Source organism: Ruditapes philippinarum, unplaced genomic scaffold, assembly GCF_026571515.1.
Source record: "Ruditapes philippinarum isolate M1 unplaced genomic scaffold, ASM2657151v2 ctg26_1_1_1_1, whole genome shotgun sequence".
NCBI classification, from domain to species: domain Eukaryota; kingdom Metazoa; phylum Mollusca; class Bivalvia; order Venerida; family Veneridae; genus Ruditapes; species Ruditapes philippinarum.
In genome coordinates this window covers 290,316-347,550 of record NW_026865626.1, presented here as the reverse complement: position 1 = coordinate 347,550, position 57,235 = coordinate 290,316, and the positions used below count along the sequence as shown (strand labels likewise).

Below are 57,235 nucleotides of genomic sequence, written 5' to 3'. Positions count from 1 at the left end.
TTTTATTTTGGATAGACAAGTCGAAGCAAAAGAAAACTCGCCACGGGGTCTTTCTTTTCACATACACAGGTCTGGAACTGTGAGACGGACCTGCAGGGGTCAGTATCTCGAGGCTATCGTTAGCATAACGACTGTCGTAAGCCTGTCGTTAAGGTTTTCATCGGTATCTCGAAACTCTCGTAATTAACGAATAATCGTTAAAATGTCCAATTATTAACGGGTGCGTAGAAGGTGTCGTATAGCTCTCGTTACTATCACTTTGGCACAAAAGGAAGAATAATTCGAATTTAAAATACACAAAAAATGAGAATTATATCAACGTATTGATTAAAATGATGAATCTACATAAATATGATACTTTATTTCTTTTTCTCACATATCAAACGTATGTAAGAGCTCTTTAAGTTTACACAAAGATGTATATTTAAATGCAAATGAAAAAAATCATATCATTACTAAAGCATCGAAAGGAATAAACTCTAATGTGTAATTTTGCACAAGACAATATAAACAAGAAAAGCATTGGTGCAAAGCATCAAAGGCGACGCAAAAAAAAATTGGTCAAGTTTTGCACCTAAATACTTTACAAAAGATGTGTACTTTATAGCAGTACCATAACATGAGATGATGTGACCTGGAGGCTAGGCCCAGTTTAAGTTGAAACTTAAACCAAAAAGAATAGACTCTGTCTTGCCATGATGCAAAGACAATTTATAGTCAATTAACCAATCTTATAAGACTCATGCCATAAGAGAGAATTTCTTCAGATTTATTTTACCACATACAAGGATACCTGAGTCATCAGCATATAATAAAAGCTTATTGCTTAGGGTTGCAGACATGTTATTGACACAATTAGACATAAAAGAGGACCTCAAATGAACCTCAGGGGGACACCATAGGTACTCGGAGCAGTAGTAGAAGGAGTACCAGCCACATTCACCAGCTACTGTCTATCAGAGATAATACATGAACCATGTAAGAATGTCATTACTTATGGCAGATGCTTGAAGTTTCAGAAGAAGAAGAATAACTTCTTCATGTGCAGTATAGTGTGATCAACTGTATCAAATGCCTTTTGTAGATGCAATACTGCGTTTGTCCATCTAAAATTTAATACAATCTTTAAATGAATCAAACATGTGTCAGTTGAAAAACCACTTCTAAACCCTGACTGAAACTGCCTGACCATGACTCGAACCCATGACTGTCAAAGACCAACTGAGTGATCCGGCCGGCTACACATTTTCTCTAAAATTAATAATGAAACAGTTCTAAACCACAACATATTTCCCCACTATATTAATTTGTGTCCTTGAATTTCTGATGTTTACAGAGCATAGTGAATTAAACTCGGGGTTATATGCAGTCACAGGATGAGAAAACCTTTCAGCTTGACCAGAACTCGAACCTGCAACCCACAGAATAATGCCCCCTCGGCTGTAGCGATTGAGCTACCTGGCCGCTTACACATTTTCTTCCCTAAATAGTGAACAGTTCTAAACCGTGACAGATACTTTAAGATTTTTTTAATTAACAAGTAGATTAATTCTTATTTAAACAAATAAGAAAAAAAAAACATTACATACTCATAGTCTTAATCAAAATAACAATTTATATATTGTATAATTATTTTTACTAATCAAAGGGCTGCAAGCTCTGCGGTATTTTCTGATCTTTGCAATCTAAATCGTACTGTATATCTGTATGTATTTTCCTGTAAAAGTTATTGTTATATACTATAATTCATCTTACAGGGCACCGAGATGCAGCGACTGCGTTTAGATTTTTTACTATAACAGTTTCAGTTTGATACATACGGAATTTTGCATGATTAGAATTGCATCAAAAAATCATTTAATATGTTCATTTTTTATGACAGCCACACTTTATTCTTGCATATCGTGGCTACTTCCTTAGAAAAGACACTTAAAAAATAGGTGCCTCGAAAGGGATTTGAACCCCAGACCTCTCACACCCTAAAAGAGCGCATTACCCCTGCACCACGATGTAATTTCGATGTATTTTGTTCACGATAAACCTGTTGTTTAACACTGATGTAAGTAGTTTACCGAAAATCTTCTCGCCAAAACAGTCCGCAATGTATATATTCCACTACTCACAGTCAGATTTATTTGTGTACTGCGCTCTGCAGTATTCGGTCATCGACATCGCTAAAAATAACATTCATTGATTAAAATGATATTCATCCGCGTAATTTGTGATTCTGCATTTATTGATATTTCTATAAGCCAACGCTATTTTTAAACTTTGAATGCGTTGTAATTTGTTGGATACTTGTAACAAAATAAAAATATTTCTTTCTTTTACACCGCTATTTTTAAGCTGTTTTGACAACTACTTGTTTTTAGGTTTGTCGTGAAAATTATGTGTCAGAGATTGAATGATAGCATTGAATTTCCTGACCTGCGATCAGAAAATACAAAAAGGGCTTAGACAGTAATTGGTTGTGCCATTATTTATAACAGGTCAATTTGAAAGTGAACATAACTGTACTAATACATGTACAATATCTAATTTTTTGTACAGATAAAAAATAACCTTTTTTCTATGATAAGAAATTTTATGAAGGCTGATTTGTATTTTGCATCAGGGGCACCGGGCGAAAACATGAAAATACAACAAACGAACCACCTTGTGGTAGATTGTATTTTCATTTTTTCATCTGGCACCTGGTTACTTTTTGTACTTTGTTGGTTTTCATGTGGCACAAATCACCCACTATAAAATTTAGTGCACTTTATTCAAGGGCAAGTAACAATCTACCCTATGAAAAGTCTGTTGTCGGGTTGACTCTGGAGACCTGGAGGTTGAGACCGGTGTCCCTCCATTACAAATAGATAAGACAGAAGCTGTCCTTTGCAAACTTATGCACATGTTAGAAAAAAATTAGAATTACTATTCAAAATATGATTTTTTGAGACTTTATTAATTATATTGCTTGATCCAAGTTTAAGGACATTTTCAATCAATACATGTATTATCATTTATAAATTTAAATGCAAGTCTCATCCATCATAACTGTATAAGTCTTTAAATACAGTAATATTGTAAGTCACATTATATCTATATACTAAGATACACATGTATGCACATTACATTAATAATTCCCAGTTTCCATTAAAATAAATATAACATCCTTATAACATTGGTACTTGGATGGAATTCATAATCTTGTAGAAAGAAAACTATAATGTATAGTATAAAAGTAAAAAAAAATCTCAAATACATGTAGTCGATATCATATAATAACGATTGAGTTGTGTCAGTGTCTAAACATTAAATGCATATCTCTTACAGTAACAAATAATGTCCATTTTTTAACCTTCCATTAGACTTTACTATATAACTAACTGCATATATAGCAAGTGTTTAAAATTGATAACATCATGATGTTATCCTTTCTCTGTTTTAATATATGGACATGAGCACGTATATGCATAGCTTTAATTTTCTACTTTTCATTTTTACCAAAGGTTATTTTATTTACAATTTATATACAAACACATAGAAAATAATAATTAGTTTCACATAGTGATTAGAAGATTCCTGTAGCAATGTACTAACTGAACAAACTATAGAATAATCCAGTCTAAGGTATATAAAGCCAGTAAAAAAATATATCAGTACTCAGTCCTCAGGGCCTCTATGCTTTTGATTACCTTACAACTGGTAAATTTTATACAACAAAAATAGTTAGTAATACCTAAGTTAGACAGAAAAGAACAAATGATTTAGTAAACATCAGTTGCTTCCCCTTAAAATATAGAAAACCTGAAACCCAAAAGAACACCCTAAACAGCAAAATTATGAAATATTGCAGGCTCAGTTTTATTTAGCAATGCAAAGTTATGGTAAAGTATTCATAAAAAGTTAGATGGCCATGTGACAGCAGTAATTGCAGAAAATCGGATAGCTTCCAGCATCCGGATACTGGTTCACTTTGTAAAAACAATCATTCTGTGCAATAGATAAACGTAATATGGATAAAATCAATAGGATAATCGTTAACAACAGTTCCATTACAGTATGTACCTATCCTAATACTCATTTGTAGGTGCACGTTCTTCTTGTGGGAAAATGTTGAAAATATATAAATGAATGAAAATAAAGTTTCCTTTTAAAAGGAAAGGCTTGCACAGTTGTGCCTTCATCCCAACCCTTTAAAATTTTTTTTTTTTTTTTTTTTTTTGGGGGGGGGGGGGTCAATTTATTATCACATTTTTTTTTTAATTACGGTATTTGTATATCATAAAGGGTTTATTTAGTTGTTTTTTTGTTTTTTTTTGAAAACCGAATATTTTTTGTCAAAACGATTTAGATCTATTCTCTTTTGTATAAAACTAATAAAGAAAATGATCAATCGTAAAAATATTAACGTGATACTGAAGGAAACGTACAAGTGTGCACATCTCACTTCCCCTTTTTCGCAGCGAAATCATTCCTTTGCTTTATAGACAAGTAAATGCACTAAAATACTTCGTTACGTGGTACCAATTAATAAGCATGTATCAAATATGATACATAGATCAGCACATGGCAAGGTTAATGATATGCATGGGCTATTTTTAGATTACCTCACCAAGAAGTTGAATTGCGTTCAGTAGATCTAAATATAACTCGATCATGCGTGATTTGGTAAGCAGGACCACCCTTTGAAGACGGAATAATACTATACAGTCACCATTCTCTATTGTATAAAACTAATACAGACAAAAAAACAATTATAAAAGAAACTAACTTTTGCGTCTTGAAAAACAAATGAAACGGAACAATTTCGTTTATAATTTATTACGGTTTAAACCGATAAATCAAGTAAAAATAGAAATCCTATTTATATACACAAACTGGGATTACCGAAGTAACTAAAATAGCTTAGATTTCCGTAATATTACTCCGCAGTATGACGGAATCGCCCGAATTGTCACGATTGCAATAGGAACTACATCGGCTATTATCATTAATCCGAAGACTGACGGAAAAGGCCGAAAAGTTGCGATTGGCACGATTGCAGCTGGTTTCCCGTTCAATCATGCACCAACAGATGTAAGCAGGAAACCACCTAACCGGAACAAGTTTTCCAGATGAAATGGCTTGCAGCCGTGGCTGCAAGCCAAAAATACGGCATCAAAGTAGACCACAACGATATTCGAAATCCGGTTTTAGTATTGCCAGTAAAGCTTAGGGACAAGCTGTTAAACTGCATGAGTCTGCAATTTTGTGAAAATAATATCACAATGCATATACTTTTTACATACATTTATTAAATACAAATATAACAACATATTTGTTTACTTGATTTTTACGAATCAAAATAAAACTAATTAACACAACATGACATTAACTGTTAATAATAACAGCTCCTTCCATAGGCCAAAATAAAAAGCATTCCATAAGAGACGACGCCGCTCACCGGCGTCGCCAATAAATATTTGCATGTACATAACGTTAAAAATGTAACAAAATTCAGTACTTTTTACAAAATTATATTTCGAAAAGTCATCTGTGATGTAATGACATGAAGAAAAATGCATTACGTTACGCTGCAAAAATCAGTTCAATAGATAAGCATGAAATAAATGGAAATTTTGTTTGTTTAACATAACAGATTGAAATATTTTGCTCTTGCCAACACCAGCTGTTATATTTTCACTTGCTATGTTTTAATTTGTAATACATAATCCTTTCTTAATCCTTTGTTAAAGACAAAACGAAAATGTATTCATTAATTAACAGAAGGTTATATAAACTTAGTGATTATTCAATGAAAATGATATATTTTAAATTAAGACAGGTTGTATTGCCCTATATTAACGGTTGTTTGTAAATATAACCCGAGCCGTCAGGCGAGGTTTATATTGCAAACAACATTTACATACGGCCAGATAACCTGTCAGGAATATTGATAACTAATTTATAAAGCTTCGAACTTCCTTTTTAAAGAGTAAAAGTATGATTTCAAGCTCGCGAAAATATATGGAAATTTATCATGTTTCTTGAAAATATTCTATATTTCACTCAAACGAAAAACATCTTAATATTTCTTTAAAACTAAACCCATCGTCGCTGTCGTCGTTGTATCATCATCATTACTATCATAGTAATAATCATTGTCACTGGTATATCACGATCGTTTTAGAAAAAAAGAAATTTTAGATTATTTATGGTGATACCATTTGCATATACGAGTACATAATCCATTTATTAAGCGTTTACATTGTATACTAAGCAAAATTATGGACTTGAATCTTAATTTATTGTCCTTATATGTGTTTAAATAAACAGACTACTATTATTCAAAATAGATATAATGACGACTGAATGTTCGCTAGTTACATTCATTTAGATATTTGCAATTTCAATATTTCATCCGTGAAAGAAACATTTTCAAGTTTGAATCTTGAGAGCTAACTTACACCCTGAAACAACACGTTGCTGTAGCCTGAAACAATTAAGGGAGGGTATTGAGAAGAAGCTCGGCCAGAATATTTGCTTTGACTTAGTAAAGTGTTTAAAATATCTGATTTCCACTTGCAACCTTTGCTGCACAATCGTCAGTCTCTGCTGTTCTATATACAGTCGTTATCCTAGTCTTGCAGTTCCTATTTTAAGTTTTTACCTTTCAATAGTTAACACGTCAGTTTCATCGGAACTTTCAGCATTTGCAATTCTTCTTTGTTTACGTTTTGTTACGACCATTTCTTCCTGCTTTAACACACTGTTCGCGGTATTCAAATGATTACATAACTCAATCGTTAATAACTAACGAGTAAGAAACGAACGATTGCTTAAATATCGCTTTCAAGATACCCGCTCACCAACCTTTCGTCAATCGTCAGCACGTTCGTAAACGCAAATATAACTATAGCTTCGAGATACTAATCCCAGGTCTCTCGTTCACCAACCTTCCGCCAATCGTTAGCACGTTTGTAAACACAAATATAACGATAGCTTCGAGATACTAACCCCTGGTCATGTAAAACAAAGATAGACCTGCCTACTTGCAGACTCATGAAAACTTCTAAAAGTAATCAGATATTAAAAATTAAGAAAAATATTTCTGTCATAAAACATCTGGATAATTTTTTTTAAAAGATCGTGTAAATTAAATGTACTTAGGAACTTTTCCAACGTGCCTATATTAAATTATGGCCAGCCTATCAAAGTGAAGACTTATTCTAGATTTATTTAATTGCGTCATTTTTCAAAGCAAAAATCTAAGCGGTTCTTCCGGCATTAATTAAGTGACAAAAGAGGACTCTTGAATGTACTTCATAACATACTTATAATACTTAAAGTCACTTAATCCACGTCGTTAAACACTCTTGAAAATTACATAAAAAGTACATACAAATGTGCAAAAAGAATCATATCGAAAAAAATATACAACAAAAACATTGTTGAAAATGCATTTGTGATTAATATGATGTTCTTCCGTTATAGCGAAGACATCAGGAAATCTATATAGTCCGCGATATCAATAAAATTGTTAAATCTCCGTTTAACGCCCCACTCCTTGTATCATGCTCTATTTGTCTTTCTAAACACAAACAAAAGTCAGCCCGCGAAAAATCAAAGTTGATTTCTCCGAATTTGCGCGTACGGTTGCGGAGACGATTTTAAGCTTCGGTATAAATACTTCCATGAAAGCGTTCATTTTTCAGTGTCGTTCTTGAGAATGACGATCTGGCTAGCGACTTTTATGTTTTGTCGATATCTTTAAATACAATAAATATTGCATTATATTTTTTTTGTAATTCGGTGTTCGAGGCATTCGTATCCACTCGTGCCAAATCACACATACATTAGCAGATAATATGTGACTGAGACAATTTTTACGCGGTTATGCCGAGTTCGTGAACGATGTACCGAACCAACGCCGAAACATGCGCTTCATAAAAAGAAGCTGAATTCTATCTTATCTGCTCCCTTCTAGTATCATATGATACTAGTAGTTTGGTAAATGTCTACGGTATACGAAATATAAACTGCGTAATTGTACTTATTTATTTCGACAAAACACAAAACAGCTGTTGAAACTATAGTCTGGTCGTCATTCTCACGAGTTATCTAAAAAGTAAACATCTGAAATGATGGTCAAAGTAAATATCATAACAGTCGTATGCGCATATTCGATTTCAAATGCGGAGCACTCCTTTTACACGTAACAATAAAGCGGAAAATATCTTGAAACGCATTCTTCTCGTGAACCAATTACCACTAGACTCAATCATCTCTAACTTGCTCTTTAACATATTTTGACGGCCCTCTATCAAGTTTGCGCAGGCACCTTAATGTGAAAAAATAAAACACCTTTTAAATGGCTTTATTTACTTAAACTAATGCATGGATCCCCAATAAACTTAATATGTCAGTCCCTGTTTTTTTATAATTTGAAGTGCAGCATGGCCCACGCCTTTAGCACCAGCTAAATTCAACACTAACATGCTGTTGGTCCGTTATAGCTGTTATCTTATCTTAAGTTTACGTCTCATTAACCAATGGATGCTTCTTCTAACAAACGACAGCTTAGAACAAAAAGATTTTTGGCCAAACGTCTGTATACTTGTAACCGACCGGGGAACTGATTCATAATTGTGCCCCTTTATTTATTTTTTGACCGAAGTAGTTAGTATTTTCCCCATGTCCTAACCATTTTTAAGCCTTGAAAATGTGTATTCACAATCCATGCAACAATGTATATACTTTATATAATAAGTATTATTAAATCAATTAACCACAATACACATGTATCTAACACGCTTCAAGAAAGTTGTCAAAAAGATTTAGCGGTCATAACTGATCACATCGGCGACAATTACTACCACCACTTATTGAATGTCGGTACCACTTTGTTAGGAATGGGGAGTTAAGCAGAAAAAATTGAACATTATCATAATTTATCATATTTTATTAATGAAGGCAGCTGTGTCGCAAAAATGAAGCTTTGCTTTTATCTGCATTGACTGCATTTACTTAAATGTATATATGTATATGCATTCTTTCAACGAATTTATAATGAAATGTCAATATTATGTAATAAAATGCATGGTCATAAAACTAAAACAACAAGTACCCGATGAACACTTTAAATGACTGGTTTTCCTTCAAACGCATTTAAACCTAAGATTTGTTTTTGTGACTTCTAAAATGAAAACTGGTAAGTTTGACGAAACAGTGCAAAAATGTTTGGGTTTTTTTGTTATAGTTGTTTCTCAAATAGCGTATGTTTGCACTTTAAGATGACTTCTAAATCATTTTGACACGTCATCTATACTAATATATACCTTTGCTTAACGAATCAAGAATGCTTAACCCTTAGTTATCAACAATAGTTTCATATATAGTCCTTTTTTATGATTTCATATACATGTACTTGAAAGCTCCTGCTCACGTAAGATTGGTAATATTTCATTAATCTTGTTATGGTTTGTCCATGTTTTAAAATTATATATGCTCAGTACTACGACACAATACACGGTCGCGAAGTCTGAACAGTTGCTAACAGTTGATAGAAACGTTCTCGGATTTGCAATCATTCGGATAGTTCTCGCATAATGAATTAAATCCAGATTCCTTGAGAAGATCAATGTAGAATTTTCCAATGGAATTTTTGTCTTCCTGTTCAGTACAATTTGAAAATGTAAAGATGTTGTTGCTTTGAAACACTTCTAGAAAAGATAGAATTTGGTAAAATTAGATCATAAAAAACTAACCTATATTTCTTGCAGAAGACATACTGTCTGTTCGTATGCTTTCTTTCATTTATCTAATAGGCCTATAATGGAGAGAGATGGTTTTTTTTCACAATGAAAAATTATATGATATAATAATAGCATGAGAATAATTGGGTAGAATGTTACAGAATACTAACAGTTGGGTAGCAAACCACTTTACTGATTCCTTCTTTTAACTTTACGTTGCCCTTTCGTGTCAGAAACATTTCAGTACTAATAGAGAATTTTTAAAGAACAACCAATCGCACATTAATACATACATATCTTGCCTATCACTACAATCGTGACACGAGAAGAATATGAAACGACTTTCAAGGGCGAAATACTAAGAAGTAATTTAACAATAAAATATGTCTGAAATAATGACGCTATCATCATATATAATAGTTTATATCATTCAAGATATAAAAATGGAGATACTTATTTACTTTTCGAATAACATTTTCCGACAGGTGTTGAGGGGAACCAATTGCCCGTTGCACCGCAGATATAGAAATGGTCCGGTTTGGCTTCTCTTGGCAGAGTGTAGTCAGCTTTACAGGCGAAGATACATGCTTTCGTATAATCTGTTCTCCAGTTGTTACAGACAACAACCCCGTTAGCTGGAGGCTCCATATCCTTACATGGATGTGCTGGAGAAAAACAACAACAAAAACGATATACATGCATAAAAATAAACAGCTGTTACTGATGCAAATAACAAAAGTTTTGTACTATTTTTCGGCGACTTTCCCTCTTGGCGATCATATTCATGCCTTACCCTGCTGGAACCGAAAGTGATCAGTACAAAAATAAATAGGTTAAAGAGAGACTTAACAGTGAATAACACAAGCGTTCCAAGCTGGATAAAAGCGTATTGACAAGTAGACTGTGAAACATTTTTTACCTTATTTCAGTTTTGTACACATATTGTTTTATTATCAACTCGTCTGGTGACATCGGCCCAAACATATGACAACCTTCGGCGCTGGCCCTAAATTGTTAGCTTTTAATAAGAGTCCAAATGATATTTTTAAAGAAAGAGAAAATCTTGATTATACAGTCGCTTTTAAACATGTAGTTGTTATGTTCAGTAGGTTTTAAATATTAGGTTCAACACGTAAATTCAATTTAAAACATAATTGAGTTTTAAGTCGTAATAGGTTCTAATCTGAGAATTGGGTTGCTATGTATAAATCTAAGTTTAGCTTGTATTTTTGGGATTATAATCTGGGTTTAAAGTTATTATTTTGTCTTATAAGCAGTGAAGTTGAAGTGAAAAGATGTTCTTACTAAGTTGCTTCTTGCATTTCAAGCAGTAAATGAAAATCCTTACGTTTAACTGAAATTTTGAATTTACATTCAGTCCGATAACCATTTGACGGTTTCACTGCTACAAACTGTATGTAAAACTCTCCCCATGGAAACTCGTGGGAATTGGTTTGATAATTCTTCGTGACATGAACAGGTGTACCGTGAGGATCTTCAAACACGGGCTCGTCCCATGTCTGTAAAGTTTTCATGTTTTCTGTAATTATCATCCTGTCTTCAGGACATCCCATAACGACTGGGGGCTGAATATCTGTAGTGAATGAAATAAAGTATAGTCAATCAAAAAAAGTGAATATTTACCAATGGTAAGTTTTCAAATACACTAAAAAACAATGATGTCGAATTTACACTTTTGTTAGCATATAGGCTTTAAACAATAATTAAAAAAAATTTGTAACCCTCATTTTATCTGATATAAAAAACATATTAAATATACATGTATTGCAAAACATATACCATGCGCTAATATTATGTTGAATAGATGACGACACTTGCATGTTTTTTTTTCTCTCTCAAGTTTTATAATGTTGATGTATTTTTAAATTTATAAGGTATTACTAGTTCAAAGCGAAATTTTATAAACAAAAGGTTTAATTTTTCAATTTGACTCTTGGATCAATCCGTACCATAGCTGATAAGAACATTTGTTTTTCTGAAATATCTAGTTTAAGTCCGTCAAGCCTCGTCATTTTCAGTAAACAGTTTTTGGCTATAACGCGTTTTATTTTGCATAAATCAAAAGACATGTTAAACTGATCCTTCTTTTCCGGAGTTACACGGGCATATGATTTATTATATTCTTATTTTGATCAAAATATTATAAATTCTAACATTACCAACGTCACAATTATTTCCGGTCCACCCTTTTCTGCACGTGCATCTGTAGCCCCCTAAGAAATTGGTACATGTTGCCCCGTTCTTACAAGGGCTGCTGTTGCAAGAAACCGCATCTGAAACAAAAACATAATCACGCGTGTACATCTATGTTGTTCACAACAAGGACTACTACTATAAAAATGATTATAAGAAAGTTTCTTACCAGAAATTAATATTGTTTTAAGTTCTATAACTTTCGTAACTCTGAGTTTGACACGGTTATACCTTTTAAGGTACCTTGCAAAGTTAAAATTCCTGGATCCACCATCAGTTTCTGAATCAAGACGTCATTATCATGTTGCAAACTGACAATACCTGATGTAAGAACTAAGATGCTTTAAATTCATGGATTATGATATCGATTTTAGGCAACAATAATCATCGATGATGTTTGAAATTCTATCGATTATACAAATGTAACTTGAACCGAAATTTTCATGTATTTGTACTTTACAGTGATGGCCGTTAAAAACAGTATTTATACTGCGGAGTAGAAACTCTAAAGAAATTATAAATATAAAATAACTAACACTCTTCGAAAGCAAATCGTAGGCACATGTTTATGACAACGAACAAGTTAGTCGCGTTTAAATATCTTACACAGACAAGTTGGAGAAATTCCAGTCCAATATCCATTGGAAGCGCACATTCTTTGTTTATTTCCTTCCAAACCGTATTCCGGGGAACATTCGTATGTAACCCTTGCATTGTAAGTGTACCTGTTATTATCTGTTGTGAAATGGCCATTTGAAATGGAGCTAGGTTGTCCGCATGTTACAACTAAAAAATGAAAAATGAAACATACAAAGTTACAAAGCAATAAGAAAATATTTTGAAATCTAAGCCAGTCATAATAATTACCCAAATTGGACAGATGTTATGCGTAAAAAAACAGTGGTTTGTTGTTTTTTTTTTTTTAAATGTTTTTTTTTTTTTACTTTTCATTTGAAAATAACAATAAAATCCAAGTTAATTCTTAATATACTTCAGGAATCAAGAAGTGGACAAGCAAATTATGTATAGATTTATAGGCACTCCTATAATGATTTTGGACAAGTAAAGCTTTTTAACGCTTTAAACTCAATCGCACAACAAACTTAATTCAATTATGAGGTTATAATTTTATATCGTTTTCCTTTTTAAGTGTCCTAGCTGATCTACCTTTGAATTTCAAATTTTGTATACATAAGTCATTTTGGGCCTTCAATTAGCTCATTTAAAGCTGTAATGATGTGTAATAACTTGTTCCTAATTGAATTTGAAAAAAAGACAGGCCAACGAAAACCAGAATGATATCTTTTATTTTTACCATTGTTGAACGAATTGTTCTTGACACTTTTATATGAGTCCAAAATATTTTGTTTTTCACGAGAGACACCATTTTCTTTAAACTAAAAATGACATTATTGTCTGATTGTTACATCAGCCGCACCTCTATATTGTTTTTATACAATTGAATGCAATCTGTTTGAACACGTTTGATACCCAAGGCATTGTTTATTATATACCCAAAATTGACTCAATGTAAACATTTTAATTTCTAACATTCAGAATACAACCTGATAATAAGATGCGCAGACTGAGGATATAACCTTATTCCTAATTAAACATTATTACCCAATCACGATATTTAGAATTCGATAAAAGCAATTGTTCTTACTATCTCCACAACATGTTCCTTTGTATCCGATTCTGCATCGACAATATCCATATCTGTAAGTTCCACCGTTATAACAATAATTGTTACAACTTTCGCTAGCATAAATGGAGTTTATATAATGATCATAGCTTATACCGCAGTCAGCCAAGCATACTCTCAAGTGAGGAGCGAGTTCGGCTTTACAACAAGTATTCCGGTCTCGTTTACGAGTTCCACCTCCGCATGAACGGCTGCAATCTGACCAAGAGCTCCATGTAATCCATTCACATAAACCATTATTTCCCGGACAGTCTAATGATACAGATAAAAACAAGTTACATAATATTGTTAATGTTACAAAAGTTTTTAAACTAACTGATACCATTTTCCCGTCCTCTATAACTAAAAACCCGCTAGTCTATACAAAGCAGTTGCACATCTTGAACTATACTACAATGTGTCAGTCAAATTGTATGGTGTACCTGCAGTAACATTATTTAACTTCCTTGTGTAATTTGTGGGATGTTCAAGTGTGTCTGAATATTCGTATATCAATTATCCTATATCTATAGCACCAACGTCATTTATAAATATGGTACTATATTTACTTTTTTGTGATTCTTAGTAAATTAAGTTACAATATTAAATGGAATCAAATATTAAAACAAATAAAATCAAATACATAAAAACGTTTAAGTAAAAAACTCTCTCCTTATAATTGACTTAAATGTTTGAAGGCATTTATTATTGCTTACAGTTTATTTTTTGTAACTATTGATAATGTATATAATCCCCAGGAAATTCACATCCAAACCACATTGCACTTGACTATTTTATACTTATATAGTTGTACAGCACATTATTTGAAACCACACTGTAAAGGATTTCTATGATAAAGTGAATTTTCAGAATTAAGATGATGGGTATTTTCAACATGGACTTCTAATATGATCACTTGCAACTTCTAAAACACGACCTGAAATCAATTCCTCTGTATAAAACAACACTTTGGCAAGACTATGAATCTGCCGATAGTTTCATATATAAACGTATGTTGCTTTGACTTTGACTATTGGCATTTGAAACTATAAACTAGACTTTTGAATTTTATACCTTTAAATATGTATATACAATTTGAAAGTTTTAAGTGAAATGCCTTTGTTCAACATTAGAATTCGGTGATTGTCATATTACCAATATCAAAGTGATTATGGTAGTATAAGCTGAAAATAGAAATATCTTTAAACGAGTGCATCTCGTGAACCAAAGGCTGAATTGGCACCAGACAAGGTCATCCCTAATTTGCTCTATAAGATATATTGACGATCCTTTACCAAGTTTGCGAAGGCTCTTTAATATGAAAAAATAAAATACCTTTAATGTCATTATTTACTGAAACCAGTACATGAAACTCTTACTTAATGTGACAACTCCTTTCAAATTTAATCTGTTTAAGGTATAATGTGAAGTTCCGCACCTCTCCGACTTTAACACCAGCTAAAGCGGCATTCATTCTTTAACACGAACGTGCTGAAGCAAATGTTTTGTCGGTCCTTGGTAGATAGAGATTGAATTTTATCTGAAGGTTACTTCACACAAACCAATTAGGGGTGTTTCGTCTTAAAAAACATTACTTAAAACATCAAATCTTTGGCCAAAATATTCTATTGAATGAATCTAAATGACATGTAGCCGTGCGAGGTGCAGAGTCATAATCGTTCCCCTTTGTTTAATTGTTTTACCAAATTAACTAGTATTGTTCCCTTGTCTTGGTCTTTTTCAAACCTTGAATATATATGTATTTACAATCTATGCAAGAAGGTACGTTCTTTTTTTTAACATATTATTAACAAATTATTTAACATTAACTGATTGACCACTACAAACACCTATTTACCACACTTCCATCAAGTTTTCTCAGGGCTGGGGAGACGTATTCTCAGATCATGGCTATTTCTGCATACTTAGGCACATTTTACGCAATTTATGTGAATATTATAATCCTGTTCAAAAAGTGTCTTTTTTAAAGAAAATTGTGAAATAGGAATGCTGTGTCAATGTATCAATATATGGAAACTCTAGCTTATTTAATCCATGGTGCAAAAAGTTATCCATGTTTGACAAAAACAGTAAGCGGTCCTAACCAATCTAATCGGCGACTCTCCACTACCACCACTTATTGAATGTCGTTGTCATTGAGTTAGAAAATGGGTGTATAAAAGAAATATTGTACATTATTTTTCAACATAGTCACTTTAGAGATAAATAATAATAATAATAATAATAATAATAAACGAAACCTATGTTTAACTTTTTTTATTTATAGATTTTGCATAAAATTTCCTTCATGACTTGTCATTAAATGATATAAAGTTTATATAATTAGAACTTTTATACAAAATAGGTTTTGCTTCGTCATCGATAGCTTAAACCTATACATTTAATTATGTCAGAAATTCGCCGAATGAAACAAATATATATAAAGCGTTCGGCATTAAAGATTTTTCGTATAATGTTAAGGTTTGTTTCATAAGTATATACCGTATAAGTGGTTTTTTCTGCGGTGACTTTATTTCTGCGTTTTCTGCGGTCAGTTTCTGCATCGCAGAAATAAAAACCGTAGAATATTTCTCCATGTTTTGTTTTTTTAACGATATGTGTCCTACATTACGACCTGTTTCCTCTTAATTAATAACGACTAACGGATTATAACGTTTAGCCGGTCATCGATTTATATAAAATTGCTTTCGGCTAAGTATGTAATATGTGCTTGTAAGGATGTACCTATTTGTTAATTATGCCAATTTATGAATATAGATATTTAAACATCATATTGTTTGCCTGTACGCTAAAAGGTTTGTTGAACACTAAATCATTATAACCATTTTATACTGCTAAATAATCGTCGTATACATTAATTGTTGTCTGATTTACGATAAACTTTTATCAATTTTATTAAATTAAAGATACTACCGGGGTATATTTTTCACACGTCATTTCATGCTGATCAAAAGATGCATACTGTCTATTGTTGCGCATTATATTTGTTTGCATGATAAATTAATTAAGTTATACAAGTTCATTGTTCTGTCATCGGTTACAAATAATTAAAAGTCAATCTACAGTTATTCGAATGTCATAAGTTGTTGAAGTTAAAATACAATTCATCTTTAATTCTTATAGACAATCCAGGTTATTATATGGAGGATGTTGAAGTAGATATTTTGACTGTTCTAATGACAATGCCAGTCATGACGAAGAAGTGCTTAGTATCATGGCGGCCATTTAAACATGAAAATAGCAAGACAAATGGAATGGGTGGGTCGGTAGGTTGTATCTCGTACTTCTTCGGGGCAGCTTGAGAGCCTCAAGGACTGGATCAAAAAAAGAATTTGCAGGAGCGTGCTCGGTTAACATACCCAGTCTACTGAGCATATGTAATAGAAAGAGCACCGAAACACGAGGCTATCTGATTTGTACGAGTATTAATCAGATTGCCGAGTGTTTTGGTGTTCTTTCTCTTTTGTATCATAGTCAAACATAAAAGCACGTTCCCTGTTGTCACAATATGAAACCCCGGCAAAAATGAACCAATGAACGAACATCTGAATATGACATTTCTGTCGCTTTCCCTGTCTCTGCCGTCACAATATGTAAACCCCAGCAAAAATGAGCCAATCAATGGGCATGCTCTGGAGTGCCGGTAACTAATACCCGCACTCCAGTTAACGCACTGTGCATGTATATGTATACGATTTAACTCTGACACATTTTCAACAGAAAGGTCTCCAAACTATGATACAAGTGAATGATGCTGACTGACGTTTTGGAGGAGGAGCCAGATGTACATATCATTGCAAAATACGTAACGTGACATATTGTGTAAAAACTAATAGTTTAAACTCAAGCGCTAACACTGAATATTGTCATGATTTATAATAAGGTAGCTTTGTCGCTCAAATGGAACTTTTTTCTGTTTTACCTACATTAATTGCAATGATTAAAATGTTCATTGTTTTAACAAACTTATAATGAAATGTCGATATAAAGTTATAAAAATGCATTAACTTGAAAGTAATAACAACAAGTACGTGTAATAACAAAAAAGTCAGTTTCGAAGACTTAAAATGTAGTACAAAACACACACTGTACCCTTCTTTTCTTTTTTGTTGTTGTTTTTCAAATCAAATAGCGTGAAATGACTTCAAAACCATTTACACATGTCACATAGATCAATATGTCTGTGAGCGGGGTACCTTTGTATACGAATCAAGAATCATCAAAAAACAGCTTCACAAATTACCCTTGTTATTATCCCATATATTTAAAACTCTTGGTCGAGTTAGATTGTTAATGTCTCATAAATCCATTTTATTTGGGATTTTTCAAGTTTTGAAAGTGTGTATGCTTATAATTAGTATCGCGACACAATAATCGGTTGTTAAATATGTACAGTTGTTAACATTTGATGGAAACGTTTTCAGATTTGCAATCATCCGGATAGTTCTCACATAATGAATTAAATCCAGATTCCTTGAGAAGATCAATGTAGAATTTTCCTATGGCATCTTTGTCTCCCTGTTCAGTACAGTTTGAAAATGTAAAGATGTTGTTACTCGCAAACACTTCTAGAAAAGATAGAATTTAGTCTAATTAGATCATACAAAACTAATCTATATTTCTTGCAGTAAAAGACATACTGTCTCTTCTTATGCTTTCTATCTAATTGGTCTATAATGGATGTAAATGCTGTTTAATTAATGGACTCATTTTTTTAAATGAAAAATCGTAGAATTGCTATAGAGTGTAATACTAGCATGAAAATAATTGGGTAAAATGCTACAGAATACTATCAGTTAGGTATCAACCACTTTTATGATTCCTTCTTTAAATTTTAAGTTGCCCTTTCGTTTCAAAAACATTTCAGTACCAATTGAGGACCTTTAAAGAAAAACCAATATTACATTCACAAATATATATCTTGCCTATCACTACAATGCGAAATACTAAGAAGAAACTTTACAATAAAAATATGTCTGAAACAACTCAAGTCGTAAGATAAACTAAATACAATTGAATACAATGACGCCATCATGATATATAATAGTTTGTATCATTCAAGATATAAAAGTGGAGATACTTATTTACTTTTCGAATAACATTTTCCGACGGGTGTCGAGGGGAGCCATTTTCCGGTTGCTCCGCAAATATAGAAATGGTCCGGTTTGGTTCCTATAGGCAGAGTGTAGTCAGCTTTACAAGCAAAGATGCATGCTTTCGTATAATCTGTTCTCCAGTTGTTACACACAACACTCCCGTTAGCTGGTGGCTCCATATCCTGACATGGATGCGCTGGAGAAAAGTAACAACAATAAAATATACAACATGTACATGCATAAAAATAAACAGCTTTTACTGAAGCAAATGACAAAAGTTCACTATTTCTAACTTAAGAGAGAGACTTAATTTATCAGTAAATAAGACAACTGTTCCAATCTGGAAAAATGCATATTGACAATTAGACTGACAGCTGAAAGGTTTGTTTTACCTAGTTTTGTACACATTTTCCTTGTTTTTTTTTATTATTATTTCTTATTTTTAATCTTCTAGTGTCTTCAGCCCAAAACGTATGACAACCTGCGGCACTGCCCGTAAATTGTTATCTAATAAGCGTCCAAATCATTTAAATAGAAAATCTTGATTATACAGGCACTTTTTTAAAACGCCGGTGAATTTTTGAGAAACAAAGTTAATTAACTAGGTTTTGGTTCGATTTAATACATAATTTTGGTCGTTATGGGTTCTAATCTGATAATTCGTTTCTTAGTATAGCTTGCATTTAAGGTATCTTAGTTGCAAATTTAAAGTTGTTATTTTGCTTTATAAGCAGTGAAGTTGAAATAAAATACTTTCTTTGTAAGTGGTTACTTGCGTTTCAAGCAATAAATCAAAATTCTTACGTTTGACTGAAATTTTGAATTTACATTCAGTCCGAAAACCATTTGACGGTTTCACTGCTGTAAAATGTATGTAAAACTCCCCCCATGGAAACTCGTGCGAATTTGTTGGGTAGTTATTCGTGACATGAACAGATGTACCATGAGGATCCTCAAACACGGGCTCGTCCCACGTTTGTAAGCTTGTCATGTTTTCTGTAATTATCATCCTATCTTCAGGACATCCCTTCACGACTGGGGGCTGAATATCTGTAGTGAACAAAATCAATTTGGCAGTATTTAGCTTAATCTATGCCATAAATATCTGATTAGGAAATATGCTTTTTGAAATATATTGAAATAGCTTGTTTAAATCCTCTAAGCCTCCTTATTTTCTATTTACAGTTTTATTTTATCTATAAAGCGTTATATTTTGCAGACGTAAGGTAATACTGACCCCTTAAGGGTCGCTTCACACTTCAGAAAGTTTCCAAAGTTTCACAAGCTTATGATTTGTTTTATTCTTATTTTGATCAAAAGGATATGTTTATCACAACTTACCAATGTCACAGTTTTTTCCGATCCACCCTTTTGTGCACGTGCATGTGTATCCCCCTAATAGATTGGTACAATTTGCTCCATTTTGACAAGGGCCGCTGTTGCAAGAAACAGCATCTGAAGATATAGATAATCAAGTTTTTAAGACTTTTGTTTCTCTGAATATAGTTGAATTAAAATTATTAATACGCCGAAATATATAAGGTATATACTATTCAAAGTTGACATTCCTGAATATCTTATCATTCAGGCAAATGAACTAACCAATAGCGATAAAGTTATATTATTGTGTGGTTAAATTACACGAATCTCGATTTACTTTTTCAGGCAATAGTATCAATCTACGACCAATAATATTCTTTCGAATAGGACATTAACCGAGGTTCCGTGTACTGTTGGAACATTTTAGATACTGGTAAGCAAATTTAAAAAACAGCTGTTACTTCTGGAACAGAAAATCTCTATATCATAAAAAATGATACTACTAACACGTACACAATTACACAAATTTAACTAGCTTTTGCATAGGTTTCAAATCTGTTTAAACATCTTACACAGACAAGTTGGAGAACTCCCACTCCAGTACCCATTTGTAGTGCAGGTTCTTTGATTATTTCCTTTCAACCCGTAACCCGAGTTACATTTATAGGTAACTCTTGCATTGTATGTGTAACTCTTGTCACTCGTTGAGAAAGAGCCGTTTGATATTGAGCTAGGTTGTCCACATGTTACAACTGAAAGATGGAAAATGAAACACAAAACGGAAGATACAAACCAATAATAGGAAATGATATTGAAATCTAAGCCAGTCATATTTGTCATATTTGTATTTCAGAAAAAAAACATGTAAAATCACCCGAGTTGGACAAGTGTTTTGCTTTAAAAGAATAGTTTTTTAAATATTTATTTTATGCATTTATATTAGACTATGTGAGTTACATGTTTATTCTAAATCTTTTTTATTTACTTTTCATTTTGAAAGTCAATAACAAGAAATAATGATAAAATCCAAGCCAATCCTTTGTCTATTTCAGGAATCATCCGTTGGACAAGCAAAATGTGTATGGCTTTATAGGCACTCCACTAAGGATTTTGGCTAAATAAAGCGTTAAACGTTTTAAACTCAAATCGCACCAAACAAAAACCTTAAATCAATTTAATTATGAGTAAATTTCTTTACATATATTTCCTTTTTAAGTGTCCCAGTCGATCTATCTTTAAGTTCTAAATTATATGTATATTTTGTATTTCATTGGTTGCCAATTGTCACACTAAAACTTTATACTTATGACGTCTTTTACTGATTGTGACATCAGACACCCCTCTATGAATGCAAATTGTTTAAACACGTTTGACACGCCAACGCATAATTAATGTTATGCTTTAAATTGACTCAGTTAACGAATAATGTAGAAGTCAAGTGCTAATATACAGAACACAACCAGAAAAAAATGCACATACTTGTGGTTAAACCTAATACATTGAATGTGTTGTCCAATTAGAATACTACCATTAATTCGCTTATTTTAGAATTTGATTAAAACGATTACTCTTACCATCTTTACAACATTGTCCTTTGTATCTGCTTGTGCAAGAACAATATCCATTTCTGTAAGTTCCACCGTTATAACAGTATGTATTACAACTCTCGCTTTCGTCAAAGAACTGACTGTGATAATCATAGTCCATATTACAGTCAGTCATACATGGTCTTATTTCGAGTCCGGCCTTACAACAAAAATACCGGTCTCGCTTCCGGGTCCCCCCTGCGCATGATCTGCTACAATCTGACCATGCACGCCATGGAACCCATTCACATCTATCTACACCTCCCGAACAATCTAATGATACAAATAAAAACAAGTTATACAATATTGTTAATGTTAAAAAAGTTGTTAAACTGACAGAAACCATATTTTGTTCGCTCTAACTAAACTCCAGTTTTGATTTAAACTCGTCTATTCAAAACAGTTGCATATTTTAAACTATCTGGTAAAATAGCATTGAAATATGCAATTACGTTATATGGTGTACCTACATGATCATAATTTAGTTTCCGTGTTAAATTTCGTATGCTTGTCTATGCATGCGTATAATTATTATCTCGTATCTATAGCACAAAAGACATTCATATGGTGCTACATCTTACTATTATTATACGTGATTCTTGGTATAATAAGATACAATATTTTATTTCAATCAAACATATAAATACAAAATGTAAATCAAGTACATAAAAAGGTTTGAATTAAAAGGTTTTTAATGAACTTTCTACTTATCATGGATTTAATGTACTGTTGCTCACGGTCAAACATGGTGTAACTATTGAAAATGTAATTAATCGCCTGGGAAATCAAATCTTAAACCGACATGCACTGTATCGGTGTTTACTCATAAGTGCAGTACTCATCATTGTTTACAAACATATTATACCGAATGTGTACGAAGCTTTGCAGTCGGAGGACAACGAAACGCTACCGATCGCTATTGGAATGTAAAAAACACAATCAGTATTTTGACATTCATCTTTGCGTTTTTCAGTAAATAATTTAAGGATGAAAATGAGAAGTATATCCATTTGGCATCACTCTGTACCTGAAAAATCTATAAATGTTTCATTATTGTTCTTTTTGTAAAGAAAATGTAATGTTTAGGATATTAAATAGCAATTATCTTACCTTTACCTATAAAGAAACATTTAAAGCCTCAATATATATGTGTATTCACCACTTCCATGGTACTTCCCAAGTCAGGCCATTTATTTTGCCTCCGTAGCAGGTATTAATTGAACAAGAAATATCACGTGACCACAAATTTGAACAAACAAAGTACCCTTCACTCCTAAATGTAAACCTTTTTGTGATTTTTATAGAATGAAGTTTTGTATTTCAATTGTCCTAAGCACACCGTACAATTTATATTATCAGCTTTCTATAGGTATATAAGATGGTGTGACCCAGATGTCTTTTCCCTTTTATAATAAAGAACAAAAAGATTTCTTGTTCGTCGATTTAACTTCTAGTGGACACTTTATATAATTTCAACTCAACAGGATACACAATGCATCTCAACATCATAGTCATACATTATAAAACATACATCATCATACATACATGCCCTGAAAATATAAATATTCAACATTCCATACTATCATGAAATATAGAGTTTTATACATATGTAATAGTGGTCAGGTTCTAATGAGAATCAATGCTTTACACGGAGACCAAACGATCACAAATTATGACTGGGCTCAGTAGATTTATAAACAAGTGTCACTATATAAAGATGATGGACTAAACAACAACAACTAGTAAATACAATTTCAATCATTTTTTTTAATATATGAAAAGCCCTAACAAATTTAATAAGAATACTTATCAAATGGTATTTAGTTTTATATTAAGAATAACTATTTATTATTTAAAATTAAGATTATGTTTATGATATATTTTATATGTGGTCGATTACAATAAACGTAAACGTTTGTATTTAGGACTAAGTCCAGTTTAATGTTTCAAGTCTAAGCCTTGTAGTACTGTCCAGAGTAGGTACAGTACCTAACTTAGCTAACATTGTCAAAGTCAGCTTATTTATACAATTCAGTATTCACTGCATGATTGGTTGAGAATAATATTGTATATACCATGCAATAAGTATGAAAGATGGTAACTCACAACTTATAGATTAACTGTTAACTTAGTAGATTACCGTAAATACCCATCCTATTACACATACATAATATCATCAATCTATTCTATCAAGAGATCAGTCTATAGGAATAGTCTATTCATTATATCTCATCTAAATAAATCATGTACACATAAAGTACATATTTAATTGTATTACATCATATTATACCTGCATCTAGTGACCACTTAATCATTTACTTATAAAACAATATACAATATATGCTCAACTTAAAAATATACATGTAGCTCCAAAAATATATAAACAATGACATTTAAATATAATATAACATACCAATTGTGGGTCAGAGTCTGTAACTTTATCTCTGTGAAGCACACTGTGATATTAGACTTTGTACTGCAATTACTGTAAATTACAAACATCAGTGCATAACAAATAGAAACAGTGATTTCTAGGAATAACTATAAGATAAGAACATATGCTGTCATCTTAAATTCTAACACTCAAGAATATTACTAATTTATCAAAATAACTTATATCAAATCCACAACTGTATTTGATTACTATAAGTTTTCATTTAGTTGACATTAGACACTTTTAAGAACAAATGAATAAAACATACAAACACCAATTCCTCAATCCAAATCCTTACTTATTATCATATTATTGTATAGTAAGTAAAACCAACATGTCACAATGACCAACACCTTCTATTACACAAAGAATGACCTCAGGTAACCCTAACTTTAGAAGAGAAACGTTATGGATGAGCAGATAGCAAATTAAGATTAAAATCAAACAAGGTTGACAGAGTTGTCTTTCTTGGAAAATAACAAAACCCTTACAATAGGCCTTTCTCAAATTATATGCATACTTTACATTCCATCACCAGAGAGAGGCTAACAGGGCATGAATGTAAACATATAATGTCTGACCTGATAAGCCCTAGTGTGTTAAACTTACTGGGGAAATCTCATTTTTATTCCACTCTGTTATTCCAATTCTAGATATAATTATACCGTTAATTTTCATAAAATACCTAAGGAAGGAAAGGATTGTGAAAATAAGATGGATGAAAGAACATTTCAAGGTAAAATACCATTGTTCTTTTCTATTTAAACCAAGCTACTTAAGTTGTAATATTACTACTTACATTAATTACTCTCATTTCTCATTGTTTTAAATGTTTCATTTATATAAACATAACAATATGTTTGTTCATAAATTTCATTTAAAATATCACACTTATAATGATAACATTTAAAACATAATTGCTTCAGAATCTAAATCAATACCGTTTTTATACTAAAAAGCAATAACGGTTATTTTATGTACTATTTCAGATCAATATTTTTGCAATGGTTGCTCGTTTTGAAGCATTTCACACAATAAGATTAACAATCATTGACATAAATTCATATATGTCTGAAGAGAACAGATGTACCCTGTAGATGGTTCGACTGGAGTAATAATCAACAGACCAGTAAGATGAACACTAAAGAAGAAGATTTCATTACCAGATGAAAGGTATACACAAGACTTAATTTTCATTTTTTACACATTAACAAAGTTCAGTACCTATAAAAAATGTATGTGCAATTAAAATATAAATTGATATATTCTAGAAATGGCATAATTCTTGTTTCCACTTCTAAATAAAGGTATATATTTTTCAGGAATTCCATTGGTAACAGTAATGAACACAATTGACAACTGGTATTTGAATCGCCTTTAATTGTAATATCTCTTCATAGCAGTGGCAAGAAACTATCAAACAGCTCAAAGAAGAATTACAGAAAACTAAGGAAGAAAACAAACAGTGATATTGAACATCTGATACAAACAAAATTTCAGATGTTGACAGTTGTATATTGTGTAATGTTATACAGGATTTCCAACAAAATTTACTATATATTCATTACAGTTTTCAATAGGAAAAACATTAAGAGCGTTTATTATGATGCAAGCAAAACAATCAGCTTGACTGGCGAAATGTTTTTAGCACATTTTAAAGGACCATTTGTTCAGTCTTTTGCGCCTTGAATTTAAATAAAAACTTTAAAAGAAATCATCGCATTACTTTTGTTTTTAACATTGTGCTTTGTTACATATATGGTGCAGGGAATATGTCAACATGTTTATTACATTTAATATTTTGTCCTCTTATTGCATTATATTGTTGAAAGAATATGTCTTGGAATGTTAAAAGAAGTGCTAAATTTCGATGCTGCCTTTCCTAATACCCTACAACTGCAAGGTATTGCGCAGGTTTTCTGCGAATGTTCAGTCCCTTATGTACATGGAATATTTGGGGTTGGTAAGTCCAAGCAACATCCTCTGGAAGTGCCGTGTTCCCTAATGATTTGTTATATACCAGCCAGTTGAGAATTCCAACAATATGACCACATAACCAAGATGGACCAATTGGACAAGTGCAATAATCTAATCATAGTTCAGCTTCGTCTTAAGATTTGACTGATATTTGCAATCAAATGATTGTATTTCGTTATATACTAAGTATTTTATACTGTAATTAATTAAATGGTTGATAATATATAAGTTTTACGTTCCTTACTTAGTATGAAATGTATTTTTACATTGCTGTAAACAACATCATGTGTTATGATACTGAAAATCCATTGAAATGTATAAGACGGGGGTGTCATGTTTAAACAAAATATCATTTTGGTTTGATAAGGCTGTCTGTAAAATTATTCAGTTTCTAGAGAGTCATCCAGAATTTTTTACTTTAAATACAAAGTGAATTAAACTTTTTTAAACTTTTTTTATTTCAATAGCTAAATTTAGGGGAAGTATGGTACAGAATTCAGCATCCAACTGTTTACATCTATTATCAGTTAATTGCTTAATACACTCTTGACCAACATGTGTTGAGGTTAGCAGTAAAATACTGATAAGGCAGATAATGTCTATTAAAGTTGCAAAGAGTTAACCTCATATATTTATACTGACAAAGAATATTAGAAATTACTTGGAATTATCATAAACTTTAAATGACTTATCTGGTCTTGTATGTCCTTCACTGTCTATAGTGTAAATTAAACCCTTTGTTGATTTATTTATCTCCAGAAGAGATTTATTAATGTTAAATATAGTTCTCAACAAGTATGTAGCAAACAAAACATTATCAAGATTCCCGACACTGTAGAAAAATCTTTCGGCCATATATTCATATATTCGTGATATGTTTACATAGAGCAGATACTGCAGCTTGCCCTGTTAGCCTCGTTCTGAGAAATCTATGAATATGTATGAGGTAATATTAAGAAGGGTCTATGGTTGTAAATATTTGGAAACGGTTGAGTATATTTAAACGTTTGCCGGAATATGGCTAACGTACATATTTTTCTCGCCAATACGCCGTCTCAGACTATATTTGCATGTTGTTTTTGTTTGATGATGAAAATATTTTGCGCCTGATTTATTAAGGGTAACATGGTTAAAGCTAGATCACATGTACTTTTAAATACGGTTTACATATGGTTTCAAGTGAAATCATTCTGTTGTCACTTCGTTATAGCGATCTTATGATTATTGATTCTAGCTCCGATTATATAATTATATTATGTGGTTAAAAATTATGAATTGTACACCTGTTAGTCGTAAACATGTTATTATTGGTGTCATGTATATTCCACCAGAATCTTCAAAATATTTTAATCAAGATGAATTGTTAATTTTTGAAAATGAAATTATTGATATGTGTATTGCAAATGAATATGTGCTCATAACCGATGATGCTCATGCCCATATTGCTGAATTAGAAGATTTCACGGAATCGGATGATTTTTTAACAAACCTTTTTGATTTTGATAATGACTTCGTAAATTTTTTTAATCAAACAGATATTTTAGGCCAGTTAGGGTTGAGCATTCTAAGGACATCTAAAGATCATAAGATCAATAGTATAGGTCGGTCTTTTACGGAAGCACAGAGGGGACATTCCGATTTTAATTTTATTTTCCTATCTCGTGGCCACGAGTTATAACTCAGAAAAAAAACAAAAAACAAAAATTCGCTATCTCGTGGCCACGAGTTATATCTCAGAAAAAAACAAAAAACAAAAATTCGCTATCTCGTGGCCACGAGTTATAACTCAGAAAAAAACAAAAAACAAAAGTTCGCTATCTCGTGGCCACGAGTTATAACTCAGAAAAAAACAAAAAACAAAATTCTCTATCTCGTGGCCACGAGTTAGCCGACCAATCAGATAAACACATCTAAGTCGTGGTAACGAGTTAGCTGACCAATAAAATCGAAGATGCGCTCGTTGATTTCGACGCGAGTAGACATACTTGCCAAGATGGCGGCCCATAGAATGATTTTATGTCAACGAAACAGAATAAAAAGCTTACTGGCCGATTAACTCTTGATAACAAGATAGCGAATTTTTGGGGTTTTTTTTTTTTTTTTTTTTTTTTAAGAATGTCAGAAAGGTGAGGGTTGTGAGATTATAAAACAATTTGTTTTTGTATAGTGCTAATAGTATAATGCTTTCCAGCGTTTTAATTATAGCAGATTGGCTATAAGACTAATTGCAACACTGTTATTCAATCCAATGTTTATTTGACTTAAACAATATGAAAAAAAATTAGTTGCCTGAACAGGGATTTGAACTCAAGACCTCTCGCTTCCTAAGCGAGCGCGCAAACCCCTCGGCCACGGTGAATTAATATGATACGGCCTGAAGAAAAGCATGTTATTCTAAATTAGGGTTTGTAACGACGCTAACTGTTGTTTAACACTTGTGTAAATAATCATTACGCTTACTATAAGCATGTATATCTATAAAGAATAAAACAATATTAGAAATCTTCGACCATTCGGGAATTATTTTGCTTGAAAATTAACGCGCCTGTCACGTGATCATATTTACGCAGTGATCTCCCCTGAATTTTTCGGCCTTAGTGTTACATATAAAGGAAAGTAACCGCTTCAAAAAAGCGGACTACTTTCGGCATTTGCAATTAACAGCATTAGAGTCTGAAATTTCGCTACCATTATTTGTTTGGTCTGACGACCCAAACAAATAAAAATCACATGACTATAGATCATGTATTTACCTTAATTTTTTTGATAGAACTAATGCGTATGAAAAAAGTAAGCATTTTGTAGCTTTTATTGATTTTTCCCGAATTCTTGACAATGTAAATAGAGCCCATCTTTTTCATAAATTGATCGATAATGATATTGATGGCAAATTCCTAAGGATTATTCGCAACATGTACATTAACATTAAGTCATGTGTTCAATCAAATGGGGAAGTTTCCTCCATGTTTTCGTGCGACTGTGGCGTGAGACAAGGGGAAAATCTTTCCCCTCTCTTGTTCTCACTTTTTCTTAATGTTTTACTCGATTTTCTGGAATCTAAATGTAATGACGGAATTTCTCTAGAATGCCAAATTGACAATATTGATAGTTTTTTAAGTATATTAGTGTTACTTTTTGCAGATGACACGGTTCTTATTAAAAAAAACCGCAAGAATTCCAAAAATGTTTAAATGATTTTAACGATTATTGTCAAAGATGGGAATTAAAAATTAATACTAGCAAAGCCAAAGTTATTATCTTTGGTTCTAATACACATGGCGTACGCAATATGTCATTTACGCTAAATGGAAATGCTCTGCAAATAATCGATAGTTATAAATACTTAGGCGTTATGTTTAGTCCTAATGGGAAATTTAAGAAAGCAAGAGATCATTTGATTACACAAGCTAGAAAAGCAATGCACCTTTTGTACAAACGAATTAACAATCTTTGTTTACCTCTTGATTTACAACTCAAACTATTTGATAACACCATTGTTCCAATTTTATTATTTTCATGCGAAATATGGGGAATAGAAAATACTCAAGACATCGAAAAAGTACATATTGAATTTTTGCGTAAAATAACAAATTGCAGAAAAAGTACTCCTGCGTACATGCTCTATGGCGAATTAGGTAGATATCCGCTTGAAATTGTTATCAAAACACGTATTATTAAATTTTGGAAAAATTTAGCGCAAGGTCAACAATATAAATACTCAAATTTTATCTACAAATTTATGTTAAATAGTGATTACACATTCAAATGGCTTGATTATGTTAAAACTACCCTTGATATAACCGGTCACAGTGAAATATTCCTTAATCAAAATTTATGTAACGTTCATTTGTTAATTAAACAAACACTGATTGATCAATTTATTACCGACTGGTTTAGTAGAATGCAACTATCAAATAAAGGCAAACTCTATAACTTGTTTAAATTTCAGTTTGAGCGTGAAGACTATTTGACATCATTGCCAAAACACTTATACTTACCTATTCTCAAGTTTAGGACTGCAAATCATAAATTCCCAGTTGAAACTGGCCGTTGGTTTAATATCCTATATGTTAATAGAAAGTGTCCACTATGCCAAAATGACTTAGGTGATGAATTCCATTATTTGATGGTTTGTAATTATTTCACCGAAAAAAGAAAGCAGCTTATTCCAAATTATTTTCACAGTTATCCAAATATCATTAAATACCAAGAACTTCTTAAAAGTAGTAACAGCGAAATCCTAAAAAATCTTAGCATATTTATAGCGCACATCATGAACAAATTTACACGTTAGTTTTACTTTTTGAAATAGTATTTTACTCAGACAGTCAATGACATTCCATAGTAACAGTAATGAATGACGTAAATAAGTTTTACACGCTTTCCAAGTGCTTCACTTTATCTCCTATAGAAATTAGACAGTTAAATATCGCTGTCCCCTTTCTAGTTGTATTACATGTACTATTTTTCGCTTGATTATCTATCATACTTGACGTAAAACATGTAATTGTTTTCTATTTGATACCCACACATGTATTTATTTACTCGATTATTGTAATGTCTGTTGTTACAAATGTAACCTTGACGATATATATCGTAAAAGAATGTTGTATTATATTGTATTGTATTGATATATAATTAGAATTATTAGAATAATACAAAAGAGTCATCACAATCATTTCATTGTTCTTTAAACGTGTTCCCTTATTTCATACTATTCAATCTTTTGAAAAAAGCTTATAGAGTGTTTCTCCCGGATGGCAGTATGTGTCGTATCTCTTTTGCTAAAGGTTAGTTTACTTTATCACGACTCCAAAAGATGAAGAATATGTTCGTTTACATTTATTTTGTAGTGGCCTGATATTTCGTTTTCATCACCCTTGTTATGTGGATTGCTTGTGTAGTTTAAATTACTTCCTTTTTACCTGACAATTTTTTTTCTTTGTTTTACTATTACAATGCATGAACAAGGGATGGTGTTTTATTCATTCAATTTAAACATTTCTTGGCCACAATTGGTACATTAATAGCTTTTTTCGACATTTGACGGAAAGGGCCGAGCTTCCAATTCTCTTTAATTCATTACGCGCAGAGAATGTCTGTTTTGATACATTTCATATTCACAAAGAGCAAACACACTGTTTCTATTCTATTTTATGCATTTTTTCTAAAATAAAACATCTTTTATTTTGTTTATAATCTGACGCAATTAAAGATGGTGCTAGACGTTCAACGGCAATCAATGCGGTGTCACATTTCAATATAGGTGTTTTAATTTAAAGATCATGTAACACATCTTTTTCATAAATATGATGCTTAAATTAAGATTTGTCAATATTGTAAGTTCCAATAAGCATTATTTATAAAAATATTACCGAATTTAACATTTCCTGTAAATAAAGGGAGGCAATTAGAAATTTTTTTTTATAAATTCTAAGTCAAATATTCCAATAAGAAATGAATGCATATAATTTATTGATTTAAATATAATGTGAACAAATTTTTACAGTACACATTTTACATATTCTTTGATGTTTGAAAATTGTTTTATTTGCATAATTATATACATATATAATTTTTTGCAAGTGTGGTATACACACAGTCATCTTCCGACGTCCCTTCGCGGCGTGCACGTCGCTCGGAAGGCATAGGTCACACCAGATGGGTGACCTAGTTAGTTCAACTAGCTGGTGTGACCTAACCAATGGCGAAGGGTGTGGCCCTAAAGAGAGCTGCTGCTCCCGGAAGAGGTGCCTTTCCTCTATTGTGTACCATCGTTCAGGAAGCGAGGAACTGGGTCCTAGAGAAGATCTACGACGAAAGACGGCATGAAAAGACCTCCGTTAGGGCTCTACGATCGACGACGTTGCAGGCGAAATAAGTCCTCCGTTGCAGGCTCCAGAGGCCGATAGTCTGGGACATATGGGAAACCGGCGCCCAGTTTAAATAAAACTTAAAACACAACTAGAACTCCGCGAGTCGGATGTGTCGCCTTGTGAACAATGTAGTTTAGGAGAAATGACCAGGACAAAAATGAAATATGAAAAATAACAAAGGGCAATAACTAAAAAAATAATAAGTGCAGAGCAGCAGTTTCTGTGCACTGCACTTCTTATCAATAAGATCTATCATTCTATGATGTTTCAAGTCCATAGCTTTCATACTTGAGGAGAAATGACCAGGACAAAAATAAAGTAAGAAAATCAACAAAGGGCAATAACTCAAAAAATAAGAAATGCAGAGTATCAGTTCTTATGCACTGCACTTTTTCTTAATGAGATCTATCATCCTATGAAGTTTCAAGTCCATAACTTTTATACTTTCGGAGAAATGGCCTGGACAAAAAAATTAAGTATGAAAATTAACAAAGGGCCATAACTCAAAAATACCAAGAGTACCGATTTTTGTACACTGCACTTCTTCTTAATGAGATCTATCATCCTATGAAGTTTCAAGTTCATAGCTTTTATATTCAAGGAGAAATGGCCCGGACAAAATTAAAGTATGAAAATAAACAAAGGGCAATAACTCAAAAAATAAGAACTGCAGAGTACCGGTCCTTGTGCACTGCACTTCTTCTTAATGAGACCTATCATCCTATGAAGTTTCAAGTCCATGGCTTTTATACATTAGGAGAAATGGCCCGGACAAAAATAAAGTATGAAAATTAACAAAGGGCAATAACTCAAAAATTAGGAAGTGCAGAGTACCGGTTCTTGTACACTGCACTTCTTCTTAATGAGATCTATCATCCTATGAAGTTTGAGTCCATAGCTTTTATATTTAAGGAGAAATGGCCCGGACAAAATTAAAGTATGAAAATAAACAAAGGGCAATAACTCAAAAAAATAAGAAATGCAGAGTACCTGTTCTTGTGCACTGCACTTTTTCTTAATGAGACCTATCATCCTATGAAGTTTCAAGTCCATGGCTTGTTATACATTAGGAGAAATGGCCCGGACAAAAATATAAAGTATGAAAATTAACAAAGGGCAATAACTCAAAAATTAGGAAGTGCAGAGTACCGGTTTTTGTGCACTGCACTTCTTCTTAATGAGATCTATCATCCTATGAAGTTTCAAGTCCATAGTTTTTTTAGTTGAAGAGAAATGGCCCGGACAAAATTAAAGTATGAAAATTAACAAATGGCAATAACTCAAAAAATAAGAACTGCAGAGTACCGGTCCTTGTGCACTGCACTTCGGGTTATTGAAAGAAGCATGCATACCAAGTTTGAAGTCAATCAGACTTATAGTGACTGAGTTATGTTCCGGACAAGCTTTAGGGGACGCCGACAACGACGCCGACAACGACGCCGCCGACACAGACGCCGCCGACACCGCCGACAAAAGTAACCCCTATATGTCACTTTTCAAGGCGACACAAAAAAGTATACACACAGTAACAATATCAATCACAAAACATACAGGATCTTTAAAAATTGCATGTATATGATTTAAAGAACAACACAAACGCTAATGCACACATGTCAAAGTTTTGAGACTCTGGTTTATTGATAGCAACTGCTATAGCATAAGCACCACTTACCATCGACGTCCCGATATAGCGTCCATGTGCACTCACTGAATGATCGATGTAATCGGATTAGAAATGGGACATAAACAGATATATTGTGCATTTGTATATTTTATCACATTTTATTTATTAAGAAAGCTGTTTGTCTTTGTCTGTTTTTGTCTATTATAGTTGCATTTATTAATAAAATTATACTTTCGCAAAGTTGTTACGTTTATTAACATTTGATGGAAACGTTTTCGGATTTACAATCATTCGGATAGTGCTCACATAATGAATTAAATCCAGATTTCTTGAGAAGAGCAATGTAGAATTTTCCTATGGAATCTCTGTCTCCCTGTTCAGTACACGTTGAATATGTGTTGATGTTGTTGCTGGGAAACACTTCTAGAAAAGATAGAATTTGGTAAAATTAGAACAGAACAGAACAAAATCTTTATTGTAGACTTGAGCTCTACGCTCCTCGTCTATATAAATACAATACATAAAATACAAAAGTCAAATCAATTATAGCATGAGTACAGAGAGAGATAAATAAACTTTCTGAATAACATTTTATGTGTAACAGAAACTAATGCAATTCGTGAGTACAAATCGCCACAGTAACTCTGGCAATTTTTGAATATAACGTATTTAATGTTGTTGTTTTTTAACAAATGTCACTAGTGAAGGTTATACAAAACATAAAATTACAGCAGTTCGTTGGATCTGATTTTTAAAGCACAATTAAGATAACATGCTAATTTGTTTAAAACATCTATGTTTGTGACTGACATTAATTCAAGAAATTTTAACATGCTAGGTCGTTCATAATAATAATTGTCTATGTAACGTTTCCTAATCCATTTATACTTGGGACACATAATAACAAAATGGAACTCATCTTCAATATCAGAAAAATTACATATTTCACGACGTCTTTCAGTTCTTTCAATTCTATTTTGTCCATACCTTCCTGTTTCGATGCGTAATTTGTGATTTTAGATCATACAAAACTAATCTATATTTCGTACAGTGAAAGACATACTATCACTTAGAACTAACATACTATGCATTCTATCTTTTATCCAATGAGTCCATAATGAAGATAAATATAGTTATTTATGAATTTGTCCCATTTGTGTTTTTAAAATGACAAAGTATTGAATCACAGTACGAAACATTATAGCAAGAGGGTGACTAGTCTGAATTACCTGCCCCTAAATGCTTACACAGAGGGCCAGTCACACGCTAAAAATGGCTTCCACTATTTGAATGCTTAAGTTAAGGGGACTTTATTATATATCGATCATCTTGAAAACACATGTTTTTCAATCAAAGCTCCATGTCATTGTTTTTATTAATGTTATGGTTTATACGATAATCGGATTGAATTACAGTCAATGAAGGGAAATAATTTAGGATACTAGTAAAACAGACGTAAAGGTAATTTCGGATAAAAGGACATTTAAAAATCGTTTCATGCAAGATGTTTTCTTCTCGGAAACGATATGTATAAATATGAAATTGTAGATAAATAATAAAACAGACAGTGAAACTATATTTTAGAAAGATCATCATCGTAAATTAAGAAAGACTAAAAAAGAAGCGCCTATGCAGAGTATTCATGCATTTACTTCTTTAGGGACTAAAATTCCAGCAACAAAACAACATGTCACATTTAGAATCATACTACTCAAACATGGTCCTTATTCCTGGTCGCTTAAAATTACTTTATATAGACCTACGCCACAAAAAAGAGAATAAAAAACGGGGCTTCAAATGTGGTAAAGCGGGCGGATGTAAGCAAGATAGCACACATATTTGTATTCATTTAACTTACATTCAAATTTGTTAATGCCAATGATCTTTACTTATTTACTTTAATATAATTCAAATAATGACATAATTATGTAGATACAAATGTACCTATTAGAAGTCATCTAAACAAAAATGATTAAATATGTATGCAAAGATTTAATATTTTGTAAATTAAAGTTTTTCTATAAAGTTTTTTTCCTTGGACCTTTTTTTCTCTTTTCTGTTTTACCATCAACATGACCGTTGGTGGCAAGTGATCACTAAAATCGATAATTGAGTTTCAACTATAAATATTTTCTAGCAAAATATCTATCCCCTTTTGTCTGAAATAAAAGAAACGGTTAATAAACAATTTCCGTACATTAAGTTTAGGCCTGTTCCTGATATTTTATATGCATATATTGATTAAGAAATATTCAAAAGGAACGATTTCATATCGGCTTATAAGAAGATCTCAAGATCAGTTAAAATGAATGAAATATCACAAGAAATTAAAATTGAACCGCTGAAACAGTTGTTAGTAAAGAGGATTCGTGAACGTTGCGAGAGTTAAGAAAAGAAATCATCATTGTGGTGTAGCTTTTTACAATTATAGTGAAGTTATGATATATGTTTGATTCATTTTATGAGGAGCAAAGAACAAAATGAATTACTCACGGATAGGATTGACAAATGTCTCAATGTTTTGAAATTTAGGAAAAATGTACCTTCAATACTTAGTGACTCCATCTAGAAATTTTATATCGTACACATGAAGGTCTGCTTCAAACAAAAGTACTAACATCGGGGGAAAATAATGAAAGAAATGCAACTTAATTAATATTTGCTAGGTAAATTGTCCGTTGTTTCATGGTTGAAATGTGATGACTGCCAGGTTTGAGGATAAAATGTACACTATACATAACATGTACATTAATTTGTAATAGATTGATTAATTCGTTCAACTATGTAAATACATTTTCCAGATTTATGTATATAAAAAAACACATCCATATAACTATATGAATGAATATAGATATTTTAGCTTTTTGTTGTTACGTGAGATATCATAAGAATAATGACTGACGACTGACTATCATCACATATCCGGATTTGTTTTCAAAATTTATGTTCAGTTTAAATCATACACAAAGCTGCGTAATCTGATAATTCATTAATTATTTCATATGATTTTAATTGTATTTACTGCCTACAAAAATCTAAACATTTTTACACATGATCAATTTTATTAAAATCTTTAATACTTCAAACATCGCATAAGGGATGACCATTATTGGCGTGTGCCAGGCTCATTATACACCAAGCAAGAGAATAACTTGGTAAAATTGTACAGACAAATCGTACAATTGGAAAGCAAACCACTACAAAGATTCTCCTTTAAATTTTATGTTGCCCGTTCGTTTACAAACATTTTAGTAATGATTGAGGGCCAATCTAACGATAATATCTCACCTGTCAGTGGAATAATGACATGATGAAACACTTACAATTTATTTTACAAGCAAAAAAAATGTTCGAAATAACTCAAATCTTAAGATAAACTAAACAGTTAAGTCACAAATGAATACAATGACTCAATCATGATATAATATTTACATGTAAATATATTATAAATAAAATCTTATAGTGAAGATACTTATTTACTTTTTGAATAACATTTCTTGACGGGCGTTGAGGGCAGCCAATTTCCGGTTGCTCCGCAGATATAGAAATGGTCCGGTTTAGATCCTGGTGGCAGAGTGTAGTCAGCTTTACAAACAAAGACACATGCTCTGGTATAATCTGTTGTCCAGTTGTTACACACAACAATACCGTTAGCTGGAGGCTCCATATCCTTACACGGTCGCGCTTAAAAAAAAAACACACACAACAAAATATACATGTATGGAAATTATGAATATAATATACTTTGATTTGAAATTTATAAGAAAGCACAAAAGCTGTTCAGCTAAGGAGACAATGTGAAAGCTGATAATAAAAATTGGGGGCATGTTAAGGATGAGCAGGTTGAAATATAAAGAAAAAAATGAATTAATTGTAAATTAATTAATTGTTCAATTATGTAAAAATTTAATTTTGTTATAACAAAATCCAATCAATAATAATAATGAATAAGTCATTTTAGACTTTTTGTTGTTACGGAATATTTGATGTAATGATACGAAATATAATATTGGAATGTTTTCAAAATTATCCTTAAAAAGTAAAGGGAATTGTAATTATTAATTATTTAAAGAAAAATTGTATTTAACGCACAAAAATCTGTAAATTTCTTCAAAGTATGAATTTATAAAATATAACTTCATCGATAAGGAATAGTATTTTGGTTTGAGCAGGCTCATTATAAAAAAGAATAATTTAAAAAAAACATCTTACAGTTAAAAAAATCTAAAGATTCTCGCATGTAAATTTTCAATTTGCGCTAGTTTAAAACCTTTAGCATAAGATTGGAATGATAACGATAAATCTACTTCTGAATATGAGTTGATCCTTAGAAATAAAGAAAAAACAGTCAGAAATAACTTTTAAGGGAAAACTAAAGTTAAGTCAGCAGAATAAAATCAACTGAAAATATTATGTAAGTTAATAACTAATCATATAAAAACTATTCTGTTTGAAATAACATTATTTGAAGTTTGAAGGAGCCTTTCTTAAAGAAATGGACCAGTTTTATAGTGGCAAGTGTTATCACTTTAGCAACAAAACAATCTAAAATCTGATCTCCGGACCCGCCGACGCGGGGCGCACCGTGGAAAAAAAAAAGCTATCATTATAAATTTCGTAATAGTCGATGCTTAAAAAAAACTAATCGTCTTGACAGTCAGATTCTAACGTTTATCTATTATTCGTTGAAACCGAAAGTGGAACCAGGCAAGCCTACAAGTCCGAGCTAACTAACAAGATTCTGTGCTGTTGGCCAACTTACTTAATGCGCACCTTGATATCACCAAAATTGATAAATAAGACAGGTTATTAAGTCCATTTAAAAATCCTGGAGATTTAGAGTTAAAGACAGACTAGATTGTACTGATAAATAAACCAAGCATTTCCGGTTAGATATTGTGTTTAAATGTTTAAAGCGCGTGCTTCTTTTCAATTTAAAATGGATTTGTTTTTGTAATAGGTAAGTTGTAATGGATAATCTTAAGCTGTCAATTTGGATCCTATGTGTAAAACTCTAATTCTAGCTTGCATTTTTAGGATCTTAGTTATTACTTGGGTTTTAAGTTGTAATTTTGGCTTTTCAGCATTTAAGTTTGAATGATGAAGCCTTTTTAAAAGTGGGTACTCGCGTTTCATGAAGTGAATCAAAATTCTTACGTTTAACTGAAATTTTGAATTTACATTCAGTCCGATAACCATTTGACGGTTTCACTGCTGCAAAATGTATGTAAAACTCTCCCCATGGAAACTCGTGCGAATTTGTTTGATAATTCTTCGTGATATGAACAGGTGTACCGTGAGGGTCCTCAAACACGGGTTCATGCCATGTTTGTAAGCTTGTCATATTTTCTGTAATTATCATCCTGTCTCCAGGACATCGCATAACGACTGGGGGCTGAATATCTAAAGTATTTAGACGATGTATAAATAAGTGTACATTTACCAATATCTATGTCTTCAAAACTTCTGAATACACTGATGTGGAGTTTACACAATTGTTTGCATATAGACTATTCACAATTTGTTTGTAACTGGAATTTCAGCTCGGGTAACCTAGCTTTGATATAAAAACATAATATAGTTTACAATAATACAGTAATATTTACCCTGATCAGAGCGACATAATTTTATGTATCAAACATTTAAGCTTATTGTAGCCTATCTATATGTTCTATGCAAAATGATGTAAATCAAGTTCTTATATTACGTTTGAATGTTTTATTTCAAATGTTTTTCTAGTCGTTGATATGTTTTTGTTTTTAAGTCATATATAATTATTCATTTAAACATTTCTAGTTCAAAGTAAAGAATTTTATGAACAAAACGGTTTTTGTTTTGTTTAATCTTTAACTTCTGATTTGTTTTAAATATTTGAAATAGCTCGTTTAAATCCAACAAGCCTCGTCACTTTTCTTAAAATTATCTGCAAAGCGGTAAAGTTTTATGGCATTAATCAAGGTTATACTGGAACTTAAAATTTCGCTTAAAAGTACGGAAAATGACGATCTTTTCCGAAGTTTAACGAGCTTATGATTGATTTTATTCTTTAATTTGATCAAAATATATGTAAATCCTAACTTTACCAACGTCACAAATGTTTCCAGTCCACCCTTTACCGCACACACACTTGTAACCGCCTAACATATTAGTACATGTTGCTCCGTTCTTACAAGGGCTACTATTACAAGATACCGCATCTGAAAAAAAAATATCTACACCTATTCAACTATGTTGTACAAAATAACGATTTAAGGAAAAATCGTTGAAAGTTGAAATTCCTAGATAGGCAAATGTAATATCAAATCACAAGATAATCACACTCTTAAGCTATGATGTCATTATCATGCTTAAAACTGACAACATCTAGTGTAAGAACCAAGAGTTTTTACGTGTTTCCGACGACGAACTAGTTAGTGCCAGGATTTTAAATGTTTTTAATATCTTACACAGACAAGTTGGAGAACTCCCAGACCAGGATCCATATCTAGTGCAGGTTCTTTGATAATTTCCTTTCAAACCATAACGCGGCAGACATTTATAGGTAACTCTTGCATTGTAAGTATACCTGTCGTCATTCGTTGAGAAATCGCCGTTTAAAATGGAGCTAGGCCGTCCACATTTTACCTCTGAAATATGAAAGATAAAAACGGAAACGGAAGTTTAAAAACAATAACCATAATAATATTGAAATCTAGGTCAACCTTTTTTCTATTTCAGAAATTTAATCTGCAAAATTTTTACGAGTTGGACAAGTGCTATGCTTTAAAATATCTTGGGGTTTTTGTAATATTTTATTGTGCATTTATAATAAAATATGTGTGTGAAAAAATTTATTTAAATTAGAATGATGTAACAGAATAGCCTAGGGGATAAAAAGCAAAAAGACAAGGAAGTTTAAAAATGTATTAAATATTATTATTACTTATAAGCCCTTTATGTTGTTGTTGTTTTTGTTGTGTTGTTTTTTGTGGCTTTTGTATTTAGAAATATAAAGAATTTAAAGTATGTTTAGACTTAAGCCATAATTTTGGTTTCGCTTTTTTAGAAATAATGTTTAATATTTGGTTAACTATGTCAAATTAATAGACAGTGAGAGAATCCCTTGAAAATCCCGTTTTTCATCTGGCAATTTTATTTTGCCTGATAAAATATATGTTTTGAAAATTAAATAAAAGCTTAAAAAATGGATTAAACTTTTATATATTTTTGTCTGAGAATTTGTAAGAATTTCAAATTTATTATGCCTAGCCCTTTGGACCTCAAAGCCTTAAGGAGCTCCTTTAAAGCCTTTTAATAATTTGTAAAATATAGAATATGAAGGCCCACTATTACTTTAATACTACACTAATTTTTTTCTTAACTGTGTTTGTATTTTTTTGGATCGGAATTGTCTTAACAGTTTAATAAAAGTCGTCCGAGATATTAAACTATACATGCATTTGATTGATTTTAAGTAACACAGACACCCTGTGACCAACCCTGGACATGTACAAAAACCCCACCTCATCTAATTTATAAGAATTATCACTATTTTTGGGATTACGCAATGACCACTACACCCTTCCCTGCCCTATCGTCCAGATAGAGCTTTCAAGTATTTTATCTGGCAGTCTATGCAAGCATATAGAGTGGCTACTTAAATTCCTACGCGTATTTGCATAGCACTATATGCCGGTATTTCCTCAAGCAAAGAGGGTGTAAAACTGCAGCTTAGATTTAATTTTGCTTCACTAAAGGTTTTCTTATTACTGTTAAACAACCCTATCCTCCCATTTATGCACTGGTTCCAAGTCAGATGTCAGTGACAGTATGAGGTTTGTTTTGAGACTCCTGCATCATCTACATAAACATCTATACATATCTACTAGCTGAATTGCATGAGCATCTAGAGGACTTTTTATCCCAATTAAAAGGCTCTATCCAGCGACTTACAAATTCTTTTATTGACACATAAGCAACAACATTAGGAAAAAGCTCTGTTACTATGATGTCAATAATTAGAGTTTGTTTTCATAATGGCATTGTTATAAAGCCAAAGGATTCAATCTTAACAATCAAGCTCAAGCAATAACAAGACCATTATAAAAAACGTTAGTTATTGACATTTTTGTGTGGCGTTAGCTTCATAATGGCCATGCATGTCTGAATCTTATAAAGGCCGACTTTTCTCGTGATGGATGTATTTTTTATAATGGCCGCGTTTTCTATCCATAATGTCAGGGTGAAAAGTATCAGCTCTAAATTTGAAGTGGTAATGTGTCAATATTGGACACTTAATTAATAATGCATATTATAAAACTCATATTGAATCATAAACCTCCGAACACTAGGCCAGACTGAGACGAAAGATAAAAGTGTTTTATCGCTTTATCGCCCTGTCACTTTGTCATCGAATAAGATGCAATGGTCATGACTCCAAACTCTGGTAAATGCTAGTTTCATTTTATTTACAGGAAACCCTAAGCCACGCACTTTCTGAATAATTAACATAAAAAGCAAAAAAAAAAAAACTATTATATTATGCAAACGCTTCGGCTTAAAAAGTTATAACAGTAACTTTTAATTGAAGCCGGTACAAAGTAGAAAACGGTCAAACTGTTCTACTGAACAGATAAGCTACAACATGTACATCAAGGCTAAAATTGCTCAAGAGTTTTGTATTTGTAACTCATTAACACACTACTACTACTACATGAAATTGTATGAATATACGTACTAAATTCAAATGAAAAAAGTTTGCTTTGTATTAACACACTTGTGCTTTATTCATTTTAAAACAAATAAAGGTGTTTGAATATTCAGTTAAATATTTCATATTTGCATAGGTTTTGTGATCCAGATACTTTCCAATTTCTTAATATTACACAAAATAGCTAGGCCTTTGCAATTTTGAAATGAGAATAGAAAGTAATCAAAAGTAATCACGGTTGCCGATGATTAAATGCATGTACAAATAATGTTATTTAGTCAATCCCTGAAGAAAATTTATCCATTGTAAATGTTTAAGAATAAGGATTCTTGCATATCAGACTGATGTTTCCGTGAGTTTGACCCATGCCGGAAATTTCATCTTGCATAGGGGGGTGGGGGGGGGGTGGGGGTGCCAGATGAGTCGCGTGCTGTACAATGGCGCGCTCAGGATGACGTCATTTTACCGTTATGAATGAATTTGTAATTCATACGCTGTTGTAAGAAAGCAGTTACGGTTGTAATTATATAAATTTTCATTGAAATTATAGATAAAGAATTCAAAATATAATTGAATATGGTAGAATATGCAAGAAAAAATATCTGACATATGTTTGCGGTTCGGATCGGAATATCCGTCCCTCGGTCACCCACCCATGGGCGGGTCACCTCGGGACGGATATTCCGATCCGAACCGCAAAATACATGTATGACAGATATTATTAATAATAACGACTTAATGACTTACTTTTTTAAGTAATTTGCACAAGGTCTGATTATGGCTACTAAAACCCATAAGCTGTGGTAAAGTTGAGTGATATGTTTCTACAAGTAATGATCCAAGACACAACTAGGTACACTTATATAATTAAGGCACCGCTTGTCTTGCAGTTATCCTTACTCCCAACATTACTAAATGTTCAGAGACTGAGTCTCCGTTAAACTTCTCTTCCCCGACCATTACTTAATAGGACATAGCCCTTCCTTTAACTACCATTACCACCACTATTACTAGCTGGTAGAGGCAGAACCTAAGTCCCCAAGACATTCATCATCAACGTCAACATTATTTAATCTGAGAGCGAACTTCCCATACAAAACGTTATAGCCTCAGGCGCATGATCAATGGGCAGAATTGTAGAAGAGTTATCGTATGACTGGTATGATTGCTTATCAGTTCTTACCACCACTACTTCTCCACCACTACTTCTCCACCACTACTCCCTAATCTACTTATTTTTTTCTGTATTTATCACCCCCCTAAAAATGTATGGACCAATAATTCTACTGGTATTTACAGACAGATGATTTGACTTCTTGGATACTGTTGGGATCACTAATGTTAATTTCAAGCCCCTCCTAACATGCCTAATATTCCTCCAAACCTGACTTGTTATAAAACTAGCCACGCTAATAAACGCTAAGGACTTTTTCAGCTCAGGCATATAACTTGTTTGCCGAAAAACGTTCAATATTCACCAGTTTTTCAATTGCGTTTCAGCTGGTTCTTGTGGGATTTGAAAATGATAGTGCCGTGTTAGCTTTTTATAGAATTAAACTACTTTCTTCATATACGAACCGCAAAGCCAGTGTGTGGGCTTCTACAGGGTAAACAATGTATGATATATTTCTCAACTGTCAGTGTTTAAAACTGCAAAATTTAACTTATTGGTAAGAATTGACCGTTGATACATAAAGAAAGGACAGCTTAATAAATAATGTTTTTCGGTGCCTAAATCATCTAGGTCACAAAGTGTGCACTTTCTGTCATTGAATACTGTTCCGTCCCACCTGCCGGTTTCAACAGGAAATTTATGATTAGAAGACCGAAATTTAAACAAATTTAATGCGTCACTATGCGGCAATAAGTTGAAATATGATTCAAATTCTTATGTGGATTTAAATGAATTATATATTTTGCCTTTATTAGAAGATTGCAAATTCCCGTACCATTGTTGCTTGTATACTGATCTATTAACGTGAGTTTTACCAATGCACGTGTATTTAACGGTATATTTGTAACCACAGGTATGAACGGCCAGCTAAATCAAGTATTCTCTTAACGTACGAGGTCCATTTAAAAGTTGCGGTTTGACGATTTACCATATATGTATAAAGTTTAAACGATAACTTGTTATGGTCACCAGATAGTAAGCGTGTCCAAAATCCTATCATCCTGCTTTTAACTACAACTGAGATAGGATACCTTCCCAATTCACCGTGTAATATATAAATAGGTGTACCTATAGGAGTAACAATAACCATATTTGATATTAAAGGCGTGGCTTAATCTATCTTGTAGACTTGCTTACTATATAGATACGTAGACTTAGTCTCTTAATTGGTTGTCCAATTTAAATACTACCATTCATTCACTCATTTTAGAATTTGATAAAAGCAATTACACTTACCATCTTTACAACATTGTCCTTTGTATCTGTTTGTGCAAGAACAATATCCATTTAATATGTAAGTTCCACCGTTATAACAGTATGTATTACAGCTCTCGCTTTCGTCAAAGAATTGACTGTGATAATCATAGTCCATATTGCAGTCAGCCATACATAGTCTCATTTCATGGACGAGTTCGGCATTACAACAAAACAGCCGGTCTCGCTTACGAGTCCCCCCTGCGCATGAGCGGCTACAATCTGACCATGCATTCCATGGAAACCATTCACATCTACTGATATGTGAAGGACAATCTACAGCAAAGGATAAAGATAAAACGTTATATAATAATACTAATGTTAAAAAAGTTGTAAAACTAACAGATACCATATTTTTGTCCTATATAACTCAAGTCCACTTTTGGTTTAAAGTCGTCTATTCAAAGCTGAAATTATCTATAAAATAGTATTAAATAGGTCAATCAGATTATATGGTGTACCTAGAGAAACATTATGTAACATCCTTGTCTTATTTTATTGGGATGAGTTATCTTGAGTGTCTTTATATGCGGATTTAATGTATATCAATTTTCCTACCGTATATCAATAGCACCTAAGACATTCATAGGGTACTATAGTTTACTAAAATAATTTGCGATTCGTGGTCTAATAAGATATAACTTTTATTTCAATAAAACATGTACACGTACACAATGTAAAAACAATAAAATTCAAGAAAAGGATTGAGTAGAAAACTAAACTAAAAGTAAAACTCTTTTTTCCAGAAACACGCGGTAAAGCCAAAACAAAATTAACAGAACCTCTCTCTCCGTATTAACAGTTAAACATTTTCTAACTGTTAAACATTTTTCTATAATCATTCAAAAATAACTGGACAGAGGAGTGCAGTCCTCATCATTGTTTGCGTTGCAGAGTGACTAAACACACGCTATATATATTGATTTAATACACTTGTTACTATATATAGTAACAAAATTGCCTGTGATTTCAACTGATTATGAGTGTCACGTGACCTATTTAATTATGAGTTTGCGGCCCGGGGCCGAGAACTAGTTATCAGCCCGCAGAACATGTGCACGTGCACAAACTGAAACAATGACGTCATATTTTACGTCATGAAACAGTTAACGTAGGTTGACAGCACATCGTATTTAGTACAAACACATTTTTGTTAAGTACTGTTGAAATTTGAAGAAATAATACGACAAATTCAATCCGAAAAAAAAAATGAAAATAAAACTTGCTTCTTTGAACACACAAACAGTTAACATCTCCGTACAGAACACAAGAATTTCAACCAAAGAACTTCAAAGTAGATTTCTATTTGTTGTTGTTGTTTTTTTTGTTTTTTTTTCTTTTTTAAAAATGCTACTATTAGATCTACCAAGTGTATTAAAGACATTAATACACGTCAGAGTAGGGCCGGAAGGTGATAATCGGCCCTGAATGAATAATGGCCCTCGGGCTAAAGCCCTCGGGTCCATTATTCATTTTGCGGGCCGATTATCACCTTCCGGCCCTCTCCTGCCGTGTGTTAACCCCTTAATATTACTGACAGACTTGGTGGAATATCTCAATCAACACAATCAGTTATTTAACATACAGGTCGAATTCGCTATTCCTTTCATTATCTGTTTACATCAATATTGACAAATAGGGGTGTCGATAATTCTTACACAAAATCATACTATTTATCGCTTTAATATTCAATTACTCATTTCTTATCTGTTCAGAGTAATAGCGTAGTGATAGAGTGTTCTCTTTGTGATAGTAGAGACCCTGGTTCGAATTCTTGAAAAGGCATTTTTTCTTTTCAACACTTTTGTTTTTAAATCTTTTAACAACGAACCACATTTCAGTTCTCCTGAATTTCATCCACATAATCCTATTTGAGAACATGTACTTTTACACAAATTCGCATTCAGCAGGTTAAGTTACAGACAACATAGTCGTGATGAGGGTGATAAATGAACAATTAATAGAAGAAAAAATAAATTGAGCAAAATTTTTTAAATATGGCGAATGGAATTCAGACTTTCAAACAGAATAAAATTCTTAATTATGTCAATCTTTTTAAATGTTCGTGAAGTTGCTAATCTGCCTAGCAGATTAGCAGCCACGAACATTCTTACATTCTTTTATACCGTCAAATTTCCAAACTTAAAAGCGCTGCGCATTTTGCACACGTCAAAGCTGGGGCCACATAATCGGATAGCTTCGTTCATAGCCGTCTGGTCCATTGAATTTATCGAAACATTTTTCGTTGGAAAAAAACGGCGATAATATTGATGTTTATTTCGGCTGTTGCGTTGTTTATATTACCGTTGAAGTTTAAAATTGACCATTATCGTGAAGAATTATATCTTCTGTGTCGATGGACCAAAGGATTATGTGAAAATATTGGAAATGGAATAAAATACATGGTGATTATGACGGTAGGGGTGCGGATTTTTTCCGGCGAACATTTTTATCTTGTGTATTATTATAAATTTGAAATATGAAATTTTTTCAAAACGGCTTTTATTAAGTTTTTTTGATATATATGATCAGTACATGTGCTGGGATTGACAAATATGCATTTTATTTGGATTTTAAAGGCGTTTTGAGCTCCAAACCCCACATGTCTGTGATGTAGTTTACCTGCCGGCTTTATGGACAACGACCTACTTGTTCTTGAAATTGTGAATCAGTATTGCTTTTCAAGCGGTAAAAAATCTGCATTGCTCAAAATTGTGAAAGTTCGCCGCTGAGTGACTGTTTAAACGGTGACGAGAAGGTGAGCCTCCTATTAGAGTAAGTGGTTGCAACGGTTGTCCGTGGTCGCTAAGAACAGTCACTGGTTGCTATGTAAGTCATTGGTCGGTAGGAAAAGTCAATGGTTGCTATGGAAGTCATTGGTTGCTAAGGTGGTTCACTGGTTGCTATGCAAAGCCAGCGGTCGCTATGGAGAGATTATGACTGTTGTGGAAGGTCGGCGGTCGCTAGGGGAAGTCAGTGGTTGCTGTGGTAAGTCACTGATAGTGACGGACAGTCACTGGGTGCTTAAGAAGTCTATGGTGGCCATGGGAAGTCACTGCTTGCTATGCGAGACACTGGTCGCTGTGGGGAGACAGTGGTTGCAACGGTTGTCCGTGGTCGCTAGGAACAGGCACTGGTTGCTATGGAAGTCATTGGTTGGTAGGAAAAGTCAATGGTTGCTATGGAAGTCATTGGTTGCTAAGGTGGTTCACTGGTTGCTATGCAAAGCCAGCGGTCGCTATGGAGAGGTTATGGCTGTTGTGGAAGGTCGGCAGTCGCTAGGGGAAGTCAGTGGTTGCTGTGGAAAGTCACTGATAGTGACGGACAGTCACTGGGTGCTTAAGAAGTCTATGGTGGCCATGGTAAGTCACTGCTTGCTATGCGAGACACTGGTCGCTGTGGGGAGTCAGTGGTTGCAACGGTTGTCCGTGGTCGCTAGGAACAGTCACTTGTTGCTATGGAAGTCATTGGTTGGTAGGAAAAGTCTATGGTTGCTATAGAAGTCATTGGCTGCTAAGGTGGTTCACTGGTTGCTTTGCAAAGCCAGCAGTGGCTATGGAGAGGTAATGGCTGTTGTGGAAGGTCGGCGGTCGCTAGGGGAAGTCAGTGGTTGCTTTGGGAAGTCACTGATAGTGACGGACAATCACTGGGTGCTTAAGAAGTCTATGGTGGTCATGGGAAGTCACTGCTTGCTATGCGAGAAACTGGTCGCTGTGGGGAGTCAGTGGTTGCAACGGTTGTCCGTGGTCGCTAGGAACAGTCAGTGGTTGCTATGGAAGTCATTGGTTGGTAGGAAAAGTCAGTGGTTGCTAAGGTGGTTCACTTGTTGCTATGCAAAGACAGCGGTCGCTATGGACAGGTTATGGCTGTTGTGGAAGGTCGGCGGTCGCTAGGGGAAGTCAGTGGTTGCTGTGGGAAGTCACTGATAGTGACGGACAGTCACTGGATGCTTAAGAAGTCTATGGTGGCCATGGGAAGTCACTGCTTGCTATGCGAGACACTGGTCGCTGTGGGGAGTCAGTGGTTGCAACGGTTGTCCGTGGTCGCTAGGAACAGTCACTGGTTGGTATGGAAAACATTGATTGCTAAGGTGGTTCACTGGTTGCTAAGCAAAGCCAGCGATGGAGAGATAATGGCTGTTGTGGAAGGTCGGCGGTCGCTGGGGGAAGTCAGTGGTTGCTTTGGGAAGTCACTGATATTAACGGACAGTCACTGGTTTCTTAATAAGTCTATGGTGGCCATGGGAAGTCACTGCTTGCTATGCGAGACACTGGTCGCTGTGGGGAGTCAGTGGTTGCAACGGTTGTCCGTGGTCGCTAGGAAAAGTCAATGGTTGCTGTGGAAGTCATTGGTTGCTAAGGTGGTTCACTGGTTGCTATGCAAAGCCAGCGGTCGCTATGGAGAGGTTATGGCTGTTGTGGAAGGTCGGCGGTCGCTAGGGGAAGTCAATGGTTGCTGTGGGAAGTCACTGATAGTGACGGACAGTCACTGGGTGCTTAAGAAGTCTATGGTGACCATGGGAAGTCACTGCTTGCTATGCGAGACACTGGTCGCTGTGGAGAGTCAGTGGTTGCATCGGTTGTCCGTGGTCGCAAGGAACAGTCACTGGTTGCTATGGAAGTCATTGGTTGGTAGGAAAAGTCAATGGTTGCTATGGAAGTCAGTGGCTGCTAAGGTGGTTCACTGGTTGCTATGCAAAGCCAGCGGTCGCTATGGAGAGGTTATGGCTGTTGTGGAAGGTCGGCGGTCGCATATTTCGTGGCTTATTTGAAAATAATGACCGTTACGTTTTGGTTTTTTTTATATTGTGCATTGATCTTTTATACTGCTCCATACTTGTGTAATAAAATATGAAAAGAGGCTCTTTCGCACTTCTTTTTTTTTCACTATTCAGATTGTCCCTCATACCTTTTAAATTCAAGAGCAAATTTCGTAAACGAAACATGCATTAATATATCACAGGTTATCTCTCAAAGTATATAATATAAAGGAACATCACATTTTTCCCAATTATTTTAAAGGCGATTGTAACTGCAGAAACTTGAAATATAGCATGCAATTATATTTAGAAGCTCAAATATCTAATTTAATTTCAGATCCGAAACTAATGCTCCAAAACTATATTCAATTGTAGTACAAATGATTATATGATTAAAAGGGAGATAACTTTGTTACTCAGATATAACAAAGCCAAGCAACACGCCAGTGGATCATCATTGAATAGAACATTCACTATGCCCATACATTAAATTACTCAAACTAAATAACGATGAATAAAAAGAGACTGCTTTAAGTAAGCAGGCAATTTTCAAGAACATTTTTATATTCCTATTGTACTTATTCAAACCGCCCAGCTATCCGAGGTAAATTCTTTTTCAGTATAATTTCGGATATTTTATTCCCATTTTTCTCCTTTCAGTCCTGTATTTAATTTTTATTTAATTAATTCTGAAAATATCGGTTTTGTATTCTTGATTTTTCGTTTTGAGTTTGTTCATGTTTGCTCTTCACTTCAATGGAATTCTAATAAACCACATACTTTTTAAAATGTTAATTTAAATATAGTTGTTGCAAAATCATATAAAAGCTACTATCCTACACATTGTAGTTAAGCGTTTTTGAAATAAAATGTAAACAAAAGATAAAATTTCACCACAGGCTCGTACATTTAGATTAATACATGTCTTGTTCGAAAAAAATGACAAAAGAAACATCTGGGTAAAGCTTTTGCAATGTTTATCATGTTGTAATTTTAAACCGTTGCAACGTTTTATTTTGTAAATATTGACTTAAATTATCAACACATCAGTTAACTGGTTTATGAAAAGAAACAAAAACAATGAGGAACATATCTTGATAATCCGGTTTAAAACTGACATTTTTATATACAGTAGAACTTCCATGAGTCGAACTTCGATTAGTCGATTTTCTCGATGTGTCGAAGTAAAATGATAGTCCCGATTTTTTCCCTTATATATTCCTTATAAAAAGCTATTTATGAGTCGAGATTTTATGTGTCGAGTTTTTCGATGTGTCGAAGTTTTTTCGTGGTCCGTATAGAATAAATCTAGTACAATTTACAACAAATAAGTCGAAGTTCTTCTGTTATTTTGACACTTTCGATCTCGAGACATTTTCACACCTTTTTTGGCCGCGAAGACGATTTTCGATCAACTTTAGTGACATGTGTTAATTACACAGCCGAGTGTTCAAACAGCCTTTGTATGCGTTTAAATGTGTGAAAAAATGCTTTAATCATTTCTGTTTTAATTGCGGTAGCGGTTTTTTAAAGTACATGTGAACAGTAAGACCTATCATTTGTGTACTTCCGTGACCCGGTGTCGCGTGATAATCACACGCGAAATATTTACTATAAGCTGGTTTAGTTATTGCCCTTTCGTATTGTTACGCCTTTTGTAACTTCATTGTATACGTCAACAGGGAGTCCAAATCATTATCCGTGAAAAGTTACTTGACATGTCATATTTATCATTTTATAATGTAAAATATCAGATTAATGAATGAAAGAAAAACATGAAACAGGTTACGTTATAGATCTTATAATTAGGGCTAGTCACGGGTTGAAATTTTGTCATGAAATTCAGACCGATTCATGAGTCGAAGTCCCGATGTGTCGAAGTTTTTACGCAAGTCCCTCCAACTTCGACTTACCGAAGTTCTACTGTAGTAAGTTCTTTCTGCAACTAGCTGCTACATGTTCACGTGTGTGATAATAGGTGTGTGAAACATGTCAGACACTCACATTGATATTCCCATAGACTTACATTATAAGAAATAGTCCCTAATCCTACCTTACAATTGAGTTTTTATGCAAAAGATGTGACTTTGTTATCAGAATGAAATGTCTAACACATAAAAGTGTTCCTGTTATATAGGGGTAGCCAAACATTTTTTTTGCAAATGACTTCAAAGAGAAAGAGGATTACCCCCCCCCCCCCCATTTCATTGAAATTTTCTGCTGGTCACAGGACTGACATATACTTTTTATAAATGCAAATATCCAAGTCAAAATCATCATGGAGACTCGTGAAATATTTCATTTTCTTCAGAAAACAATGTAGTGTTACTTTCTAAATAAGTTTTTATACTATAAAATACCCCATTTTCATCCAATCACCTCATGTATAAATTGAATCATACGGTTTTCCCTGCACTTTTTTTCAGCCAATCGCTGGCCATTTTACAATGCGATACCCTGACCTTAGGTCAAAGTTATCTCGTGAAAACTGCATTTTTTACTTCTATGCCTATTGAATAACTGTAAAGAGACATGTTGATGGTTTTATGAAAAAGAAAAAAAAAAAAAAAAATTGATGGTTTTAGACCCGTTTATGTGGGAGAATATTTTAAAGAACAAAGTACACATTTAACATATGCTTGTTAGCAACTTATTAACCGGAAAGGGCCTAACAGAGAAGACTAGTTCATGGCCTGCTTAATAATAACGTCGTACATGGCTTGATTTTAATTTAATAATAACTGTAAAAAAGCTTATATCATAGGAATTCGGGAACAGGACGCATATTGCACATATCCCAGCAAAATTAGTTTTGATATTCATTATTCAATTGGATTCTGTATAATGAAGCTTGTTGTCAGACAATTATTGGCATTGATGTTGGTTTAGATTTGTTTTCATACATTTCCTATATGAAGTTCCAGTTGAATATCTTTGAAAGCGAAAAACGGACATCATGATTAACCGCAATATATAAATTGAACATGCTATATATAATTGTATTAAAAGATTGTAAAATAACTAAGGGTATTGTCTGTTCTTATTATTTGGGCACATACTTCTTTCATGCAAATGTCTTTTCTAAAAAGATTTTCATCAAAAGAGTGAGATTTCGATAATACACAACATTTGTGACGTTTTGTGACACAGGCAAAAGTTTCATTTCCTCGTTTGGAAATTTTCATTCATTTTACCGTAAAATGAATTCACTAGGCACTCACGGGAACAAAATTTTTTCCTTATAAAGAATAATATGGCTGTTTCATAACTTAAGGTTAGAGCGTTAAGACTTCAAATAATTGTCACAGTGAACTCTAGAAACGTTTAAGTACCTGTCAAATGAATGACTAAGACTTATATTAATTATACAATATGTTCAATATAGATCTGCTATTGTAACTTCAAGGGTTTGTTCACGTCACATGACTTGTTTTAAAACTACTGGGTGTTTCTGTCGGCGTCTTAATTTGGTTAAACATATATAGATATAATTACGCTTTAAACCCCCCAAACTATAGAATTTATACAGAAATACATGCTAAGACTTTAAAAATGTCATTTCAGACGAGATTTGATTACATAAGATAATTTTAAATATTTGTGTTATTAATTTGCCTGAGTATCCCTTTAAATGTCGACAAAATACCAGACTATATCTAACGGTCTAACTTGTACCATAAAAAGGAGTCTTTACCTTTTCAAATGCAAATGTAACTCTTTATCCATTCCGGCGGAATAAAAGCCTAAGGCTCACAAGAGTCAGTCAGACGAAAATTCCAAAACTTGAGATTTGCGAAAAATGTATGGATATACGGAAGTGTACAGAATTCCGTATATCATTAATATATGGTAGAAATACGGGAAACTTGAAATACGGAGATAAACGGGACCGTATACTATGCAAGTCCGTATATGACTAATATACGTTGGTCCGTACACTCGAAATATACGGGAATTTGTTGTACGAAGTCCGTATTTTGTTATACGGGAATTTGTTGTACGAAGTCTGTATTTTACTAAAATACGGAATTCTAATAACAAGTATATTAGTAAAATACAAAAAAAGGTATTTTTGCAAATACGGATTCTGTATATAGAAATAGAGAATTAAGATTTACTTCTGAATTGCCCAAGGAAATCTAATATTTGTAAGGCATTTGTCAGAATAACATCAAATAGTAAATAAAAGCTTTAACTCAATGTATATTTGCTGGACAAATATAAATAATATATATCATATTTATATCTAAAATTATATATAAATATCATTTACATGTTAAATGCAAACTGAAAAATATGGTCGTGCACAGAACGTGTAAAACATCGAAAGAACTTTAACAGAGTCTGTAGCATGTACAATATAAATATTTGTATTAATTAAGATATACGTTGCAAGAGTGTATTCTAGCACAAGGCCGCTTTATTTGCTTTGTAGTCTATATTCGGTCTGGCATGTATTTAAACACTCAGAATATTTAATGTTTGAATTTTATATAGGGTATGTAAGTATCGTCATGTGACTTGCGAGATTTCACGATACTTTGCACTTCGGGTACAAACAAATATCAACAACATTGTTTATTTATATCGGGTAATACTGTCTTGTATGTAAGAACAGAACAGAACAGAATTTTTATTAACGTATACAATACATGTATCTTGTTAATACAACATCAAATTAAATACATACAATGATAAGCACGTGATAAGCAAACATGTTTTCAGTGTTTCACAGAGAATGAACAAATTATCATAATTGAAATAACTTCAAAGTTGGTGTTTAAAGAACCAGCGCGTTCTGACAATCGTATGTGGTAATTTCATATATTTAAATAAAACATAAATATAACATATTGAAAAGCATAACTTCGATGTAAACATGTCAAGACAATACTCACTTAAGGAAAAAAAGGTAATAATCTTGATGCATATACGATTTCAAATAATACTGTCTAGTCTAGTAAACTTTTTTATTTCAAACATTTATTAAATTCTTTGCATTAAATCATTTCTAATTTTATTGGCTGAGCTTATGTATTTACTCAGATTGATCAGAACGCCTTTATTATTTGACTGTAGCAATTCTAAAAATTTAAACATACTGGTATGAACATAATAATAACGTTCGCAATACTTTATAAGCTTTACATTTAAGTACAAAATGAAATTCATCTTCAATTTCGTTGATATCACATACTTGGCAGATACGTTCCTGTCTTTCCAACCCATTCCGGCCATACCTGGCAGATTCAATTCTTAACTTATGAGCAGATATACGTAATTTCGTGAGACAAATTCTTGAAGATTTACAAGATAATAAATTAAGGTAATTTTCCATACCGAAGCTAGTTTTAACATATGCATATAAAGTTTTCAAAACATTATTGACAGCTATATCAGCAAACCATTTTTGTTTAAAACAATGTACAACCCTTTGTTTGAAAATCGGTATAAATGTTTTTACTTCAAATCTTTGTGGACAATTCCAAACATCAGAAAATCAATATTCATTTAGCAAATTTTTAACAAGGTAAGCCCAGTTTTTGTACCATTTAAATTACACTGTTCTAGCGCATTTTGATAAATACCTTTTAAAATAATATTATCTGTATTCATTAACTTAAACCAATACTTAATGATATGAACATATCTGTTAACATATAATGGATAGCGCCAAAGCTCACCATATATTGCAGAATTACATGCGCTCTGTTTTACTCCTAGTATAATTTTACAAAACTTAATATGAATTCTCTCAAGGTCTTTAGATTTAGAGAAACCCCATATTGGACATGCGTAATTCAAAATAGATCCAACAAAAGAATCAAATAGTTGAAACGAAATAAATGGATTAACATCATATTTATTTATATTATTTACTAAAACTTGCATAGCTTTTAACGATTTGCCTGCAATACATTGATTATTTAACACAAATGAACATGTATAATTAAAAACAACTCATAAATAATTAAAATCATTTACAACCTCTAAGGGCTCATTGCCATAATTCCATTTCTCCCACATTTTTATCGGTCCCCTTTTCCGAAAAACAACAATTTTTGTTTTAATGGTATTTACCTCGAGACCCCAATAACAATATTCGTGTAAAGAATCAAGACTATTTTGGAGATCTTCTCGGGTTTTACCAATTAAAACCATGTCATCGGCAAATAAAAGGATAATTATACTTAGATCGTACAAAGTTATTCCACTATTTATCTCACCTTGTAAGAATAATTCAAGGTCTTCTAAAAATAAAGCAAAAAATGCCGGAGAATTATTTTGCCCCTGCCTTAGACCAATAGAAATTTCAAAAAAGTCAGACAGATTATTACAATGTTTGACACATGATTTAACAACAGAGTACATAGATTTAAACGATTTGAGAATTTTGCCATCTAGACCCATGTGAAAAAGTTTATACCATAAAGCGTTTCTATACACCGAATCAAAGGCTTTCTTAAGATCTACAAAGGCACAGTATAATTTTAAATTACGAGACAATATATCATTTATAAGATTATATAAAACAAAAATAGCATCTATTGTACTTCGTCCTTTACGAAAGCCAAACTGTGCATCAGATAAAAAACTGTTATCTTCCGCCCACTTATCTACCCTAGCCGTCAGAATACTTGTACATGTATAAAATTATATTTTCCCAAAATTACTATAAGTAAAGTTATTCCCCTGTAATTGTTTGGGTCGTTACGATCCCCTTTCTTATGTAAAGGTACTATAAAACCTGAAGACCAGATTTCAGGAAAATATCCGGCATCGAAAACTTTATTAAACATATCGGTAATATGGCCAACAAGAATGTCAAGAGATTCAATAAAATACTCATTCAAAAGATTATCACTTGGACATGAGGCTTTGTTTCTATTTAAGTTCTTTATGGCGTTCCTAACTTCAGTCTGTGATATTGGTATATTTAATTCTTCAGATGTTGGGTTATCAATGTTTAAATTACTTTCTTCGTTAAAAGATTCCACATCATCAATTAAGGTGCCTCTTATATCTGAGAAATAGTTTTTAAAATCATTTAACGGAATGTCTCCCGCAACTGTTGACTTATTCTTTTTAAAGTGTTTCCAAAAATCTCTAGGTTTTGATTTACGTAGATTAATCAATTCCTGTGACTGTTTCCATATAAAGGCGAACAATATATTTATATGCTTTTTTACGGTCGCACAAAGTTATTCGATTTTCGTATGTTTTATTACAGTTAAAATGACAAAGTGCTTGTTTATATAAATGCTTCGCATTAACACATTCAGCATTAAACCACTTATTATCTATATTCAACTTATGCTTGTTGTTATAAGTATGCTTGAACAAAGGATCAGCCACATCACAAATAATGTTTGAAAAATTACAAATCATATTTTCAATACAGTCATGTGACAACGAAACTGCATCGTTAATAACGGTATTAAAATCTGTTAACCGGCCGACAATGCCCCGTTTAAATTGATCGTTTAACTCCGGTTTCCATTTGTGATATGTATGTGAGCTATCATCACTATGCTCGCTCGGACCAACGGGATTACGTGCATTTAATGTAAAAAGTACGGCGCGTGGTCGCTGTATAAATTAAATTGACCAATTTCAAAGGAGCATATCAAATGAAAATCATTTTCGTTCAAAAGAAGGTAGTCTATTGTACTATTTGCATTGCGACTATAATAAGTAAATGAACCACAATTATAATCTGATCCTAGTAAACCGTTAGCTATGCGCATATTTGTACTTTTACAAAAATCAAGCATTCTTACCCCCCTTGCATTACACAAAGA

At 32.9% G+C, this 57,235-nt stretch overlaps 3 protein-coding genes and 1 long non-coding RNA gene across 5 annotated transcripts; 1 reads left to right on the top strand and 3 right to left on the bottom strand.

The window, feature by feature from the left end:
* Window positions 1–8,917: 8,917 nt before the first annotated feature.
* On the bottom strand, window positions 8,918–13,993 carry LOC132729822 (sushi, von Willebrand factor type A, EGF and pentraxin domain-containing protein 1-like). The gene is made up of 6 exons (XM_060715650.1): window positions 13,606–13,993; window positions 12,546–12,725; window positions 11,906–12,019; window positions 11,074–11,319; window positions 10,187–10,390; window positions 8,918–9,692 (listed from the first exon to the last, which is right to left on the bottom strand). Exons 1-6 carry the CDS (start codon window positions 13,967–13,969, stop codon window positions 9,523–9,525), a joined length of 1,278 nt encoding a protein of 425 aa, XP_060571633.1. The 5' UTR covers window positions 13,970–13,993; the 3' UTR covers window positions 8,918–9,522.
* Window positions 13,994–17,277: 3,284 nt separating this feature from the next.
* Window positions 17,278–22,303, bottom strand: LOC132729823 (sushi, von Willebrand factor type A, EGF and pentraxin domain-containing protein 1-like). The gene is made up of 6 exons (XM_060715651.1): window positions 21,635–22,303; window positions 20,633–20,812; window positions 20,082–20,195; window positions 19,545–19,790; window positions 18,733–18,936; window positions 17,278–18,212 (listed from the first exon to the last, which is right to left on the bottom strand). Exons 1-6 carry the CDS (start codon window positions 21,990–21,992, stop codon window positions 18,043–18,045), a joined length of 1,272 nt encoding a protein of 423 aa, XP_060571634.1. The 5' UTR covers window positions 21,993–22,303; the 3' UTR covers window positions 17,278–18,042.
* Window positions 22,304–24,577: 2,274 nt separating this feature from the next.
* LOC132729820 (uncharacterized) lies at window positions 24,578–26,097 on the top strand. The gene is made up of 3 exons (XR_009625676.1): window positions 24,578–24,816; window positions 25,070–25,253; window positions 25,403–26,097. It is a non-coding gene; the product is annotated as an uncharacterized LOC132729820 (long non-coding RNA).
* Window positions 26,098–31,508: 5,411 nt separating this feature from the next.
* On the bottom strand, window positions 31,509–49,634 carry LOC132729821 (sushi, von Willebrand factor type A, EGF and pentraxin domain-containing protein 1-like). 2 transcript variants are annotated; one of them, XM_060715649.1, is made up of 8 exons: window positions 49,583–49,634; window positions 44,657–44,950; window positions 40,004–40,183; window positions 39,641–39,754; window positions 38,715–38,960; window positions 37,038–37,241; window positions 33,442–33,980; window positions 31,509–32,021 (listed from the first exon to the last, which is right to left on the bottom strand). In XM_060715649.1, the coding sequence occupies exons 1-7, from the start codon at window positions 49,617–49,619 to the stop codon at window positions 33,811–33,813; spliced, it is 1,245 nt and encodes a 414-aa protein (XP_060571632.1). In that variant the 5' UTR covers window positions 49,620–49,634; the 3' UTR covers window positions 31,509–32,021; window positions 33,442–33,810. The 2 variants fall into 2 exon arrangements, with proteins under 2 accessions (XP_060571632.1, XP_060571631.1); XM_060715648.1 differs by lacking the exon at window positions 49,583–49,634 and having other exon boundaries at window positions 44,657–45,071.
* Between the last annotated feature and the right edge of the window lie 7,601 nt (window positions 49,635–57,235).

Coding starts and splice junctions, on each gene's coding strand:
- LOC132729822 (XM_060715650.1), bottom strand. CDS start 13,969: ATGGTATCAGTTAGTTTAAAAACTTTTGTAACATTAACAATATTATGT. Junction 12,020..12,545: donor AATTTCTCCAACTTGTCTGT/GTAAGATATTTA, acceptor TTTTTGTTTCAG/ATGCGGTTTCTTGCAACAGC. Junction 10,391..11,073: donor ATTCAAAATTTCAGTTAAAC/GTAAGGATTTTC, acceptor GTTTTTCTCCAG/CACATCCATGTAAGGATATG.
- LOC132729823 (XM_060715651.1), bottom strand. CDS start 21,992: ATGGTTTCTGTCAGTTTAACAACTTTTTTAACATTAACAATATTGTAT. Junction 19,791..20,081: donor CGGAAAAAACTGTGACATTG/GTAAGTTGTGAT, acceptor TGTTCACTACAG/ATATTCAGCCCCCAGTCGTG. Junction 18,937..19,544: donor ATTCAAAATTTCAGTCAAAC/GTAAGAATTTTG, acceptor ACTTTTCTCCAG/CGCATCCATGTCAGGATATG.
- LOC132729821 (XM_060715648.1), bottom strand. CDS start 45,026: ATGGTATCTGTTAGTTTTACAACTTTTTTAACATTAGTATTATTATAT. Junction 38,961..39,640: donor TGGAAACATTTGTGACGTTG/GTAAAGTTAGGA, acceptor TAAATACTTTAG/ATATTCAGCCCCCAGTCGTT. Junction 37,242..38,714: donor ATTCAAAATTTCAGTTAAAC/GTAAGAATTTTG, acceptor TTTTTTTTTAAG/CGCGACCGTGTAAGGATATG.